This window comes from Lathyrus oleraceus, chromosome 7, assembly GCF_024323335.1.
Source record: "Lathyrus oleraceus cultivar Zhongwan6 chromosome 7, CAAS_Psat_ZW6_1.0, whole genome shotgun sequence".
In the NCBI taxonomy this organism is placed as follows: domain Eukaryota; kingdom Viridiplantae; phylum Streptophyta; class Magnoliopsida; order Fabales; family Fabaceae; genus Lathyrus; species Lathyrus oleraceus.
Window position 1 is genome coordinate 26953875 of NC_066585.1, and position 72089 is coordinate 27025963.

The window sequence follows — 72089 nt, forward strand, 5'->3', positions numbered from 1 at the left end:
CCACTTAATTTCTGTAGCGGTAAATTCATGATCATGAAGCTATGGATAAGCTAGACGTCAACATAACAAGAGTCGCCACCGCGCTTTTATTATTTCCAAGGGAAAAGGGAAAAGTACGAACAAAACCCAAAAGATAAGAAGTTTTCAAATCAAAACTAATAAAATGCCAGAGATTACAGGTAAGGGGGTTGGTTACACAGAGGGAAGGTGTTAGCACCCAAAGTGTCCTAGGTACTCCTAGGGAGCCCTTTTTTGTGTGCATATGTTTTTTTGTACAAAATGATGTTTGCAAACAAATAGAATGGGGGGATGAGAAAAGAATTCATTAATTATATTTTTGTGTTCCACAAGACCTTCGAACTTGTGCTTACGTACCAACATAAAAATAGGGGATCAAAACCTAGTAGTTCGTGGTAACAATTTCAAAGTGGATGCATTACTTTTAATAAAAATTTAAGTTTGAAAGGCACAAGGGCCTAAAAATGGTTTGAATTAGTGTTAGTTCTTTTTGGCTTTTGAAATTTTAAGTCAAGTATGATTAAGTTCATTTACAAAGTTTGATTTAAGAAAATGACTTTAAAAATGCATTGGCATAAGGCCAAAGTTTCTAGCTTGCAAAATGGTCAAAGTTTAGAAAAAACAAAAACAAGCACAAGCAAAGAAGATTTTTTTTAAAGGAGGGAGAGATTTTGAAATTAAAGAAATGGAGAGGAGATGGAGAGACTAATCCTAAGCATAAATTTAAAAGTTAAGAGTTGAAAAGATCTGACCAATGGGCTGCAATCCAATAGACAAGAATGTCATATAGAAACCCAAATTTCCCTTGGACTTTAGAATCATACAACAATCAATATACAAAAAGCAAGTTGAAGAGAAATGCATCAAATAAAGATAGCCACATCCAAGCTTGACAAATCCATGATCTTCTTCATGTTTTGCCCATGTAGCAGATGACTTCAAAGGATGGCATAAGTCACAGGTTCAAAATAAAAGCTTCATGATGATCATGTTGCAAATGAACTTAAATGGATCTTCAATGATGTATCAGATGAAGTTTCAATTCACAAGCACTTGGTTCCATGAAAGTTGGCATTGGCCAAGTCCTTTGCAAAGGGAGTGTTGCCTAAATTCTAAGTCCAATTGTCTCAGATCAAACCAACAGTCCACACAAAATGTTTTTTAGAGTTTTTGTTCTTATTATGTACATTAATGGTCAAAGACCACACAAACAAACACAATATACATAATCACAATATGTCACAAAATATGGTCCAAGTGGACAAAGTGAAAATGACATTAACATAAACAACTTGAATGGTATGAATAATGGCAAATGAATAAAGCTTTAAAAATTAAAGTGCATAAAAAGTAAATGACTTGAAATTAAATGTTAGTTGTTAATGAGTTAGAAGTTAGTATTGTTTTTGCTTTTGTTTTAAGTCATTCTTTGCAGAACACTTAACCCACTTATCACAAGCATGGATCCTTGAACCAAGACATCTTCCAAAGGAAAGAAAACAGGCCAAGTTTCCACACAATACCATGAAAGTGGTGAGACTTACAATATCACTAACTAGAATGTTATGCCTTTTTTGTGTCAAAATTTAGCGCTATGTTATGCAATCGTAATTGGACTTATGTAGAACTCAGAACTATTTGAGGTCGGGCAATAAAATTTTGGTTTTAATGCATGTTAGACATATAGTATCATGAACTATGCTCATGAAACATACCACACACAAAAAGAATATGCAAAATGGGGGACCTAATCTCATCCATACTTATGTTGATTTTGCAATCAACTAGCCTTAGGATAAAGAGACATTATAAGTCTATGACATGAATGCATAAAGAATGGGAATGAGATGAAGAGGGAGGTGGGAATGGATCAAACACAAATTGGACAAAGGAGTACTTTTACCGAGTTAAGATCATTCATTCATTTTGGAAGATGGAATGCACATTCCATCAATCCCCTAAATCTAATGATCTTAACCTAGCAAAGTCAAATCAACCTTAATCAAGACCTAACAACACAAGTCAAACTCACAAAGTCAATTGAAATGGCTCTACATAATTTATTTGGCATTTAATCAATTAAAATATAGTAAAAAATAATGCACTAAATTAAACATGGTTGGTCAATTTCCTAAAACCTCATTAAAACACCAAAGAAATGGCCATGAGATTTATCATAGGTCAAACAAGGTCAAAGGACCTTGGAGAAAAAATTTCAGAATTTTTGGAAACTTAAAAGTATTTTTAAACAATTAAAATACTCACAAAAATCAATTAAATCATGAAAAATATTAGTAATGATCCAAAAAATAATTTTAATTCAGAAAATAAAAAAAGATTATATTTAAATTTTTATGGTGAAACTCATATATTTTGGATCAATATTAAATTTAATATGAATTAATGAAAATAAGAGAAATAAAATGAAAATTCAGATAATCAAAAAAACGTGGACCACTTGATCTCCCTCATTAATTGAGGTGGCAGGTCAAATGGTGAGAAACACGCGTTCCATGGTACATGCTAGTCAGTGCTCCACACGTTGGGTAATCACAAGCAACGTCCCTGATTAAAACATTTTGAATCAATCCAATGGCTCAAAACACATCCAGCGCATCGCCGGAGCCAAGTGCCGGTCATCTTCTCCGATGACCCTGGACGAACTGGTTCTTTCATCGCCATAACATAAATGAAAAAGGAGGACATGATCTTAAAGAAAAAATGGTGTAGATCACGAATATCACCTCAATTTAACCTAAGTCCAAGTATATTAAGAGATACATGAAGTTGAATTTTGAGGTGTATGAACTGAGTTGCTTCGATTTGACCTCAAAGCAACTCAATTTTCTTGTCTATATTGGTAGGACTTCAGACAACCAAAGACCCAAGAGAATTTATGAGAATTGAGAGAGAATCGAAGAGAAGAAAAATCTGGAAAAATACCTTCAATGTTGTGCATAAATGGATCTCTCTTGCTTCAAATCGTGCTTGATCTTGCTTATGGAGCTTGCAGAATTAGATTGGTAATGGTGCAAAGCTTTGGATCCTGGGGTTTTTGAATCTCCAAAAAGTGAGATTAAAACTCAAATTTCAAGTGAAATTTATTAGGTTTTCCTTTGAATTGTGAGGGTTTCAATGTTTGGAGGCAAAGCTGGCGCGCAAGGTCCTTCAAACTGAAGCAATGTACCTCTATTTATAGCAAAATGTAAGTGTTATTTGCACACTTGAAATTGCTTCCAAATTTGGCAATGTGAATGGCACGTGTGCATGGGCATGTACAGGCCCATGAAGCATCTCAATTAGATCCAAAATCAAATGAAATGAAGTCTAAATGAAGATTGCAATGCAAGGCAAAGATGTTTGGATGTTTGACGCATGATTCTTGCCAACTGATACATCCTTGTTCAAGCTATGCGCAGACCCCTCAAACTTTGTCCAAAATGCATGAATTTGGACTCTTTAGAAAGGTTAGATCGAGAGGAACAACTCTCATGTTGAACATTTTTCCATTTGGAACTTGTATCATGATGAATTTTGAGGTGGAAGTTTGGAAATTTCAACATGTCAAAATATTTTCTAAGTGTCAAGCCATAAGTTCAATTATTCCACCCTGGATAACTTTTCATGTGAGCTCCAAATGAAAAACGTGTCTTCATCAAAGTTGTATCCCTTTCAAAAACATTCAAAATGGTCACCAATTTGACATCATTTGGATTTGGTATGAATGAGTTATGCATTTTTGAAGTTGAGGAAAATCACTTGTTCAATGGTATTGGTCCAAAATGACCTATAATGTATTCTCATATCACATGCTCATAAAAGTTGATTTATCTCTTACTCCAAACATAAAAGTTGAATTAGACACCTTGAATTTGATTGTGCAACTTCGAAATATTTCATCTCATAAAACTTGAGCAAGTTATGGCCTTGGGAAGTTGACTTTCAAATTAGGGTTTAGACAAAATGACCTATAATCTTTCAACATAAAAAATGACTTTCCAAGCAAACCTAGCTCTAGACCTCAACATGAAAGTTGTTTGGAATATCATATAGAGTAACTTTGTTCTTGGAATAATTTTCATATGATGAATATTGTAGGAGATGGGGTCTAGGGAACCCCAGTTCTGATCAGTTGAATTCCTCTGGACAACCACCATCAACCACCTTGCTAACTTGAAATCTCTTGAATTTTGGGACTCGTGGGAGATCATATATGCATAAGATGATGAAATTTGAGATTCCCCTTGAAATATTTGATAAATTAGTGAAGAAGTTTGTTGAAGAAGTTACACAAGATACCTAGATGAAATAGGGTTTCCAAGTCAAATCAACTCCAAACTCTTGTTGATTTGATCAAAATAATTTGTGAAGATCATGGGGACTCATATATGATTCTTAGAGCCATTGTGGATCATTTTTTGGTTGAGCTCTTAGCAATGAGGGTCTTAAACCCTAGATGTGAACTTGATGAATCAAAGGTGATCATGTGCCCTACCTACAAAAGAGTTAGACAAATGCAAAGACATATTTTTGGTATTTTGGCTAGTGAATGATAAAATAACAAGTATGATACAATCACATAGTGCTTGGTCATCTCTCCCAATATAAACCCAATGAATGAGGGGTGTAACACCTCAAAATTTGCCCTCCTCTTCTTGAGACTAGTTTGGGGCATTGCATTTCATGTTTTAGGGCATTAGGCATTGCATTTTGCATCTCATATGAAATGATAAGGCCATCCTCCAAAGTCTTTTAAAAAGATGGGGAAGTTAGGTGATTCAAGCCTGAGGGTCTCTATGAATGGATCATCAACCATCTGAGGGTATGGGCTCCGATTGGGGTTTCTTGATTCTTCAAAGGTTTTGAGCATCATCTTATCTGCAAGGATATATCACCATCATCATGGCTCTATCATCATCAAGGGTTTCAGAGTTCATCCTCAAGTTCCTCTGGATTAGGGTTGTGACCTTTGGTCCACCCTAATCAATGCAGTTCTTCCAACTAGGGTTTCTCAGAGAGATGAGGTATTTTCTTGGGATGAGGATCACATGATTATTATAAGGATATTACATGAGTTAGGGTTTCATTTTGAAGCAGTTTCACCAAGTGGTAGAGGCTCAAGTTGATCAAGACATTTCAAGGTCATCTGAGGACCAAAAGTCAACTGTGCAGTCAACTGAGGGCTGTGAGGTGGGGATATTAAATGAGTCTCAAAATGACATCATTTGACTCAATTGTGAAAGCTAAGCCTCAAGGAATCATGGTCAAAAGTCACATTATTTCACATTTGTTCTAAGGATGATATCATGCTACAAATCAAAATTCACAAAGAATCAAGGCAAGGCTTCACTTCAGCCTTCTTAATAGACCACATTTGAGTAAAAATGAGCCCTTGCCATGCATGAAAGAGGTGTGTGTGTTCCTTGTTTCACACATGTTAAAAATGAAGCAAATCTTCACCATTCATTCTTGGCTTAAGATGCAAGCAAAACAACCTTCAAATCCTGACCCTTGGTTGCTCTTGAGTGGATTAAAATCCTAGCATGGGGCTGAGCACGTGCATTATGGCCATGGGAACTCAATTTGCATTTTTTGCAATTTGCATAACAACTCACTAATCATGATTAGTGAATGGCTAAAATGATTATCAGTATGATTAGCAAGAAGTATAAGTAGGGAAACCCTAATCACAAGCCTCATAACTGCATTTTCAGATCTAGAATTCAAGAAACTCTCTCAAAATTTCTCTCTTCGAATTTGCATTTTCTTCACACAAATCTCAAAGATTGTTGCAGATTCTTGATCCTCATACTTCACTGATCAAGAATCACCCATCGTTTGGTGTTATTCCTCAAGAAATCGAGCAGTTCAAGTGCATTATCATGATGATCGGATGTGGAAATTGAGGCGCATTCAAGAGGTTTCAGCCATTTCTTTTTGCATAAAGCTTCAAAGTAAGTTCAAAGGAGTTGATATGGAGCAACTGAGCTTGTGAGATCGTGATTCCAGAGATCTCCATTTTCAGGTGACTCCATTTTCACTCTCTCCTTTTGCTGTTTTTAGGTTATAGAATTGAAGATCTTGTTGTGTAGGTCATGAATATATGATTAGAATTGAGATTGAGTGAGTATTAAGGATTTCATTGTGATTGGAAGTTTGGATCTGAAAACTTTTCCTCTTCGAATTGCAAAACCTAGGAAGAATTAGGAGAATCTAATATGATATTTAGAATCAGCGTGGAAATCCGAGCGGAATGATACCGGTTTGAGGAATTTCTAGAAAATTTTAGGGTGGCGCCACCGTGGGAGCCACCGGGAACTCGCCGGGGAAGACGACCGGAGCGGAGCTCCGGCGTCTGTGTTATTTTAGGGTTTTGCTGAGTGTGCGCCATGTGGTTCAATGCGTGGAAGGTTGGTTGGATGAGGTTTGTTTGACTAAGGCCACACAAGCGTTGAATGCTGACTGGGTGGGTGACTCAATTAGTGAAACGGCGCATTTCACTAGTTTAAACGTGGACCTTTGATCTCAGATGCGCGCCAGATCCAGCGGTCTGTGTTTTTCCTGATTTAATTCAAATAATTCATTTCCCTCCTTTTTCTATTTTATATTTCAATTATTTTGGTCATTTTGTTTAATTCATAAAAAATCCAAAAATTATCCAATTGAGTCCCAATTTTTTTTCATAGTTTTGTATTTGTGTCTACTTTTTTATGGTGTTGAATTCAAGAATTTTTGATGTCTGGATATTTATGTGGGAATTTTTGAATCAATATTGTGCCAAATCGACCTAATGCATTCAATGTATTGTGAAATCCTCAATTTTGAACCTTTTGATCCACTCTTTTGCATACATGACATGAATTATTGGTCACTGGTTTGGATTTTTTCTCACATGTTATCATCATTTTTGACACAGAGAAAAATGTGACAATTTGTGTCACATTTTTGACATTGAATTGGTGCATTTTTGTTCACATAGAATTTGCATCATTTTGGACTTGATCTTTTTCATATTGAACATTCATGGCATAAGGAACTTATATAAAAAATCCCAAAGTCATTGCATGTATTTCTGATTTGATATGAATTTTCTAAGTTGGAAGTTCATTTTGTGCATATTTTTGGTCATTACATTACATAGGCAAGTTGAGGTACTTGATCATTGATGTGATGTTGGTCTTTTTGAGGACATTGGAGGGAGTGTTTGAATGTGTGATGTGCAAAAGGATGAGTCCTGGATTGGTCATTTGGTTAGGTTTTGAATCTTGTCTTTGTACTAGGGTTTTGACCCAATTTTAGGGTTTGCTCTTGGTCCATTCTTTGACTTGGTTTGGGGTTTTCTTTGTGGTGTGAGCCTTTTCCTCTTTTGAATTGGTTTGATCCATGATTTGTGAGTCTTGAGTCATTTGGTTGGTGCATTCATTCAAGTCATACATTATTTGGTACTTATTTGAAGGTTGGGAACACAAGTGAATTCTCAAGGAGACTTATAAGATATTGAGGGAGTGAAGGTTCTTATTGGTATGAGATGAATTGATGGGCTTATGGGTTGGATTTGTGACTCATTAGAGATGATTTTAGAAGCATGATCCTACTGACTTGTGAACTTTGGAATGGTTTGGGGCTTGTGGTGACTTGTTGAAGTGATTTAGGCCTATTTTGGAGCTTTTGAAGTAATTGAATGGTATTTGAAGTATGGTGGGTCTTTGGCCTTGGTGATTGATGTTTAGGGGTTCATATGGTTCTGTTTGGGGCTTGTGATCTTTGGTTGGAGTTTATTTGGGGTTCTCACATCTTTTGGGGGCTTTAAGAAGTGTTTGAAGAGGTATGAAGCCATTGTGAGCAAGTTTTGAGTGCAAGCCTGTTCTACTTGAGTTTTCAAGGGGTTTATGGTTGATTTTGGATCATTGGAGTATGGATTATTGGGTGGTCATTTGAAGGATCCTACTTCTGACTTGGAGTGATATTGATTAAATTCATCTCATGCCATTGTTTGTTTATGCTTTGTTGTGTTGATTGGATGTACATAAACTAACTTTGTCTCTTGTTTCAGGTTTGGATACTCATCATTGATGATTGGGTTTGTTCTCACCTTGTGAGATACAAAATGCATTGAGTTCTGACCTATTTTTGTTTTGTAGGGTTATAATTGATGTGGTGAGCTCATGAGCTCATTTGAGTGCTAGGGCACTTATGCATTGAATTGTGTAACTGTTAGAAGGTTCCACTGCTTGTCTTCTGGTTTCATGACTGAAGTACTAACTGTTTAGTCTTTGTACAGGTACCTTAGTTGCTTACTTGCTTTAGCTCTTGCTTGAGCATTGGATTGTGGTTGACACACCACTCAGGTAGTTAGCTTCTTACTTCATGTAGTCTGAAGTCCTGTCACCTTTTTGGCAGGCATTTTGCTGGCAAGTCCTCCTTCAGAGGCTCTGTTTGTGTTTGTTTAAAATTGTGCCCAAAGACCTTCAAGGAGAGGCATGTATTATATTTGATAAGACCTCCAAGAGAAGAGGCAATTGACGGAAGGTAGGGATCTGTAACCGATTCCCCGTTATTCAGTGTGTCGTTCTTTATGCTCGCACTACGTGCTAATGCTTCTGAACATGTGCCCCAGATCTTTTGTCCAGAGTTTGTCAAGTGGAAAAGGGTCCCACTTTCTGGATCCCCACGCTTTCTGTGTCATGAGCTCACCCTGGCCAGGGTTAAGAGAATGAGGTCTCATCCTCATTTAAACTTTGATCAGCTTCACCCTGACATTTAATGTTAGTGGTTAAGAGCTACAGATTACCCCTTACAGTTTGGCTTGTTTGTCGAGGTTGAGCATTCCCTCTTGACTAAAGCCCATCCATTGTTTGAGCCTCTTGTATGGATATAGTGTGTGATGTTTGTTTACTTGTGTTGGTGTGTTGATTTGCTTTCCTCTTCTCATCTCCATTTCTGTAGGAGTCGTACGATTAACTTCTAAGGGAGTTGAACGTATGCAGAGTTTAGACTTGAGTTGACTCGCTTCCAGGATGAGTTAAGTTCTTGTTAGAGACCTCAACTTAGGGATATTGATTGCGTGACAACTATTAGGCTCGAGTCTTAGTCTCCCTATTAGTTTGTTGTTTCCCCGGTCTCTGGTTAGGAGAGTGTTTTACCCCTGGTAAGGGGAACTACGTCGCTCTGATTCTCATACCAGATGAGATACGTAGGCAGGAGGTTGAGGGCAATCTCTCCGGGCACCCTTTTCTTTGTTTTCGCGTGTGTTCACCCTTTAGTTGTTTTCTTTTATATTTGTGTTATTTCCTCTTTCCCTCTTCCATTGTTGAGTCTCTGTTTGTTCACCCTTATTCTCAACTTGTGTTTACCGTTTCGTGTTTTTGTTTCTGGAATTTGTTTTCTTTGGCGAGAGTACCCGTTTGTTCAGCGTGTGTGTGTTGCATGTTCATACCTTGGGGGATTTCTTCTGTTATTATTCGGGGTTCACTAGTTGGGGTTCACTTTGGTTACCTGTTATCGGTTCGGGGTTCACCTATATTGACTTGGGGAATTTCTCCTGTTATTCACTTGGGGTTCATCTTGGGGTTCATATTGGGGTTCATCTTCGGGGTTCATTTGTGACGATTGTTATTCATTTAGGGTTCATTTGTGGTGACTGGTCATACATATCGGGAGTTTATTCTGGGTATTTGGTTACTTTGTTGGGGTTCGTTCTGATAACCTTTTTCTTTGGTGTTCGCTGGTTAGCGTCTGTTATTGTTGGGAGTCGGATGTAAGTCCATGTATTGGCATTCTGTTTCCTTTTGGGTGTTTCTTTTGGACATCCCAGCGTCCCTTTTTTGGTGTCTTGTTTCAGCGTGCGTTAGCCGAGCTACGAGTGCTCTGATTCTCCTCTGGATAGAGAAGATACGTAGGCATAGGACGCGATGTCTTAACGAGCATGTCTCCTTTTCCCGAACTACGTCGACTCTGATGTTTGTTTCTGACAAACTACGTAGGCACAGGATGCAACATCCTGCCGAGTCCACTTCCTCCATCTTCTTTCTTTCCCCCACCTGTTTATCGTTCTAGTTTGTGCAGTTTCTTTGAGCAGTTTGTTAGCAGCCCTTTCCTTTTCTTTGAGCTATCTTTTGAGCGTGGATCCCGTCGAGTACGGCGGACGTGAGGGGGTGCTAATCCTTCTCCTCGCGTAACCGACTCCCGTACCTTGTAATCTCTGGTCGTAAGACCGTTCCTTTCCCTTTCTTAGGTTAGTCATGCGCTCCCTTTCCGTCATAGGATGAATAACATCGGTGGCGGCTCTGTATTTTCCCCGCCGGTTGTTTTTCGCGTTGCGACAAGGGGTAAGGAGGATGCCAAGGTATGATCCCAATGCTAATGCATATGATGAGTGTAGCATGAGGGATCTTAGGGTCAAAATTGGGGTCTTACACTCGTGTCTTAATATGAGTATTAAAATACATGTGGATCTTGTATCATGCTTCAAACACATGCTTTCAAGATAACACTCAATGAAACACAAATTCAAATATGGTAGATAGGAGTCAAATAAACACAATTTGGTCTTGCACAATCTAAGTTTCGTATTCTTCAGACACTTTACCTTTAATATAATCTTGTTCTGATTTAAATTTCAGTGTAATTTGAGGATTCACCACTTGTTATTAGATGTGTCTTTAATTTTTGTCAAGTTGGATTGAAGTCGTGGATATGTGAAGGTTTGATCAAACTTGTGCTAACATTTATCAACAACATGGCCATATTTTCCACACAATTGACAAGTAGGTAGATACCTGAAGAAGAATGACCTCTACCACGAGTCATGCGTCACCTACTTCGATTTCCTGCAAAATTTTCACGTGCACCACATGTTTGTTAATTTGTATGAACCACATTTGCAAAACCACGAGACAATGTCAATTCCTTCATAAACTTGACAAGATGAGCTTCATTAACATATAGGAGTGCTTCAACACCAAATAATGTTATAGGCTTGTAATTGCCATACATTTGCATGTCAAATGGGTTATACTCCAACTAAACACGAAGTTGCCTAACTCGTGCCTTAATATGAGCATTAAAATACTTGTGGATCGTATCTCATACTTTAAATACATGCTTGCAATATAACACTGAATGAATCACCAATTCAAATACGGTAGATAGGATCCAAATAAACACAGTTTGGTCTTGCACAATTCAAGTTTCGTATTCTTCAGACAATTTACCTTCAATACAATCATGTTTTGATTTGAATTTTTGTGTAATTTGAGGATTTACCACTAACTTATGCACTCTTTGAGTGATGATGTCTCATTCGACTTGTTGATTCCACATGACATAATTGTTATTTTGAAGTTTGATCGAGAGTTTTAGACCAAAATGATGCGATAAAGACGAATCAAAGATATATGCTGCAATTACTTGAGAATTCTGAGCCAAACTTCCAACAGCTGTTGCTAGAGAAGATTTGGCTATTACAGCAAGAAGAAGATGAAGTGCAATTTTTGGAACTTATGAATATTGTAACATAAAGTTAGTCATGAGAGTTTTGAGTTAGTTAGAAAGTAGAAGAGATGGAATTAAATGAATAATACCATGATAAATTGTGCATAAACTTCATTTAGAATTGTGAATTAATGAGTTAAAAGTTTACAAAGAATGTCTATCTAATATTTATAGAAATTCATGCATGGAGTGCTCATGCAATGCAAGGAGAGTTCATATCTCCATGCAACCTTCATCTACTCATGTGCATGGTGACCTATGCTCACCATTCTTAAACCTACAAATGCTTGGTGTAATAATCTCATGCTAAAGCATAGTGACCTAATCATGTACTACTCACCTAATAATGTGAGACTAGTTTAACTAATCCAAAACAATTGCTTCCCGTGGTGCTAAGGGGGGCAAAGCGTCTCATTGGATTGAATAATATGAATATTATTTCAATTATTTTAGTTTTGATTTTAACATGCACAAAACAACAGACTGATATTGATCAGATTTAGAATGCTTGCAATCAGAATTCCAACATCTGGTGTGATGTTACGACATGTGTAGCTATATAAGCATATGATTTCTTAACTTAGTAGTAATAAAAAGACTTGAAATAAAATTTTGGATAATGAAATGGTCAGAAAATTTATGGTAATTGATTGAATTGACGATGAAAACTTGAGTTGATGATGGTATCGTAGTATGATTGGGATGGTTGTTTAATTTCCAAGGTCAATGTAGGTTAATAAATGTTCCTAACAATGAATGCAATAAAATAAATCAAAAAGTGTTCTATAAAACTAATTTTATTATATTTTGGAGGATGAAGTAGCTCAATCCGCAATATGTTTTAGATGAATTAAAAAAAATGTAAATAACTGATTTAGAATTTAATGTAATATTTATTTATATTTATATATTCAGTTAAATAAATAATTAATTTAAATAATCTTTAAAAATGATGAAATTATTGTTAATAGTGTCTTTAAATTAGTCACAATTTTAGTTTATAATTAACAACTTATTTAACTGAATTAATTATATTTTTAAATTTAACAATATAAGGAAATATAAGTGTTTAAATATTATTTTCTATATTTCTAAAATAATTATTGCATCAAATAACTGTCGTATTTTAATTTCTATTACATTTTTTAATATTTATCTTTCAATTATGTCGCCTAATTAATATTCTTAATTTATTATTCTCTTATTTTATATTATGATAATTCGAATACAATAATAATAAATAATTTGTAAAACTACTATTCACATTTTTTTCCTTTATTATATATTTTTAATCTATCTAATATGATATATTATGGATAAAAAGATACTCTTTTGAGTGGCACACAAATTGAGGATTCAAGTAAAACACAATTTAGATTTAGATCAGCCTTGTGAAAACAATAGTTGCAGCCTACACCAGTTACCACCTAGAAGTGCTTATATCCTAAAAGAGACCAAAATAAGGAAATTTTAATTTTAAATGTCGCCATCTTAGAATAAATATTACAACAAGTTTCTAATAATAATGGAACATATTTATGTAAAACATAAATACTCATGTAGAGATTAATCTCACAGCTGATACAATAAAAAAATAATCAAACATATAATATAATAATTAAGTTATATATTTCTTTTTAGGACCCTTCTAGAATTATTAGAATATTGTTCAATATCTATTTGCATCTACCATTCATCACATTAATATTGGTGTGGTCCACCCGTATGCGTAAAATAGGTGTTATAAATAAAAAATTATTAGAAGAAAATTCAGAGTATAATAACATGGTGTGGTTATCATAATTAAATGGTGCTTGCTTCTTGTTAAAAAATGGGATAAATAATGTCTAGTCAAATTTGTGTTACACTTTTTTATATTTTTATATTAATTTAAAAGAAAAATCATATGAAGAAAATAATATATTTTTAAGTATAAAAAATATTTATTTTTTCATATTAATGAAGAAACTAATTCTTCAAGATAGAAAGAACTATAAATGTTGCAGTGCTAAATTTGATATATAATCCTTTCAATAATTTTTTTACTAATATTATATTATAAACTTTAATGTTGAATTGAAATTTATTACGACTTATGCTATTTATGCTACACATTGCTAATATAATTTATAAAATTTAAATTAATATAATTAATTTAATAATAGTATAAATTGAACCAAAAAAAATCCATGGTTCATATGATTTTAATTTAATTGGCACATCAATTTCATTTATTCCGGGTGTATAAGTTGGTATCAGTTTGTCAAAACTTTATGACCCCATTATATAGTTGTAGGGTGCGTGGCAAAGAAAAAAGACCCATGATTTTGTATTTTAGTAAAAGAGTACACATTTAGGTGTATTATTTTTTGGTGGTTGGAAATGTTATTATCTTAAAATTAGCAATATAATTTATTCTTTTTTTTTTGTTCAAAGAAATCTAATTTATTCTAATTTAATTAATCTCTTATTTATCCATCAAGTATATATATTATTTTAGCCTTTTAACATCAAAGGATATTGTTCATTTTTTAAATGCAGATAATTTCATTAATACAAATATAAAATTATTGAGTTTTTCTTTTAATTTATAACCCATTTTTATATTTTTATTTCAAAAATAATTTTTATTGTGTACATATTTTAGTTTCAATTAAATAAATTTTAAGAAATTTTTTTATAAATATAAATTTGTAAAATATTTTGTTCATTTAATATATAATACATTTGTCTTTCATTTAGTGTATTAATGACTTAAACCAATAATCAACTTAATTAACTTAATAATCAACTTAATTAAAACATTGAATCATCGAGTATTGTTCATTCCATACCGTTGAACTATTGATCCGGTCGGTCTACATCACTTTTATTTTAGATTATATGGAAAAAAATATGCATTAGTGTACAGTTTATAACATTCATATTTTAATTATAAAAATTTAGAATAAAAATCTTTTTAAAATTTAATTTAATTTTCAAAATCGAACTCATCTAAAAAAATCAATAATAAAAGAGGCAAAAAAATGATAAAACATTTAAATTGTATAACAATAACCATAATACAGATTAAAGAAATAGTTTCAAGAAAAGGAAAATAAAATAACAACAAAAATTAGTCCTAAAATAAGAAGAGAGCTTGATGGGTTTGAACTAGACTGATGAATAAGGGAGGTTTGTGCAAGTATATTATTTTAAGTTGAGACAGGGTAAAGGAGATAGTGTTTCAATTTTAATATTTTTTCCTCCCACCAAATTTTTTTAGTAAAACAATAAAATTTCCATATGCAGTACTTATATTTGAAGAAAAAAAGCTGGATTCTTTGATTTACAGGAGTTATGTGGTGTCCTTTTTGTGTTACGAGAAAATTTTAGATGTTACTACTAATTGTATTAATTGTTAATGTATTCGAAAGTTGACTTTTAATTAACAAATATATGTTTGAGAACTACAAGATAGTTAACCTAGTACAATGTACTCTAGAGTGTTTAACATAAGCTAATGCTGGTAGTATTATCACGTGAGTGTGGAAGAATTTCATGTTCTTGGTCACATGTTTTCTGCGTATAGTTGCAGGAGATTTGAAATACTAATTAACTATGTGGTTTTGCTTTCATTTGCAACAAATAACTACTGTTTAGTATACATATGCAACAGAGAATACACTGGTTCAACTTACTTAGATCTTGGATTATTATTGGCTGTCATTTCAATCTAATTTTAAATTATAAGATGGTTTATATTTAAATCTAGAATATTTACTTGCACGAGTTTACTGAGATCTCAAAAAGTATCTTTGATTGTTTCATAATCAACAACTAATCAATAGCTATACACATATTTGTCTTTAATTCAGTATTTTCATCATATAGTGCTTTTTTAATCATGGACAGTTGATAGACTATTTAATTTGTAAAGTCGAATATAAATATGTTTGATAGTAATTATACTATGTATTGGGATTGGTTGAAAATATATATCTCGAAGAAGTTTTATATTGTTTTGTTTTGTGAATGAAGTGAGAGTTCAAGATTATATATAGGATACAAGTTTTTTGAAATTTCATATTGCTTAATTTTGTGAAGGAAGGGGAGTCTAAGACTATATATATGATTCAAGTTTTTCATTCTAAGATGCACCAGTCAAAAGTATTTTAAGCTTATATTTGATTTTCTTTGATTTCTTAAATTCTTGTATTAAAATATAGTGAGATGTAGTTAAATATTTGTTTTAGAGGGTGTGGGTGTATTGGGGTCTGAGTTAGTTGAGAGTATATTATGTGTTGTAATAATTTTCACATAGTGTTATTCTTTGGTTGTCTATTGACAACAATCGTGGTTTTTTCTTCGGTTTTGGAGTTTCCATACGTTATGTTTTTGTGTTGTAATTGTGTTCCTCTTTTTTCTCTATGCTTTGTTTGTTTTTTCCCTAACAATTGGTATCAAAGCTTTTGGTTCGATCCATAGATAAATATTCTTAATATGCTATGTGGTTGCATTTTTGTATGATATTTCATATTAGAAAATAATGGTAGTGTTGTGAAAGAGTTGTTGAGTTACAGTAAAAAAAATTGATGTGCAGTTTGACTATATATAGGATTCAAGTTCTTCATTCCAAGATGCATAAGTCAAAAGCACTTTAAGCTTGTATTTGGATTTCTTTGTTCTCTTATACTCTTGTATTAGAGTGTTGTGAGATATAGTTAAATATTTTTTTGAAGGGTTTTGGTGTACTACATGTCTGAGTTAGTTGATGATAAATTATGTGTTATAATAATTTTCACATAGTATTATTCTCTGGTTCTCTATTGACAACGATCGTGTTTTTTCCTCCGGTTTTGGAGTTTTCACGTTATGTTCTTGTATTGTGATTGTGTTCCTCTTTTTTCTCTATCTTATCTTTGTTTGTTCTCTTTTTGAATGTTGGGTGCAAGTGTGAATGGTTAAAGTCTCACATTGCCTACGAATGAGTGAAATTTTGAATTTATAAAAGATATGGTTCATTTACCTAACACCTTAAGATTTTGGGTTGAGATGTGGTGTCTACCTTTGTTGTGGTCATGGAGCATTAGTCCCATTGATGATCTCGGCTCTCCCGGATTCCCCAACAGTAGTATCACAACCTAGTTCAACTTTGTGGGATGAGCGAAAGCTGGATCCGGTGTTTGATCCTATTATAGGATGTGGAGACTCACACTTATGGAGGAGAATGTTGGGTGCAGGTGTGAGTGATTAAAGTTTCACATTGCCTATGAATTAGTGGAATGTTGGATTAATAAGAGAGAAGACTCATTTATCAAATACCTAAGTTTTTGGATTGAGATGTGGTGTCTCCCTCTTTTATGGTCCTAGAGCATTAGTCTCATTGGTGTTGTCGACTCTCCCGAACTCCCCAACACTGCGATCATTTTTGTGCTTCAAAGGCATCAAAATATTTTTTGAAATTATGTGTCATCTTACAAACAAGTTTCTTATCACTTAGTTTTAAACATTATCCATATTTATGACCTTGAAAGAATTCAATTGGCATATAATATATTCTCCACTACTATAAATACTATATTTCATAACAAATATTTATCTCAGTTTTGTAACTAACTAAGGTACAATCACTCTACTAGGCACCTAATTTAAATTTAAAATTTTAATTAAAAAACAGCGACTTAGAAACTAAATCATCAAACTAAAAATTTTAAAGAGTTTAACTTTGAACCCAAACAAACATTCCCTTATGGATAAATTATTCAACCAAGAGAAAATACTCCTTGGTGAATTTACAACAATACCCCTCCATAATACAAAAATACCTCACTAAACAAATGGACTTTCTCGAAAGCGCTATGACTAAAATATGTGAGAGAAAGTTTAAAAATATTTGTGTGTGTGTGTGTGTGTGTGTGTGTGAGAGAGAGAGAGAGAGAGAGAGAGAGATACAGAGGTGTGAGATTAAATGCTCACGTTTTTTTATGTCAAATTGTGAAGGGAAAAGCTTTTATTTATAGTCTAGAGGGTGGTACAATACATTAGTTTTTCTTGGATCAAAATTAATGTGCTAATCGATTAACACATTGCTTCAATAGATTGGGTGCCCCAAAAATAACTGATTATAAAAGTTAAAAAGGAAATAAAATATGCAGAGATGTTTCTGATCATTAATACATTTTCCTAAATGTTTAAGGACAATTTGTTCACTAACCCAATTGATTGGAAATGAGTACCAAATGAGTAGGCAATACAATTTATGTCCAAAATCATTTAGACAGTTTCTGATTCAACTGACACGACTCCAAAAAAATTTAGGGATATTATTTTTAAGAAATAGGGGCTTTAAAAACTTGTTGCAGTGTGTGTGTGTGTGTGTGATTTAGACATATAACTTTACAAAAAAAAAGTCATATGTTTTTACAAAGTACAATTCACTTAAACGCTTCAGGAGAGATTTCACCCTTCCTCTCTTTCATACTTTGGAGCTTCAAGACTTTTCAAGTAAGCAAATCATGTATATATTTTCTTAAATATTCATGGATATGAAGCTTGTGAATTATTCATGTTAAGTACCATCATCAGAGGATGTTTGTATTGATCATCAAACCATAAATTTTTTGCTTGCATCTTTAACCGCTTTGTTATATTTGTTTTACTCAAAGGTTAAATTGAGGTTGTATCAAAAACTTGTCCTTTAGGTTTCCCTTTAAGTTGTCATCATCAAAAGCACATTGACAAAGGCAAACCATAATAGATTTCTTTGGCTTTGATCACTTGTCTTGAATACCCTGCAAAACATATTTCCACATTCTTCCCCCTTTTTGATGATGAAAACAAATCTCTCAGGGAGGTGGTAATAGAAACAAACAAATATATTTAGAGTGGTTAAACTCCCCTTAAATTAAATAGAGAGTATACTCTACTCCCCCTGAGAGTATACTTCCTCCCCTTTGTCAAAATAAAAAACGGAGGGTAAAAGACGTGTTGCAAGATTTTAAATATGCAAACATAAGCAATTGGGAATGGAAAAACATCACACTTTATTAATTTAAATCATCCTGGAATTGAATTACAAAAAATAGAAAATTGAAGAATTCAAAAGCAGTGCAAAAAAACAGGAAAACAAACACACTAAGATACATAACTGAGAATATTCTTCATCAAAGTCATCATTTTTGAACAAATTTTATGTTGTTGTTGTTTGTGTTCTTAAATTTACTTATTATGTTGTTGTTGTTTTTATGACGCACCAATTGAAATCGATGATTGTACTCACCTACCCGAATTTAAATTAATTAGACATATGTGAGAAATTTATTTTGGATGGTGTAAGTATGAAAGATAGTTGTTCAGCTTCAGCCCCCTTCACAAGGTTAAGACTCTGAAACCTTAAACAGATCCATTGCAATGATTGACAAGCATGATATAGGATCTTAGAGAGTCCTTCTTGATACAATTGGAACAAGATCTAGAACAAATATTTTATATTGCAAAGGGTTCTATTAAAGAAATCGTGGAACGTGTTTTTTGGCTTGATATAACTGTACTTCAATTATGATGCACGTAAGTACAACTTTTATGGTGATTTCAAATTATATTCATTGTTATAATTTACTTTTAATTAGTGTCAACTTTTGTGTTAACTTCATTTCAGTACATGCATCAACTTTGTGCACACAAAGATTTACAAAAGTGTGGTTTCTTAGGCCCATACTTTATTCAATTTGTCCAACGTTCATCAAATTATATATAAATGTACATACAAAATAAGTTAATTGAAGAGAAAAGAGATTGTTACCTAGGATTGTTCTTCAATTACTAAGTATATATGATTTGTATTTTCTCTTATTTAATATTCATGTTTTTACCCGTTATTAATTATTTTGGATGTTTATGTAGTGATCATTGACAACTAATAATTATTTATCTCAAGCAAAATTTAGTAATTATGTTATGCTCGCCACACCACTGTCTTAGTAAAAATCTAAAAATTTAGTAATTATGTTATGATCATTACACCACAGTCTTTATGTAGAGATCCTTGGTATTTTTTGTAATACTAAAAATGTTACTTTACTTTTGAATAATTTTTATTTAGTTTAATTTTTTTTAAACATGTAGAGCTATGGAGGGATACAATCTTATTCGTCGTAATGTAAGAAGTAAAAAGGCAAAATACATTTTTCCCAAAAGTAAATGATCTTATTTGTGAAATTCTTTAAATTTTCTCTAATGTATTACTTTTTCTTTGTGTATATTAACCAATATATACAAATTATTTGTAGTTGCAGAAACAACCAAAATCATATGACTGCGGATATCATGTTATGAAACATATGTTGGATATTGTCTTCGGAAACATTATAAATTCATGGGCTAAGATAATAACTTTATTAATATGCATGTAATTTATTTATGTTATAGTTAACTTAAATGTTGGTGTTGTAGTGTTAACATAATTTAAAATTTGTTCAAATTATAGGTGTTTAACGATGTGACACCATTCACACAGAAAGATATAGATGATATTCGTTCACGTTGGGCCAATTGCTTCCTTAATTTCTCAAGTGTTGTCTAGTAAGCTAGATTAATATGATGTAAATGTATATGTGTGCTATTTTTTCTTGGTTGTAAACAATGTATATGTGATTCTTGTGTATATAGGTTTCTTTCCAAAATATGTATATGTTTTCGTCTAAAATGTGTATATTTGTTGTGTGGCTAATATGCTTCCTGTTAAAAACTTGTTTATATAGGTTGTGTCACAAAATGTGTATATAAACAAGTCAAAATGAAAATGGTGTAAAATTAAAGAAACCATTGTTTTCCCCTTCAGTGGGAACTACCAACCTAGGTAAATACAAACTTTTCTCCCTAGTTAATAAAAGAAACCTAGAGGTAAAATTGCACACAATTTGAAAATACAAAAATTCCGTTGCTTGGGATCGAACCCATGACCAGTAAATTTTCCCCTCGGTTAGTATTCCAATCGAGGGAAAATGTGGCGCATTTTTCATTACACCCTTATTTACCTCGGCCAACAAACCAAGATAAAACTCGTTAGCCAACCAAGATAAAATCACCTATCCATAGTAATGCTCCATGCATAATGCTAAGATTTGAGGATATTGTGTCTTGACATTTAACTTTTTCATTTAATGTTTACATTCATTGACTATTTCACATCTCAACTGTTAGTTAAAGTTATTTTTTAATTCAGTCCACGTTTACTAATAAATCCTAGTCCTAAGGGAAGTTAGATTCTTTAGGAGGAAGTCCTATATTTTAGGATCAATTTCTTTTATTCCTATTTTATTGTCATGCAATACTTACTTTTGACTAATTCCATTTGTAAAGGCTATATAAGTCTGCTTTCAATTTCTAATGAAGAACACAACTTTCCTCTCAATGTTTCTATTATTTCTAGTTCTTACACCAACATAAAAAAATGTTTTTATGTTTTCCTCCTATTTGATATTGTAATAACAATAATAAATCTTAACTTCACGACTTTAACTCAAACATATGTCAATAAGTTATTTTGTGAAGTAAAATGTCTATCATTCCTAAAATATATAAATAAATTAATATAATTCACAACGGAAGTACAATGTTTTCCTTTGCATAGGCGGAATGATCCATAACTTCAGCTTTTGCATAAACAAGGGAATTATGAGGAATATACATATCTTGTTTGTGACTTGTGATTTTGTTGTGTCTGTTTGGTAAGAGATTTTCCTAATGGGTAAGTGGTCTTTTGTTCTTTCTAAGGATCTTACTTCAATATATTTGGTTCCCACTTCTTTGGATGGTAGGTATAAGATTGTGAGTGGGTTGTCTATAACACGACATACAGTAGTTTAGTTAATTTGGAAATCTAGGAATGATATCGGTTTTTTAAGTTTCTCTCATACTGTGAAGGATGTGGATGATAAGAGCATCTTCCTAATTTTGAAATGGTATCTTAGGCTCTATTTGCGAGTTAGGAGGAGATGAGAAGTGAGAGATTCAGAAAAATAATCTTTTAAAAAAATATAGAGAAAATTTTAAATAATTTTTAAAATAATAATTTTGTATAGAATAATAAAAGAATGTTTATCATTAGCATAATTTTAAATTTTGGAATACTATAACAATGTAGATTATATTTGACCAACTAATCTAAAATCTCCAAAACCCTTCAAACCCATTGTCTAATACAATTTTTAGTTCCCTAAAATTAGGGGGATTTTTTTTTATAAATAAAAATAAATATTTCAAAACCGTATCCGCCTAAATTGTTGTATTCTTTCCACTCAATTCTTCCCTTTTTTCCAAAGCCCTATCACCTCTTACCCTATAAACTTTCAAACAATGTCTTAGCAGACATGCAAGTAACATTTGTTTTTGTTCTGACATGCTTCATGTTCCGGGCTTGCCAAAGACCCAAATTGTTGATGCCCAAACAATTCAAATCCATTACATATAACCTAAGGTATAAAAGTCATCTTACATGAAATGCAAGGTACACTTTATGATCCTCACTTTTCATTACAATCATCTCGAATCTTGAACTAACTTAGGCGTTTGAGTGTTATCCTTGCAGGCTCATCCCCATCCATCATTTCAGGGATCAACACCATATGTTCAAGATTCCTCACCACCTACTTCAACTATTTAACGTTCCAGGACAAAACATTTGTGTCGTTTGTGGGAATCGAATGTTGATTCCCACTAAATTCCACTAATGGATCATCCTAGATCCAAACTCATATATGTACTAGAATTGCCGAATAATGAAGGTAATTAACTACAATCATACCTAAGGTTCTCGATCAACCTTCCAGTATCACATCACCTCAATTATCCATCATCAATACGATTCTTACCATAACAACTTTTGGCATAGATCCATTACCAGAGTACCTTCTCCATGAGGTCATGAACCTTTAAACGATGAACAAATGTCGTATCAAACCAAAGGTACTCGATCACGAGGCAGTAAACCGAATTCCAAAAGTAGGATTATCAGAAATTGAAGCAATTACCATCGAGAATCATGTTATACATCGCTACGGCGCAAAGTTCTAGATATTTTGTTTTTAATTTACCACATCTTATTATCACCATAGAGATTCACAAAGCTGTTATATTCTGTGGAGATCCGTTAATTAGAATACCTATTCCCCTATGACTTTGACATTGAGTCAAGAAATGGAGATCTAAATACAAATATATTCGAGGAAAGAAGAAGTTCCAAGAATCACAGATATGGACTTAATAGTGGTCACAACAGTTTCCATCACTGACGGAAGTCCTTACATGATACCTCGTAGGCAATAGACTCCGATTTACAATTTAAACAACCATATCTCTGCATAACGGAACTAGACATACACACTACAACAAAAACCACATTTAACCTCAGACACAAAATGCATTTAACCTCGATTACCTAGGCGAGATAATGAAGGGCGACATGAAAAGTTTCCACTTTACCCTCGGTTTTGGAATAACTGAGGGGAAAAACGTTGAACTTGTACTGGGATCGATCCCTAACAACTACATATTAGTTTTTCTAAAAGGCGCCACTTTACCTCTTGATTATTTCTATAATCGAGGGTATATATATATATATATATATATATATATATATATATATATATATATATATATATATATATTATGTTTTACGTTATTGGAAAAACTGGAAGAAACATGTATTGTTAATATATGAAAGAAACATATATTTCATGTTTTATTAATATATAAGTATACTTATTTTAAATTTTTTATCGTTTCCATCTACAAGTATAAATGTTTGACAAATTGTGAATTCGAATCGTCTTCATCACTATAAATCTAGGGTGGTAAATACTAGTATACCTCTCCATTTGAACCTTATGGAAGAACAAATGTTGGATATTGCGTGCATTTGTTTTTGATATAAAATTAAAAAAAGATTAGATAAATAAAAAAAATTGCAGTTACATGATCAGAGATTATGTTAAAAAACCAATCTTGAATCATATTTTCTTTTCCTGCTCTTGCAATCCATCACAAAGATCTTTGGCAAAGTAAATACACTCTCAGCAATCACATATTAAATAAACCTAATTTTTTCTTGCTCTTGCAAGTTATCACAATGATATTTTTACTTTGTAAAATCTCATATCCCTCTGATTAAACATAAAGGGTTTCACAACAATATTTGAGTTTCACAATGTAGCATCCTATATATAGATGGGTGTTGTTCGCGTTCTGATTAGACGTAGAGGGTTTCTTGTGGATTGATGTGTTGCCAATATTTTGAGCAATGTTACTTTATAAATGGAAGACAAAGATATATTGTGACAAAACTGAATTATATTTTCCCTTAGATTTGTAATAAACTGAGGTAAATATTATTTCTTTTTAAATAAAAAATAACCTAAAATAGGGACTTATTATTGGGAAAGATAACATTTAAAATGCCTAATACAAGGTCATCGGATGATTATCCCAAGATCGTATATTTCCCACTATAATAATAATAGTAATAATGGAGTAACAATAATAACTTTGTAAAAATGAATGAGAATCAAGATGTTGTTATTACAATCTCACCAAAAATAAATGGTGACTAAACTCTTTTGAATTTTTCTTCTCAAAAGGTTGTTTCTATGATGATGTTATTGATGTTGTAGAATATAACTTTTATAACCAATGAAAGATAGTAAATAGAGGTTATAATTCAAAGAGAGTTTTTCTCCTTTACTTTCCATATATTTCCTAGAAAAACTCGTGCTACCTTTAGTTTCATAATTACTATTTTATTGGTTAACTCTCCTTAATTTTTTATCCTCCTAAAGAGGAAACCTATCAATCCCCCCCTTCCAATTTAGGTGGAGGGTTGCAATAGTCCAACAGCTCTTCTGGAGAACTCATACTTCTCCTTAGTTAAGGACTTGGTCATCATGTCTGAGAAATTATCATCAATATGAATTTTCTCAAGTTGTAGTTGCTTGGAATCCAACATATCATGTATCCAGTGATATCTCATATCGATATGTTTTGACCTTGAGTGAAAACTTGAATTCTTGCTTAAGTGGATTGCACTCTGACTTTCACAATGCATGACATACTTCTGTTGTTCTTGTCCTAATTCATGCAAGAACCACATAATCTATAACATTTCCTTGCAAGCTTCTGTTCATTGAACTTATCTCTAGACTTGCCTCTTGACTTGTCTCTAGTCTTTGGACAAAAGCTTGCAAGGAAATGTCATGGATGAAGCGGTTCTTGCATGAATTAGGAAAAGAACAAAAGAAGTATATCGTGTATTGTGATAGTCAGAGTGCAATCCACTTAATCAAGAATTCAAGTTTTCACTCAAGGTCAAAACATATCGATGTGGGATATCAGTGGATACATGATATGTTGGATTCCAAGCAACTACAACTTGAAAAAATCCATACCGATGATAATTGCTCAGATATGATGACCAAGTCCTTACCTAAGGAGAAGTATGAGTTCTACAGAAAAGCTGTTGGACTATTGGAGCTCTCCACCTAGATTAGAAGGGGGAGATTGATAGGGTTCCTCTTTAGGAGGATAGGAAATTAAGGAGAGTTAACCAATAAAATAGTAATGATGAAATTAAATGTAGCACGAGTTTTCTAGGAAATATATGGAAAGTAAAGGAGAAAAACTCTCTTTGAATTATAGCCTCTATTTATTATCTTTCATTGGTTATAAAAGTCATATTCTACAACATCAATAACATCATCGTAGAAACAATATTTTGAGAAGAAAAACCCAAAAGAGTTTAGCCACCATTTATTTTTGGTGAGATTGTAATAACAACATCTGGATTCTCATTCATTTTTACAAAGTTATTATGGTTACTCTGTTGTTACTATTATTATTATAGTGGAAAAAGTACGATCTTGGGATAATTATTCGCTGACCTTATATTAGGCATTTTAAGTGTTACCTTTCCCCAAAACCACAAGTGTATCCCAATTGTCTGGCAAGGAACTTAATAATAACAAAACTTACAATTCATCTTCAAGAACCATCTTCATATTGGTGAGTTTATTTATCAATCTTTGAAAATTGCTCAAGTGTTCGGAAACACTTCGGGTTTCTCTATACTTGAGATTCACCAATCGCCAAATAATAGAGGCTTTATTCTAGGTTGTCTTTATCTCGTACAATATTTCTAGTTTCGTCCATAATGTGTACACAATTGTTTCTTGTGCAACATGATGGAATACACTTTAATCTATCCATTGTCGAATTTGTCCAACGGTTTTCCTATTCATCACATTCCAATTATCATCTGACCTGCTGGCTGCCTTCGTCCCTTTATCTTACAACGGTTGATACAAATCCTTGCAATAAAATATGTCTGCCATTATTGGCTTCCAAATGGAGTAATTCGAAGAGGTTAACTTAATCATCATCGATCTCGTCGAGGTTTACTCGTCCATTATTAATAATAGAAGTTAAAATGTGTGGTGAGCCGAAACTCTGATACCACTTGTTAGGAAAGATAACACTTAAAATGCCTAATACAAGGCCATCGGATGATTATCCCAAGATCGTACTTTTCCAACTATAATAATAATAGTGACAGTGGAGTAACAATAATAACTTTGTAAAAATGAATGACAATCTAGATGTTGTTATTACAATCTCACCAAAAATAAATGGTGGCTAAACTCTTTTGGATTTTTCTTCTCAAAAGGTTGTTTCTACGATGATGTTATTGATGTTGCAGAATATGGATTTTATAACCAATGAAAGATAGTAAATAGAGGTTATAATTCAAAGAGAGTTTTTCTCCTTTACTTTCCATATATTTCCTAGAAAAACTCGTGCTACCTTTAGTTTCATAATTACTATTTTATTGGTTAAATCTCCTTAATTTTATATCCTCCTAAAGAGGAAACCTATCAATACGTATCCACTCGGTTACTAAATAAAACGAGGTCATATAAGTAACTTTGTATACTAATAAAACATGAAATATGTCCATAATATAACAATGTTTCCTTTTACAAATTAAACATTGGAAAGAGGTAGAACAACAATAACAATAACAACCAAAATAGCAACAACAACTACAAAAACAACAACATTATGTGAGACGGATAGCAAGAGCAGAAAAATGATTTGTTAAACGTGGGTGTTAGAAGAACAACAACACATAAACAAATAATTTTTCTATCTAGAAATCCATCCCAAAGAATGATGTTTAGAAGTATGGAGAGACTGTATATATGAGTTAGGTTTATGGAAAACTTAGTGAAGAAATCCTTTTATAGTTAAATCTGGGTAGCATACCCCTCGGTTATTAAGGAAACCGGTGAAATATATTATTTAATAATTAAATAAAAACTAAAATAAAAAAAATATGCCACTTTTAAATAAATAAAAACAAAACCTGTTGTTGGTGAGATTCGAAGCATGTATCATGAACTAGTTTACCCCTCAGTTTATTATAAAACCGACATAATAGATTGTTATTTTTAGAAAGAAAAATAAAATATGGTGCGTACAAGTATTATACCTCAGGTTTTTGTTACGTGAGGTGAAATCGTTATCATAAACTGTATTATTTATAGTAGTGACATGATAATATAAATCATTTGCTCTTCATTAATTCTATAGCCTTCACTAGAGGAACGATGAAGATATGGCCCACCAGGAAAAATCACAGGGAAAAGATACATAGATCTCCCTATAGCATGAAAATGAAGTATCATTAAATATGCCTCAAGGATTCCCATGACGTGGAAGAAAAATATCATCGAAGATGCATCCGGTCAACACTCTTATCTAACTTCATGCCAGACTCGAACAATCAACAAGGACATGGTAGGGCGAAATAAGGAAACCATGCTCAATCCATACCGACCGATGAAGGTTTTAGCGAGGAATTCCTTAAGAAGTCTCATATCCATTCGAAAATGCTCTTTGCATGAGCAAAATCTTGTCATGAGCCAGGGGATATACTTTTAGATCTCATATAAGCATGTTACCAGGGATACTTCGGAAGATCATAAAGAGCAACCTGTACCAAGTCAACCCTGGGGACAAGTACAAGAACCTTACCTTTGGCAGGGGACAATTCTTAGCAACATAAAGAAAGCATGATAACTCTTCTTGATCAGATCTAGTAACAATAAAACTCTGACTGAGAATACAAATTTTAAAGAGCAAACTAACACACCTCAACTTAATGAGGCACATATTATGGAGGACAAAGTCGTGAAATTTCTCACACCTAAAGCGAACAACACCTTTTAACTGCAATAACACAAACTTGAGGTCGACCTGTCCAAAAAAAATGGACCCCAATAATGCTGACAACACATAAATTTTTCAACCCGCCCATAAGGTAAGCAAAATTTAAATTGCATAGACAAGGAGAGATCCCTAACACGATAAAAACTCATAAAAAATCAGTGACATAGACGAAATAAATATGAGCTAATTCCATATCCATTACCCCAATTTAAATAAACTCAAAACCATTAAGGTAAAAAATATATGTATACAAATGTTGTTGTCCTCGCCAAGTCATGAAAGCCTAGGGAGTATTACAGGAAAGAAAAAATGAAAAAAAAAGAAAGAAGAGAAAGTAATCAAGCTTCTGCTCCTAGAGAAGACGTGTCTTGATCACCCCTGGGATTCCCTTTTGGAGCAGTCTTGAAAAGGTCCAATACTTCAGTAGGGATATGAATATCAAGACAAAATTCCTCCGCCTAACTCACTTCCTGGTCGAGGACCCTATACACAGCCTGCAAAAATCATTTAAGAGACTATTTGAACCTTTCATTCAAAGGAACTACCTCCTCTTAGTGAGCCTTTAGATCCTTAACATAGGTCTCCTTTTCCTACTGAAGAGTCTTATGAGCCTCATCCTCGTGGTGGTATGCCTCAACAACATCATTGGAAGTGTCCAGATGTTGTTTCTTCTCTGCCTCGAGGGAGGATCCCAACTAAATGTTCCAGGAAGCTAAAGTTGAAGGGGAGCCGTGGACCCTTTCCTCCTCTTACAAGGCCTCAACAAGCTTGACTTTCCCCTGCAAGTCACCTTTTTCCTTCTAGAAGGTGTAATAATTATTCTCCATGGCCCCACATTTTCCTATCCAAGTCTCATTCTCTTTGGAAGGATTACCTACATCAAAAAATCCCTTTTTCCAACTGCGCCCAGAGAGAACAAAGAAGCATCCTGGTAGGTGTGGAAGTGACCTTATAAAATATCTTCATCTTCTCTACCTCAGAAAGGTTTTGAACGAAAGATAGGTCCTTCGTAGAGACAACACGATCAGATTGCTCAGGAGTGCGAGGAATCCAAGAAGGAAGGGTGATAATCAATCAGAGAAATGAAGTGATTAATCTTGAAGCAATGTCCCTAGAGAGTTAGGTTCATTTAGGATAACTCTATTGCATATGGGAATGCTAGGCTTCATCTCGATCCCTCTTTACTCGACCAAGAGACAATCGCAGGTCTTCCACTGATAAAGTGATAACAACATTGGTAAGCTGATCAACCTCGGGAGCAGCTATGATAACCAAGGTAATTGTAGAGATCATAGGAGGAGGAATTACAACCAGGCAAGTAGAAGCAGTCTTGATGCCTTGAGCATTGGCTAGATCAAAGAACATCTGCAACTTATCCATGTTACCTACAAGATTCAATCACACATGTCAACAAAAAACTATGGGACTCTATCCGCCCTAAAGATCTATTTCCTCTTTGTGCAAACGACCACACTCACGAGGAGTAACTATCAATTTGATTCTTCCTCTGCTATGCACTTCACCAAGGTCAAACCCTTCTTCATAGCCAAATCCTTGAAACAAGGAAAATAACTCCTCATTCATTGTAACCTCTTTGGGGGAAATTAGGCCTAATTTTAAGCTAAAGGTAAAGATGAAGTGGGGACAAGATCAGTACTTTAGGAATCTACTATTACAAAAGCGAGAGGACTGGTCAGAGCATAATAGAAGGCAAGATGGGCCTCTAGAGAAAGAGATTTCACTAGGACAGAATGCATCATGAAATCGGCCTAGTTATTTGTAAAAGGGTTGAACCAAGGATCAATAGAGTGAAAGGTAATAAGCCTTTGATCTTGGATATCGTTTTAGGAGGTGTGTACGATGTAGAACATGTTAAAGAGAAGTAAGAGGGAAGGCTACCAAGACATGTGCTCAACCCAAAGCTGGAACACCTTCATGTAATCCCATGCCCCCAAATGAAATTGGGATGGGAAACCTTCAAGTGTTTCAGGACGAACACCTCAAATTTATAAAAGGGAAGCCTAACTCATATCTTGGTGAATAGACACTCATAAAATGAGACCAAATACTCGTCAAAAAAGCTACATATTTCTTTTTTTGAACCTAGAGGAAATACCGATCCATCTAGAGGGTCACCATACGTGGTGTCGACAACATCTATAACATCTTCCGTATTTATAATAGACATTTCAATGTTGGAAGCAACAAAACATTTCAATGTTGGAAATGCATTTAATGCACTTGTTCTAAATTACTTTTTCAATTAACTCCAAACATTTCACTTCTAGTTAAAAACAAACGCCATTCTTGAAGGCCAGCCACAACCTTTAAAGGTTTCCCCAGATCCCTAGGTGGCCGACAAGCCTTGGGGGAAACTGTTGTGTGTCGACCGAAGAACTAAATTGATGAGGCTCGTACCAATGAAAACCCACTACATATGACCTAAGGTATAAAAATAACCTCACATGAAATACAACGTACACTTTCTGATCTTCACTTTTCACTATAATCATCTTGAATCTTGAATTGACTTGAGTGTTAGAGTAATAACCTTGTAAGTCCAAACCCGCACTTGCATATTGGAGATCAACACCACTTATTAAGGATTCCTCACTATCTTCTTCAATATTTATGATTCTAAGACAAAACATTTCCTAATTTTTTCATGAGCCAGTAAATGGAGAAATAACTTTGACCTTGTCGTAGGGAGTTCTTTGAAGGATACGTAGGGAGTTCTTTGAAGGATACTTTTTCTGTTGATGGTAGCTCTTTATCTAAGATCTAATCTCTGCCTAGTGGGGTGTTATCTTGCTTCGAGCTTTATATTATTAACTCATCAGTTTGGTTTATGTGATTGGACTCTATTGTTGATTAGACATATTTTTTTTCTTATTGTTGATTAGATATATTATATACTTTTCTTATATATATATATATATATATATAATATGTAAACAGGTTGAGAAAACATATATGTCTTGTCTCACTAAATACAACATTTAAATTTTATTAGTATAATTGTATTTTGAATTGCTCATATTGTATAATATGATATTAGTACAAGTAAAAGTGATGGAAACGAAAATATTAAAAAAAAAACTCAATATAAAGAGTTTACAGCCACAAGTACTCAAATGAAATAATCTGTGGAGACTATTGATTAAAACACGCAAAAAAAAAGTTTAAATTTAAGTTGAATTGGACGCAATTTTACCTAATTAGTCTATAACATGCAAATTATCCACCATTGATAAATATATTTCTGACAAAATCTAATAAGTAAAATATTATACCCTTAACAAAAACGTTAAAGAGAGGCTGGCCCGCTTTGACTAAGGTAGTTGAAACTAAGATTATAAATAGAGTTGTCATTTTCATGAAGTATATAGCTTGAAAATGCAGAAGCATTTGAGAAAGAATTTTGGGGTGCTTTTATGATCCTCTTACGTATTCAAGATCTACAAAAGTGTAAATATAATATTAACAAGTGTTCTGAGTTGGAACAAGACATAGTGTAAAAGTTATTTTGGTGCGACCACAAAAACTCTCGTACAAGAGTGAAGATAATTTACAAAGTTATCACTTTAATACATAAGTTAGTGAAGTTTAAAATATGTAATTCAAATAGTGAAAATAAGTTCATAACTTATAATCAACACGTGGTAGGGTTTTTATATATCCCGCAATCGAAATCAATATTGTCTAACTCAACATGTGATACGGAGAACCGTTTGATTACAGAGGATGCGGACCTCTGGCCCAAAACAACAACTAATAATTTGCTATAAAAAACTCTTACGAAGTAATAATTGAATAAATATTTCTCGTACAAGAGTTTACGTGGAAACTTTATTTACACATGGGTGAGGTTTCAAGATTGAAGACAACTATAAGACAATGGACATATAAGATATTTTTGCTCGTGAAAATGTTTGTGTCAATAATTCATCCATGCATATATGGTGTATAGTTAACTAGTGCACTTTAAGGTAGTAGTTAGGTGATTTGATAGCAATAAGTGCTCCAAAAGTTTTTGTCCCTTAACTTGTCCTATGCATTCTCATTCCCTAAAGACAAGTATTGTACTCAAATGGGTGAATCAAAATTTGGGCCCTCCAACCATGTATTATAAGACACTGGGCTACAGTCATTACTCTTGGAGCTTATAATGGAGATGCATTATTTTTTCCATCTATTTTTGAATTTATATCATGAAGCATTGAAGCATTGAAGCCAGAGAAATGAGCAATTCATTTTCTTTTTCCAAAATTAATGAAACATTAAAATATCCTAGTATATTTATATTTTGATAATGATAGAAAAAGTTTTTCTATTAAAATTTCAATTATTCCACATTTTTTTTCTGAGCATTTAATATTTTATTTGTAAAACATTTAATAATTCTGTAAATTCATTTATCTCTTTATCAATAATATTTATTTGGGTCCAGTATCAATCTTCCATTATTATTATTATTATTTATTTATTTATTTATTTTTATTCAATTAAAATCTTGGTAGAACGTGATTATTTGATTAGTTGGATTTCCAACTAATTCACTTCGTTAAACAATTCTTTGAAGTTTTTGACAAGGATAATATTCTCTTGATAGTCCGTTTGAACTCTAGTTTGTAGATTAGGCAAAAAAAAGTTTTCAACAATTTTTATAAGATCTTTAAAGAGTCAAATGTTGACAAATCTCACCTTAATGGAGTTGTCTTTTGCACTCTTTCTAATGAGGATAACATTATCTTGTCATCTCCCTTTACCATTCACAAGTTAGATGGTGTTGCGGGCTAGTAATGGTAATAAAAGTTTTGGTCATGATGTTTTTCTATCTCCTTTATAAGAAGATTTTGGAATTTATTTAGGGAAGATTTAGGGATTATATTTAAGCAATTTCACTACTTACTTGGTCAACTCGTATGAGGGAATAAGCTTTAGGTATATTTTTATTTATGAGCTTCATCCGCACTAGTGCCAACTGTCATCCTCGTGGAATACAGAAAATCATTGTAGAAAGTATGGACAATCAGTCATCTCTCAAGCTCGTGATGGGGCATAATCCATCATTTTGAGTGAAATTATTAAATTGGTTTCTCAGTTGGGTTGTTATACTCAGAGGGAAGTATCTAGCCACGAAGCAAATTTTCACCTGATCCTATGTCGTAACGAAATCAAATGGTATGGAATATAGTCAAGCTTTGGCCTTGTCCCTTAACGAGAAAGGGAAAAGCCTTAGTAAGATTGCAGCACTGGTCACTCCGTTCAAATTCAGAGTGTTGCAATATTTGATGAAAATTGACAGATGAAAGTTCAAATGATCTATTGGCGAACCACAAAACTGGTTATGTTGTACCAAACATAACGAGGATGGTTTAAGCTCAAATTTGCAATCACCATAGGACAAACAATATTGGAATGCGGTTCAATATTATTGGGGGACGCGGAGTCCTTCAACATGCAATTGTTAGTCATCGCTAATTCTCTGTGTCTCTTATGTAAAAAATCTCAATCTCAAGAATTGGTTGAACAAGATCCCCAACACTGCAGACTCTTCACGTTCAACCAACAATGACAAAAATTGATAGAAACTAAATATTAGAACTTTTTTAGTCTAATCAATGAAGATGAAAAAAAATCAAATTAGTTTTCGACAACAGTGTCAAAAACTTTATATTTTCACAACTGCATTGTAACGCCAAAGATTTTGATCCAAAATATTACTTAACAATATATATTTACTTAAAAAAATATGCGAGTATTTGTTTTAAATGAAAAACCTTAAAGTAGTAATTAGTATTTAAATATATTTACAACACATCTCAAAAACATAAACCAATTTCAAAAACATAAATCAAATTCAAAAATATAAAACAGGAGATGAAATGTACCGAGAAACAAGAATGTACATATGCATGATTTTAGCATTATATGTTCCATATATAATCAGCCGTCACTAAGGTACCATATATAATTCACCTCATACCAACGGGGAAAATTACTCGTCACTAAGGAACCATACAGAATGCATATAATGCATATGACATGTCATATGATGATAAAATGTAAGCACACTACTAAGAAAAATACCACCATTTAGACAAGTCCTGCCACTTAGAAAATCTTACAATCCATATAATATCACACAATCTTGCACATAATTAAAATCTTAAATTTTAATACACAATATGACCACTTAGCCAAACACCACTTAGACAAACAACACTCTGAAAATAGACAAACACATAGTTCAAATATTATTACATTATCATGTATATCACAAATCACATTAAATTAAAAAAATATCACTAGTCCATTATTCCAAACAACAACATCCCAAATAATATCACATCATATATTTTTCAATATAATCCAATTGTCCATTCTTTCAATTTATAATAACTTCATTAGCAAAGACCACAAAACTAAAAATAATTAAAATGTTAAATATATATATATATATATATATATAATATATATATATATATATATATATATATATATATATATATATATATATATAGTGTTATATTTGTAAGTGTTCACAACAACGGAGCCCTCGCCCGAGTGAGACTTCGCTAGGTGATGTCTCACAAGAATAAATAGACCGTCCTTAGTACTGATGACGGGCAAATACCGTTAGTCAATGGAGAGGAAGTACCTCACTACCTCTGGAAGATTAGGCAGTTAACAACTTTTCCTTAGTATGGGGGAGTCGTTACTACCTCTAAGGGTTACCCAAACCTTGTGCCCAAGATGCCTCTACAAATACCTTACCTCAAGAAGAGAAAGAAAGATCTTAACTGATACATATCACATCCCCGTATATGCTTATACCTAAGCATACAATTTTGTAATAAGGCCTCTCATCTCACGTGAGTAGGTCCCTAAACCACCATAATTACCACCATAGAGGACTTCTCACTGTCGTCAGAGAGTCTTAACCGCCATTATTTGTTATACACCTACAAAGGCCTTTGAGTCTCTCTATCCTTCAAAGAGGAACATGAACACTTGTACTTTTTGATCAGTATAGTGGCGCCCACTGTGTTGCCTCGACAAAATTAACCTGGGCCACACCATCTCCATTAACATCATGCTACTCACGGTTACCTTTCACCCATACACTTAGCTACTTTCATCCATGGTTAATAGGAGAGCTTCATCCCCTACGCCAGAAAGTACCAGTGATAACGGTGATGGCGACACCCTATGGGAGATAAGTGTCACCATGGACAAGTTATGACACCATAACTAGACATTGGAGGATGATGTCTACAACATCAAAAAATGCCAACAAGAATCCAATCCCCTAGAAGAGATGGAATTGTTGGATCCCCAACAACTCTCAGATGAGATATGGGGAGCACCTGTCTCAGAGGGATTTAAATCCCGCCTCATTGGCCAAGTTTTATGGGCGTAATGACCCCTACGAGAATGTCACCTCCATCAACATATAGATGGCCATCATAAGAGCATATGAATCCCTGAAGTGCAAGTTTCTATTTGGAACCTTCATGTATTCCTCCCTTCCATGGTATATGGGTTTTCCTTGTGCCTCCATCACCAGCTACATGGAGTTAGTAAGAAAGTGTTTGCACTAGTTCATTGCCATCCGTCATATTAAGATGTTAACCACCATCCTATTAACCATACGACATGGTTCATCAAAACCGTTGAAGGACTATCTCCCCTGATTTAACGAGGCCACCATCAGAGTCGTCCTACAAAACCAATAAATGTTTGTAGAGTGTTTCGAAATAGAGTCAAGGCTAGACACTTCACCAAATCTCTCACCCATAATCTAACATTGTCGTTAGTGGAGGTGGTAACTAGAGGAGGATGCTACATAAAAGGAAAGGAGAGAAACTCCGAAAAGAAGGTCTACGACATCACATATCATGTTCCCAACATCGATGGATGACACCAACTTTTAGATTTGCAAATAGAAAAAACCAACAATTAACGAACTGTCGACGCCTGATGGACCCAAACTGTCGAAGGACCCGACCATTTCTAAACCCACCACCGCCTACCAATGAACTCGTGTCGCAGTCTGCCGCTCTCAATTCGTCAACGAACTAGGATCACCATTGGCGAAAAAGAAGGTCCATGATGTCAAGCAAGAGAAAAATAAAAGACAAGAACGTAATAACTTGTTTATCGATAAAACCCAAGGGAAAGACAAAAAAGGTAAGGAAGTCGATTATGAAAGGGGAAGGTATTAGCACCCCTCACATCCGTTGTACTCAACGAGAACCATTTTGATTGTTCTTTGCTCGAATGAGTGTTATTATCTAAAGGTTACTTGTAGTTGGTTTTAATTAAGGGAAAATGAATTTTTAATTAGTGTGCTCGCCAAGGATTCGGACCCTCGTGTGTACGTATTCTCATAGTGTAATGAGAAAATAAGAGCTTCGTAGTCCGTGGTAGAAAATACTGATGTGTAAGTTGTTTTTATTGAACGATGTTAACATTCACATTCTAGCAGTTAAATGTTACTTGTATGTTTGTGTGTGGGAGGCTTAAGCATTGTTTGTTTACGGTAGAATGGAAATAATATATCCTTTGTGAAAAGGTTTTAGAATGACCTAAGGCGAAAAATGAGTTTGATGGGTTGTGACTGATTTTAGATTTGAAAAGACTGTCTTGATTTGAATTATACTAAAGTTTATGAATTGAGAAGAATACTTTGAACAATTGGGTCAAGCGTCCCGTATCAAAAGATATTTAGAATGAGGATAAAAATACTCCCTCTCATTCCTTCTCCACTTCTTAAGGCTCATGGCATACAATTTCAAATCATATTTTTAAGTGTTTTTGAATTTATTTACAAAAATGATTTTAGTCTGATATGGACAAGGAAAGAAATCAGTGGGAAGAAGACTTGACAATTATTCGATTTTAATTGCACTGAAGTCTATGAGTAGAGGTGAATACTTTAAACAAATGGGTCAGGCGTCCCGTATCCAAATATATTCATAACAAGGATATGGATACTCCCTCTCATTATTTCTCTACTACTTAAGGCTCGTGGCGCTCAATTTTCATCACAACTAACAAGTGTTGACAAGAGAATATTTTTGCTGAGCTTGAATGATGAGGGCTTGATCCAGTCTTGATGTCTTGTATGATGCTGTCTTGAATTTGAGTTGAGATCCAATGTATTGCCAATAGAGAGGACAAGTCCTATCAAGTGACCAAGAGACTTTTGATCACTTGATTAGACAGGGAAATCAGACATGTGTCAAAGGACTACTTGATCAAAGATAACTTTGATCAATCAGTCAGTCAGGGTGAGATCAAAGTATGAACAAGCACATGAGTTTTATTAAGTCTAAAAAACCTAAGGAGTCAAAGTGTTATCATGTTACAAATTTTAAAAATAAAAATAATCTAGAATTAAGATGAACAAATGTTTATTATTTTCTAAAAAAACACATTAATTCCAAAAGCTAAATGATTAATTCTAAACTTAAGGTGTATTATTATTTTTATTATTTTTTAAAATGGATTAAACAAATAAAATCTAAAATCTAAGTATCATTTTTAAAGGTATTTTTATCCTAATAAAATGTGAAAAGCATGTATTAAAAAACAAAAATGATAAAAAAAAAACTAGAAAAGATATTAAAACACAAAGATTAAAGATAAGCAAAATAAAATAAAATAAAATAAGAAAAATAAGAGGCAGGGTGTGATTAGCAATCCAGTGGGCTGGGTGAGTAAAGTAAAAGCACCGGGCCTTAATTATTAAAGCCCAATTTGGCCTTGGTTGAGTCAAACCAGAGGGGGTGTATGATAGTTGTGGAGTGTATGCATCAATGAATTCATTGGGCCTAATGTGTTTTTTTAAGCCCAGAACAAAAAGCCACGAAGGGAGCATAGTCAGACTCATCTGACGTTTCATTTCATGTTCACATTTCAAACTAGTCACCTGAGAAAACAACTCTGTGCGCGCCGTAAATCGCCCCTGGCGGCGGCGGAGGTCCAACCACCCTCTAACCTGCATCGCTATGTTCGTCTCCTACAATCTCTTGGCAATTGATCGCTCGACTGGGTGAGTCGAGAATGGGATACAAACTGCAAGTGCACAGTTCTATCGCGTAGTTTTAAAAGATATCGATCCCACAGGGACTTATGAATCGATATACCGTTATCTAAAGTTACTACGTAAATCTAAGGTGAAGATGTTTGATTGTTTGGGGAAAAACTAAGAGCTAAACTAATGTCTAGATTAAATATTAATAAAACGGATATCGGTATGTAATTCGTCAAAACTAGGGAATCAAGTCTTTGTCGGTTTCTTGGTTTTAAAATGAATCGTTTCGGTTAACTTTATTGGTTAAAGGTTCTATCTCAAACTCTCGCTCTGTTGAATAAACCATGATTTCATATTAATGTTGCTGTCACTTATAATTAAGTCAAAAACCATATTTTGAAAACAATAAAGTTGCAGAAACTCTTTTTAAGAAAATACTGACCGTTTTAAACACCCTTATCTCAAACTCTCGCTCTGTTGACTTAGGTTATATAATTAAATCCAAATGCTTAACTCTCGTCCTCACATTCAATCTTTAAAAATACTTTTTGGAAAAGGTCAGAATTTAATTAACTCTAAAACTTGCTCTCGCCCTGATCTAGAATTAATGCCTAACTTACACTGTCCAGTTAAAATCTCAAACTCTCGCTCTATTGATTTTAACTTCTTTATGTCTTTTACTTTTGTAAAAAATCTTGTTATTAAAACCTGTAAGTTGAGACCATAAAAAGATTGATTTTGATTTTAAGTTTAGATAGACCGACTCAGTCTCGATCCCTTATTCTGCTTACTTTACATACCGATACCTAGGCAAATTAGCCAGACATGCTAAATAAACAAGAATTTATATCATGCATAAACAGACTCATTCCAGGCAGGCAATATGAATAAACAATAGGATAAAACATTAAAAATTAAATAACAATTAAAGAACCTGAATGCGTAATACAATGGTCTTGAACACTCCACCACAAGCCGGTAGGATTTGTTCTTGATTCTTCAATTAAGCAGTAAAATAAATCAAGGAAATAAAACTCGAATATAACGTAAGGTTAAATCCGGTATAAAGTTGCACAGTAGTTTCCGGTGTAGAAACTATTACGCGAAAAATATCTAAAAGCTAAAAACGGGAAAAATAAATTGCAAGGGAAAAGAGAAAGTAAAGCTTGCAAAAGAAATAAATAAAATGAACAATGCTGGAAAGGAAGAAAAATAAGCAAAGGCGTGAAAGGAAAATTTGGCAGAGCTTCCGCAAAACTGAGCGTGCAAAAAAACTCCGTCCTCGGCAAAGAGAGGAGATGGCTATTTATAATAGCTTTGGTAACTGCATTCCGTTCCCTACGAGTCTTCAGCATGGCTAAATACACGGCTTGGGAATAGGACACGAAGTCCTCAACGTTACTTCCATTCTTCTGAGAGCGTAACTTGCGCCAAAAAGCTAGTGGACTGGTGTGACGCTCGTCACACCATGTGTGACGTCCGTCACAAGGCTACTTCGCGTGACGCTCGTCACAACCCTTGTGACGCCCGTCACAGGGGCAACGTGCGCTTTCTCTTGGGCTGGGCTTGGTCTTGGTTATTTGTTTCCTTTTTATTGCTTTTTACACCTCCTTTTCTTCCCTTTTTCACTTTTGCTTCAAAATGGGTACCTGATGTAAATAGAAAAGAAATACTGCATAATATCTGATAAAATGGGATAAATTAAAGTAAATGATAATATAATCTAATTAAATTAAGTCTTAAAATGTGATATAATTTCATGTTATCAAACTCCCCCATACTTAAATCTTTGCTTGTCCTCAAGCAAAATTCAGTATAGAACTTGTTAAAAGTTTTAGCCAGATGAAATTTCAAAGCACACATCAATTCGTACTAGGTTGCGAATGGATTTTTGTTTAGGAGGACTTGAGTTTAATCTTGACATCAACAACCACCGTTACAACTTAGATAACCCTATTTTTATGCCAATCAGTTTCAAGTACCCTATGATAGCTATCCTGGTTCCTTTAGTCTTATTTTAGCCGTTTTCATTCTAGCGAAATCACATTAAGCCCTTTATCTTTTCGCGCACATAGTGGAGTAACCGGTTAGTGATTATGATCCGCTTTTAGCTAGAAGTTCTGGTATATAAGTCGGATAACTTCATTATTCAGTCCATTGCAAATTGCGGGGGATCGAACCGTAGTCCGCCCTACCAAGTTCAGTACCAGATTCCTACTGAACCAACTCATAATGGATCTTTCGTATTGTGCTTTTGCATGATCTGCAACCTTTAGATTAAATGATCTGGTAAGGATCACCTAATTTAATTAGTGCATTTCTTGATATATTTATATATTTTAGGTTACTTTGGGGATCATTCACTTATATTCATCGGCTCTCCACGTAGTTTGCTATTAAGATGGTGCTGACTTCTGTATAAACTACTTGGGGTTGCCATAGAACTAAAAGTTCAAGGAATTGGTATAATAGGTACTTTATCCTAGTCTAACATATTGAGGTTCTCAGAGCGTTGTTATGGTAATAATTTTGTTTTGATCTCACTCAAGTTTTATAAAGTAAGCAACCTTTATACTTATTGGGTGTGTTAAAATTTTTGTTATGGCTCAGGAAATTGAGGGGAATAGATAATAGAAAATTTTCACACTTAGGAACTTAACTTAAAATAAATATATATTATAATTTTTTTTTTTTTTCATAATAAGAAAGGGAAATAACACTGAAAGGGAAAATAACATACTTGAAAAATGGTAATAGGAAGAATATTGTTTCCCCCCCCATACTTAAACTGGACATTGTCCTCAATGTTTTAAGGGAAGGAAATACAAAATGGAAAGGCAAAAGAAAATAACAACTAAGGCTGCCTTCCGCCTCTGGTTCTTGGACCTGGTGATCTTTGACGTATGTCTAAGTTGTCGAACCTGCTGAACAATTCAGTAAACCGCTGGTCGGTTATGGCATTCCGAGCATCCTGTTGCTGTTGCATTTGACGCATCATCTGCATCATCTCTGTATTCTGTGCCTGCATTCCATCGATAGCATCCATAATGTCATCGTTGGTCGCAGGCCTTCTTCGTCGACGACGTTGGGAGGATGGGCCGGCTGCATTACTGGAAGGGTTTAGCGGGACTGATTGTTGTGTTGGCGGATGATCACCTTGTTCCATTTCTTCAAACTCATCTGTTTGCTGGTTTGTTTGTGAAGGCTCGGTGGTTTCAGGAGCGCTAAGATCGTAGAGGTGGCGGTCGGGGTTTGTGACATCAGTTAGGGTGGTATTGGGTAGCACAACACTCGGGACTGCTTGGTTGTTCACCATAAGATAATAGCCTCCGCCTACTCTGTTTTTTAATCAGGCGGCTGGAGCGGCAATAGCTGATATCCATAGACAGGGGAGGTAGGGATTCTAAAGTTTGGAGTTTATCCCCTAGGTTCAGGCCAAGTGCTATGGAGGTTATTAATCCACCAACTATAAAGGGTTGCCGGCCTCTAGCACATAAGGTGCGGATATGATGAAAGAGAAAAGAGGCGGCGTTTACCTGAGCATCCGATTCGAAAACGCACTGGAGGAAAAATAACTCCTTTGAGTTGACCTTACTGTTGTTTGGTCTTCCAAAAAGTGTGTTTTGCAGGATACGGAGAAAATAACGGATGGTGGGGTTATGGATGTGGGAGAGAAGGAGTTCTTCCCAGTTGGAGGTATTTATACCTGAAATTTTCTTAAAAAGATCGAAAACTAGAACTGTGTTCCAGTTTGAGGTTGGAGGGATTCTGGCATGCAGCAGACCTTCTGTGGGAAATTGTAGCATGGCACTCAATTGGCGTTGGGTTAGAGAGTACTCGGTGTTAAACATACGGAAGGTTGCGGTACCGGTCAGAAATTCACCTTCACCGGCGGGAGTGGTGTAGTCGTAAGAACTTAGGAATTCTAAGGTTAGGGAAGGGTAGGTGGGTTGGTTATGGGTGCAAAGGAAGGTTAAATCGGCTTTACGGAGCATCCACTCGATACCTTGGAGTAAGCCCAATTGTTGTAAACAAGTTAAATCGGGGTACCTGGTGGAAGCGACGCCTCGCTGCTGGAAGCGCTCGAATTGCTCTTGCTGATAGTTGTCATCTCCGGATCGGAAGATGATATTTCCGAAATTTTGATTTCCCGCCATTGTGATGAATTTTTGAAGGGATGATTTGGAAAGGAAAAGAAGTGTATTTGATATGAGAGAATTGTTTTGTGGTGAATGAAGGAAGTTTTGGTAGGTATTTATAGGAGAAGGATTGGAAGGTAGAAAGAAAAAGTGGTTGAAAAGTAATTAAGTGTGGTAAATGAAAAATGAATGGGGAATGTAAAAAATCAAAGTGTAACGTTCGTCTCCAACGGCTCCTTAACGTTCACTTGTCTGAAGGGCGTTACGCTCGTCACAGGGGTGTGACGTTCGTAACAGGCGTTTTGCGTGCCGTTCGTCATGGAGTGTGTGACGCTCGTCACACCTCCTTTTTGGCAAGGCTTCAGTGGCGCTTCACAGAATTACTTTGGTAGCGTATTTTAATGTTTCATTTTGCTTATGATCATTTTTAGTATGCAATTTTAATGCATTGTGCATGCTTACTTGCTTTGTATAATAATAATAATAGGTAACAACAGTAGAGCATAATAGCCATTGCATAATAAAATTAATTAAACAGCTTCAATAAAAATGATCATAATGTATTACAGGGAAGGAAAATAATGAAATGAAATAGAAATAAACATGAATTCAAACAACATTAATGAAAAATCTAGCCTAAAACTAAATAACTTAGAAAGAAAAATAACTAAATTCCATCTATCTTCGGATCTCTGGCCGGAGGAGCAAAAGAGTTAACATGATGCCGTAACATACGTAACTGACTTGCCGTGCTGCTCATGTATTCTAGGATTTCAAGTCTCAAGTTATGGAAATCTTCCCTGAGGGCGTCTTGCTCTGACATCAAGGCTTCAATGACTGTTTTAATATCTGTTCCTGGCATATGATGTCGGAGATCAGGCATGACTGATTCTTCGGTTAGGACAGGCTGAGGAGGAGGATCAATATCATAGTAGCCGGAAGGTGTCTGAGGGTCAGATTCAGCAAGAGAGATATGGTCAACATAGTGCTCATAGTCATCACAAATCTCATAATCTTGGATGGATTCAGTGGATCCAGCCGGAGTTGGGGTTTCATTCAGGTTATAGAGCCAGTTCCTTTGATTATGAACACTAGTTCTAGGATCGGGCATGGTGAATAGGCAGAGAACCTGGTTATCAATAATAAGCTCGAACTCATCGGACCCTATGTTTGCTATAAACATAGTGTTGAAGAAGAAGGGTATACTCATAGTAGTAATGCCACAAAAAGGGTTAAGGTCAAGCATAGGCTGACGTAGTCCAATAGCATTACCTATCATAGTGATCAAACCGCCTATTCTAATGGGTGCTCGCTCATCCTGGATAAGGTGGTCCAAATTAGCTAACATAAAAGTAGCACCGTTTACTGGACGGTTCTGGGAAGCACAAAATATGATGAAGAGTTCATCACGTGAAACTGAAGTACTATTTGGCTTCTTCCCAAATAAAGTGTGGGTCAGGATCTTATGGAAGTAGCGAAAAGCCGGGTTATGTATGTTTCCAGAGAGAAACTCATGTTCCTCGGGCTCATCATTTCCAGTCAGCTTACCCCAAAAGTGTTCAAGCTCTCTATATTCAAAAAGTTCTTCCTGGCTTACAGTGAATGTATCAAAGGAGGTAGGAAAACCCAAAAGGTTGGTGAAGTCTCTAATATTAAATTGGTACTCCATATTGAACATTCTGAACTGGATAAAACCTCTGCTAATTCCTTTTCCATGGCTAGGTAGATAGATTAATGAACTAAGGAATTCTAGTGTGAGTCTCCGGTAGGTGGTGAAATGTCTCAGGATAGGGGAGGTCTCCCATCCTATCTGATTCAGCAAAAACAGGACACTCTGTCTCAGTCCAAGGGCAGTCATAGCCCAATCATCAGCATATAAACTAGGTAGCATCTCTCTAGCGGCTAGTTCTTCAAACTTTCGTTTCTGAGCCATTCCTCTGAACTTGATACCCATACGATCAAAATGTCCCATCTGGTTAGTGTTAACTAGAGAAAAGAAACATGAGTTTAAGTCAGGATTTGGCCAAATGCCGAAAGAAGAAAAGAATTATTATTATTATATATAGATATATTTTTTTTTTCTTTTTGAATAAATCAATAATGAATACTAAATAGAAATTAAAAGAAATAGTTAAGAGAAAAAATAGGGAAATGATAATAATAATAGAATAATAAAATAACAGAGTAATTTGTGGGTTGTCTCCCACTAAGCGCTTTGTTTAAATGTCGCAAGCTCGACAAAGAAACTGTTAAATATAGTCTATGAGTCCTGGGGGCGTTTCGTCTAAGTGTAGAATTTGCGAATCCTCGTTGGTTTCCGCATACTGATAATGTTTCAGACGTTGCCCGTTTACGGTAAACGGTTCTGTAGATCGTCCTTTTATTTCTACCGCTCCACTGGGAAAGATTTTAGTGATATGAAAAGGTCCTGACCATCTGGATCGTAGTTTTCCCGGGAATAACTTTAGTCTAGAGTTAAATAAAAGTACTGCGTCGCCTTGCTTGAAGACTTTCCTTGATATACGCTTGTCATGCCATTGTTTTGTTCTTTCTTTATAGATTTTGGCATTTTCATAGGCGTCTCTTCTGAGTTCCTCTAATTCGTTTATGTCAAGGATTCTCTTTTCACCGGCGGCTTTATAATTCAAATTTAAATTTCTAATAGCCCAATAGGCTTTATGTTCTAATTCTACCGGGAGGTGACAGGATTTTCCATAAATGAGCTTAAATGGGGTCGTCCCTATGGGAGTTTTATAAGCAGTTCGGTATGCCCACAAAGCTTCTGGTAATTTCAATGACCAATCTTTCCTTGAAGTGGCGACCGTTTTTTCTAGTATTTGCTTGATTTCTCTGTTAGATACTTCCACTTGTCCACTGGTTTGAGGGTGGTAAGGTGTTGCTATCCTATGTCTCACTCCATATTTAAGTAGTAGTTTTTCGAGTACCTTGGATATAAAGTGTGATCCACCATCACTGACTACTATTCTTGGGATGCCAAATCTCGGAAATATTATATTTTTAAAGAGTCTAGTTACTACTCGGGTGTCATTTGTTGGAGAAGCTATAGCTTCGATCCATTTTGATACGTAGTCAACTGCCACGAGTATGTATTTGTTACCGAAAGAGGATGGGAAAGGTCCCATGAAGTCTATCCCCCACACGTCAAAAATCTCTACTTCCAAAATACCTTTTTGTGGCATCTCGTCACGTCTAGATATGTTTCCCGTGCGTTGACATCTGTCACACTCCTTAATAGCCGCATGTACGTCCTTCCATATAGTTGGCCAATAAAAGCCAGCTTGTAGGATTTTAGAGCAGGTCTTGGATGTACTTGTGTGACCACCATAAGGCGCAGAGTGACAGTGTTGGATTATATTTTCTACCTCTTCTTCGGGTATACATCGACGGAAAATACCATCGGGGCCTCTTTTGAAAAGTAAGGGATCATCCCAGTAATAGTGTTTTATGTCGTGGAAGAATCGTTTCTTCTGCTGGTAAGATAAAGTAGGTGGAACTATTCCGGCAGCTAAATAATTGACTAGATCAGCGTACCATGGTATGACAGATATAGCTAAGGTGGTTTCTACTTGCATGTCGGAGTTGTTCTCTTCCAAAGTAGCTATGAGTTTATCATACGAGAAATCATCATTAATGGATGTTCTTTCTGGTTCAAGGTTCTCAAGTCTAGAGAGGTGGTCTGCTACTACGTTTTCAGTTCCTTTCTTGTCCTTGATTTCTAAGTCGAATTCTTGTAGTAACAAGATCCATCTTAGGAGTCTAGGTTTAGCATCCTTTTTTGTTAAAAGGTACCTGATAGCAGCGTGATCAGTGTAAACTATTATTTTGGCTCCTACCAGGTAAGAACGAAATTTATCTAGCGCAAATACCACTGCTAGGAGTTCTTTCTCGGTTGTGGCATAATTCATCTGCGCTTCATCCAGGGTTCTGCTAGCGTAATATATAACGTGAAGCTTTTTATCCTTTCTTTGTCCTAAAACAGCACCTACAGCATAATCACTGGCATCGCACATTATTTCGAATGGTTCATTCCAGTCTGGTGTCTGCATAATGGGTGCGGAGATCAATGCTTGTTTAAGAGTTTGAAATGCTTTTAAACAGTTATCGTCGAATATGAATTCAGCATCTTTCATCAACAGTCCGGTTAAGGGTTTAGTTATCTTAGAGAAGTCTTTGATGAATCGTCGGTAAAAACCGGCGTGTCCTAAAAAGCTTCGTACTTCTCTCACGGTTCTTGGGGGTTGAAGATTTTCGATTACCTCTATTTTGGCTTTGTCTACTTCAATTCCTCTGTTCGAGATGATGTGTCCTAAAACAATTCCTTCTTGTACCATAAAGTGGCACTTTTCCCAATTAAGTACTAAGTTTACTTTTACACATCGCTCCAGAACTCTTTCCAGGTTTTCAAGGCATTCTTCGAAACTTTGTCCGTATACAGAAAAGTCATCCATGAATACTTCCATGATGTTTTCGAGAAAGTCGGCGAATATTGCCATCATGCATCTTTGAAAAGTTGCAGGGGCATTACACAGACCAAACGGCATTCGTCTATACGCGAAGGTACCAAAAGGGCATGTGAATGTTGTCTTTTCTTGGTCATCAGGGTGAATTGGTATTTGAAAGAAGCCTGAATAACCGTCTAAATAACAGAAATGTGAATGTTTAGCTAATCGTTCTAACATTTGGTCAATGAATGGTAAAGGGAAATGATCTTTTCGGGTTGCTTTGTTTAGTTTCCTATAATCAATGCACATTCTCCATCCCGATTCGATTCGTTTAGTTATAGTTTCTCCTTTTTCGTTTTCAATGACGGTTATGCCTCATTTCTTGGGTACAACGTGTACAGGACTAACCCATTTGCTATCAGATATAGGATATATAATACCTGCTTCTAATAACTTGGTTATTTCTTTCTTTACTACCTCACTTAGGATCGGATTTAGTCTTCTCTGGTGTTCCCTAGAGGTTTTACAGTCTTCTTCTAACATGATGCGGTGCATACAAATAGAAGGGCTTATTCCTTTAAGATCGGTGATGTGGTATCCTAGTGCGGTTGGATATTTTCTTAAGATATGTAGGAGTTTTTCTGTTTCGAGTCTTCCTAGATCTGCATTAACTATCACAGGTCGTTCAAGTTCTAAGTCTAGGAATTCATATCTCAGATTTTTGGGAAGTGTTTTCAAATCAGGGGTTGGTTTGTTAAGACACTGCGTAGGATCTGGTGTTATTGCTAGGCATTGTTTAGATTTGTCCTCTAAAAGATAGTTTGATGGTTTGTCTTCTCCTGACTCTGCTTCTTTTATGCATTCATCGATGATATCCATGAAGTAACATGTATCTCCTATTGCAGGTGCTTTCAAGAATTGGGAAAGAATGAATTCAATTTTTTCTTCACCTACTTCGAAGGTGAGTCGTCCTCGTTTTACGTCTATGATTGCACCGGCAGTTGCTAAGAATGGTCTTCCTAGTATAATAGGTGTCGTATCATCTTCTCTAATGTCCATAATTGTGAAGTCAGTGGGAATGTAAAACTGACCTATGCGTACGGGAACGTTTTCAAGGATTCCTACAGGATATTTGATGGAACGATCTGCTAATTGCACAGACATTTTGGTCGGTCTTAATTCTCCCATCTCCAGTTTCTTACATATGGATAAGGGCATAACGCTAATTCCGGCTCCTAAATCGCATAAGGCTTTGTCGATGACAAATTTTCCTATGTGACAGGGTATAGAGAAGCTACCCGGATCCTTGAGTTTAGGGGGCATGTTTTGGATTATAGCGCTACATTCGGCAGGGAGTGTAACGGTTTCGCTATCCTCAAGTTTCCTCTTATTAGAAAGAATTTCTTTTAAGAATTTAGCATATGAGGGCATCTGCGTAATAGCTTCGGTAAACGGAATTGTAACGTTTAATTGTTTAAGGAGATCAACAAATTTTCTAAATTGGCCTACATCTTTGGTTTTAACAAGCCTTTGAGGGTAAGGTATGGGTGGTTTGTAAGGTGGTGGAGGTACATAAGGTTCCTTCTTTCCTAGGGTTTCCTTATTACTCTCTTCCTTTTCCTTAGGTTCACTTTCCTCAGTAGATTTCTTAGGGTTTTGGTTTTCTATCCTTGGGTCAGACGGTCCTTCCACTTCCGTTCCACTTCTTAATATAATTGCATGAGCTTGGCTTCTCGGATTGGGTTGGGGCTGTCCAGGGAATGTACCAGTTGGTGCAGCGGTAGGTGCTTGTTGTTGAGCTACTTGAGATATTTGCGTTTCCAGCATTTTGTTATGGGTAGCCAAGGCATCTACTTTGCTTGCTAGTTGTTTAAGTTGTTCGCCAGTGTGTATGTTCTGGTTTAAGAAATCTTTATTGGTTTGTTGTTGGGAAGCTATAAAGTTTTCCATCATGATTTCCAAGTTGGATTTTCTAGGGGTATTATTGTTAGGATTCGGTTTCTGATATCCTGGAGGTATAGATGGGGTTTGATTTGGAGACTGTCCAGGTGCGTATAAAGCATTATTACTCTTATATGAGAAGTTTGGATGGTTCTTCCAATTTGGGTTATAGGTATTCGAATAGGGGCTTCCTTCAGCATAGTTTACTTGCTCTGTTTGGATTCCAGTCAAGAGTTGACATTCCGCAGGAGTGTGGCCTTGGATTCCACAGACCTCGCAATTCTGAGTTATAGCAACCACGGCTGCTGGAGGTGATACGTTTAAACTTTCAATCTTCTGGACCAAAGCATCCACTTTTGCATTGACGTGATCAAGGTTACTTATCTCGTACATGCCAGTTTTCGGTTGAGGTTTTTCCACTGTTGTTCGTTCGGTTCCCCACTGATAGTGGTTTTGGGCCATGCTCTCGATAAGCTGGTAAGCATCAGCATAAGGTTTGTTCATTAGTGCACCACCTGCAGCGGCGTCTATTGTTAACCTTGTGTTGTATAAGAGACCATTATAAAATGTGTGAATTACTAACCAGTCTTCCAAACCATGGTGTGGGCAAAGTCTCATCATGTCTTTGTATCTTTCCCATGCTTCGAAAAGAGACTCGTTGTCTTTCTGTTTAAATCCGTTTATCTGGGCTCTTAACATAGCTGTTTTGCTTGGTGGAAAATATCGGGCAAGAAAAACTTTCTTCAACTCGTTCCATGTGGTGACTGAGTTGGAAGGAAGAGATTGAAGCCATCTTCTAGCGCTATCTCTTAATGAGAAAGGAAAAAGACGAAGTCGAATTGCCTCTGAAGTGACACCATTAGCTTTAACAGTATCAGCGTATTGGACAAATACGGATAAATGAAGGTTTGGATCTTCGGTAAGATTTCCAGAGAATTGGTTCTGTTGCACAGCCTGCAACAACGAAGGTTTAAGTTCAAAGTTGTTTGCTTCGATTGCGGGCGGAGCAATACTTGAATGCGGTTCATCTTGCGATGGAGCGGCGTAATCTCTAAGAGCACGAGCTGGTTCTGCCATCTCGGTTAAAGAAGGAAAATCTTTGAGATCAGGAAGGTCTATAGGAGGGAGATTGTTTTCAGCACGATATTCCCGAATTCGTCGTAAGACTCGGAGATATAGTTCGATATCGTTGATTCGTAAATAGAGCGGTTCGCCTTGAGAGCGAGTGCGTGGCATACAAATCAACGAAAGAAAGAAAATAGAAGAAAAAAAGAAACCTTAGTCTCTACAGCGTAACGGAAGAGTTACGATATCGATTGAATAAAAGTCCCCGGCAACGGCGCCAAAAACTTGATCGCTCGACTGGGTGAGTCGAGAATGGGATACAAACTGCAAGTGCACAGTTCTATCGCGTAGTTTTAAAAGATATCGATCCCACAGGGACTTATGAATCGATATACCGTTATCTAAAGTTACTACGTAAATCTAAGGTGAAGATGTTTGATTGTTTGGGGAAAAACTAAGAGCTAAACTAATGTCTAGATTAAATATTAATAAAACGGATATCGGTATGTAATTCGTCAAAACTAGGGAATCAAGTCTTTGTCGGTTTCTTGGTTTTAAAATGAATCGTTTCGGTTAACTTTATTGGTTAAAGGTTCTATCTCAAACTCTCGCTCTGTTGAATAAACCATGATTTCATATTAATGTTGCTGTCACTTATAATTAAGTCAAAAACCATATTTTGAAAACAATAAAGTTGCAGAAACTCTTTTTAAGAAAATACTGACCGTTTTAAACACCCTTATCTCAAACTCTCGCTCTGTTGACTTAGGTTATATAATTAAATCCAAATGCTTAACTCTCGTCCTCACATTCAATCTTTAAAAATACTTTTTGGAAAAGGTCAGAATTTAATTAACTCTAAAACTTGCTCTCGCCCTGATCTAGAATTAATGCCTAACTTACACTGTCCAGTTAAAATCTCAAACTCTCGCTCTATTGATTTTAACTTCTTTATGTCTTTTACTTTTGTAAAAAATCTTGTTATTAAACCTGTAAGTTGAGACCATAAAAAGATTGATTTTGATTTTAAGTTTAGATAGACCGACTCAGTCTCGATCCCTTATTCTGCTTACTTTACATACCGATACCTAGGCAAATTAGCCAGACATGCTAAATAAACAAGAATTTATATCATGCATAAACAGACTCATTCCAGGCAGGCAATATGAATAAACAATAGGATAAAACATTAAAAATTAAATAACAATTAAAGAACCTGAATGCGTAATACAATGGTCTTGAACACTCCACCACAAGCCGGTAGGATTTGTTCTTGATTCTTCAATTAAGCAGTAAAATAAATCAAGGAAATAAAACTCGAATATAACGTAAGGTTAAATCCGGTATAAAGTTGCACAGTAGTTTCCGGTGTAGAAACTATTACGCGAAAAATATCTAAAAGCTAAAAACGGGAAAAATAAATTGCAAGGGAAAAGAGAAAGTAAAGCTTGCAAAAGAAATAAATAAAATGAACAATGCTGGAAAGGAAGAAAAATAAGCAAAGGCGTGAAAGGAAAATTTGGCAGAGCTTCCGCAAAACTGAGCGTGCAAAAAAACTCCGTCCTCGGCAAAGAGAGGAGATGGCTATTTATAATAGCTTTGGTAACTGCATTCCGTTCCCTACGAGTCTTCAGCATGGCTAAATACACGGCTTGGGAATAGGACACGAAGTCCTCAACGTTACTTCCATTCTTCTGAGAGCGTAACTTGCGCCAAAAAGCTAGTGGACTGGTGTGACGCTCGTCACACCATGTGTGACGTCCGTCACAAGGCTACTTCGCGTGACGCTCGTCACAACCCTTGTGACGCCCGTCACAGGGGCAACGTGCGCTTTCTCTTGGGCTGGGCTTGGTCTTGGTTATTTGTTTCCTTTTTATTGCTTTTTACACCTCCTTTTCTTCCCTTTTTCACTTTTGCTTCAAAATGGGTACCTGATGTAAATAGAAAAGAAATACTGCATAATATCTGATAAAATGGGATAAATTAAAGTAAATGATAATATAATCTAATTAAATTAAGTCTTAAAATGTGATATAATTTCATGTTATCAACAATACTTGGAGTAACAATGTTTGTAAGGGGTTCTTCATCAGAGGTAAGTTCTTCAACATTGACAACAAGCTCAACTTTCTTCTTACTTCTTCTCTCATGAGCAGCATGATCAGGAACATTTTCCTCAGCCTTTTCCCTTAAGTCATTGTCAGGGCATGAATCTTTTTCCAAAGATGTTTGAACATCTGGAAAAACATCAGAGTTTACTTCCTTCAAAATAGATGCAACAAACTTCCTAAGTTCCTTATCAGTTGCACTTCTTTCTGCTGCCGTGGGATTTACAGAGTCGTCAGCATGCATGCTAGGGTTTCTAAGTTCATACCCTTTAAGCCTAGATTCTTCTCCAATAGTATTCTTATCTTTATTGGGGATTATGGGTTCAGAGGACTTACCAGAAGTCTTGACAACTTTTTACATAGACGGTGTAGCTTTCATCTGAGGAGGGGGATGAACCGTGGACATAGGGGCAACGTCCAAAATTAGATATGCCAGGTTGATCATTTGAAAAGGTGTGTTTTCCCTAGACGATGGTGAGGCGGATCCATTGGTTTCAACTAGGACATGCATGTGAGTGGGTGAAGAATGTTGAGACATGTTGGTAGGCGCTTGAGGCAGATGGAATAGGGAAAGGTTTTTGAGAGAGAGAGATCCCAAATAATTGTAAGAGAGTGATGCGTTTGAGTGGAAAAGATAGTGAGGTTTTTTCCAAACGGGTACAAAATGAGGTAAGGGGTTTAGGTAAGCGTGTCCAGTGTAATAATGAGAGATATGCTCTTGTCTGACACACTTAATTAGCTGTAATTACTATAAAAGCTCATTAACACAAATCCCAAGTTCCCTCTTAATTTTTAAAATTGGCTTGCATCCAAGGTTTTGGTAAAAATACCTGCAAGCTGATTCTCCGTGCTGACATACTCAAGTGTTATGACTTTGCCTTCAACAAGTTCTCTGATAAAATGATGTCTGATCAATGTGTTTAGTTCTACTGTGCTGAATAGAATTTTTAGAGATATTAATAGCACTCATGTTGTTACAGAATAATGTCAGGACATCTTGTGTGATATTGTATTCTATCAACATTTGTTTCATCCATATTAGTTGAGAGAAGTTGCCACCTGCTGCTATGTACTCAACTTCAGCAGTGGATATGGATACACAATTTTGTTTCTTGCTGAACAATGAAATCAAATTGTTTCCCAAGAAGAAACATCCCCCAAAGGTAATTTTCCTATCATCAGCAATACCATCCCAATAAACATCACAATATCCAACTAACATAGAGTTTGAATCATGAGAGTACAACATTCCATACTCATTTATGGCATTCACATAATTTAGAATCCTCTTTACTTGATTGATGTGACTTACTTTGGGTTCAACTTGATATCTAGCACACACACCAACAACAAAAGTTATATCTAGTCTGTTTGCTATCAGGTATAGAAGGTTGCCAATCATACTTCTATATAAGCTCTGGTTAACACTTAAGCCCTTTTCATCTTTAGATAACTTTAAGTGGGTAGGTGCAGGAGTTCTTTTGTGACTCTCACTCTCCAATCCAAATTTCTTCACAATACTCCTAGCATATTTGCTTTGACACAGAAAGACGGAGTCTTCCATTTGTTTGACTTGGAGCCCAAGGAAGTATGTTAATTCTCCTACCAAACTCATTTCAAACTCAGATTGCATTTGTTTGACAAAATGTTGGACCATCTCATGAGACATCCCTCCAAACACAACGTCATCCATATAGGTCTGAGCTATCATAAGTTTTCCATCCTTTTCTTTGACAAAGAGGGTTTTATCAATTCCACCCTTTCTATATCCATGATTGATGAGAAGCTCAGTCATCCTTTCATACCAAGCTCTTGGGGCTTGTTTTAAACCATATAGTGCCTTCTTTAATTTGTAAATATGATTTGGGAATGTAGGATCAATAAATCCTTTTGGTTGTTCAACATACACATCTTCATTTAAATAGCCATTTAGGAAGGCACGTTTAACATCCATTTGGAACAATTTGAACTTTAAAAGACATGCCATTCCAAGTAACAATCCGATAGACTCCAAGCGAGCAACTGGAGAAAAGGTTTCATCAAAGACAACTCCTTTTATTTGGGTGTATCCTTGAGCAACAAGTCTTACTTTGTTTCTGGCGACGACCCATTGTTCCTACAGGTCTTGGAACCAAATCCCACACCTTATTTCTTTTGGATTGACCAAGTTTATCTTGCATAGCACTAATCCATAACTCATCAGTCAAAGCTTCCTTGATATTCTTAGGTTCAAATTTAGAGACAAAACAGGCATTTGACACAACTTCCCTTGATTTGGTGATAATTCCTTCATTTGGATTTCCTATAATAAGCTCCTTAGGATGATCTTTCTGAATTCTAACGGAGGGTCCTTGCTCAGTTGAATCATTCTTTGTAGTTTTAGTATTAGTATTTGTGTCTGCAACATCTTCTGGGACATCATCCGTTGATGTTTCAACATCATCTGTGACATCCGCTTCGTTAGTTAAGTCCTGCACTACAATGTTTATGGATTACATCATTACCTTGGTTCTGAAGTTGAAGACTCTGTATGCTCTGCTGTTTGTAGAGTATCCTAGAAATATTCCCTCATCACTTTTAGTGTCCATGTTTCTCATCTGCTCATGATCTTCCAGAATATAACATTTACTTCCAAAGACATGGAAGTATTTCACAGCTGGCTTTCTTCTTTTCCATAGTTCATACAATGTGGCAGAAGTCCCAGATCTGATAGTTACTCTATTAAGAATATAACAGGCAGTGTTCATGACTTCATCCCAAAAATGATATGGGAGTTTCTTAGCATGAAGCATGACTCTAGCACATTCTTGAATGGTTCTATTTTTACGCTCAACCACACCACTCTGTTGTGGGGTGATGGGTGAATAGAACTCATGACTAATTCCTTCAGAGGTGAAAAATTCCTCAAACTTGTTGTTCTCAAATTCCTTCCCATGGTCACTTCTAATCCTGATAATGCCACAATCCTTCTCTCTTTGAATTTTTTGACAGAGTTCTTTAAACACTTTAAACACTTCTGACTTTTCTTTAATGAAGTTCACCCATGTGAATCAAGAGAAGTCATCAACAACAATAACATTAGTATACCTTTTTCCTCTTAGGCTTCCAACTCGCACGAGTCCCATCAAGTCCATATGAAGTAGCTCCATAATTTTTGAGGTGGTCAGATGTTGAAGCTTCTTGCGGGACATCTTTGTTTGTTTCCCAACTTTACATTCACCACAAATTCTTCCTTCATGAATTTTCAATTTGGGAATTCCTCTTAATGCTTCCTTTGACATTACCTTCTTCATACCTTTCATATGTAAGTGACCAAGCTTTTGATGCCATATATTAGTTTCTTCTTCTTTTGACATTAGGCAAGAGGAAAAACAATCGGTTTCTTGAGGAGTCCACAAATAGAATTTATCTTTTGATCTGGCTCCCTTTATGATAGCTTCATCCTTCTCATTTGTTACTATACATTCGTATTTATTGAAGTTTACCTTGATACCTTGGTCACATAGTTGGATAATACTTATAAGATTAGCAGTTAGTCCTTTAACAAATAGGACATCATCTAGACTATGCAATCCTAGATAGGCCAACATACCAATCCCCTTTATTTCTCCTTTTGATCCATCTCCAAAGGTGACATAGCTAGTGGAATAAGACTTAATATTCATCAAAAATTTCTTGACACCAGTCATTTTTCTAGAGCAACCACTATCAAAGTACTCGTCCTCTCTAGCAGATTCTCTGAGGGAGGTGTGAGCTATGAGACCTGCCATACCATTTTTGGGAATCCATATTTTCTTTGGCTTCACCATGGTTTGCTTTCTTCTAAGTTGTGAAGCAGGTTTAGGATAGCCATACAGTTTGTAGCATTAAGGTTTTATATGGCCAAGCTTCCCACAATGATGACACTTCGATCTTTGGGTCTTGTTTCCTGAGTAAACCTTTTGACACCCTTGCTGATGTTGGGATATTTGATTTGACATGTTTCGTTCCAGTTATCTTTTGGGTGGAATAAAGTTCATTACATGACCTTTTCCTTTATTCATTCCTCCTTGATAATCATAGCCTAAGCCTTGAACATTTCCAGCATTCTTACGAGTTTGAAGAATTTCATCCAGTACATCTGAACTGCTGTTAAGCATTCTTATAGACTTAGTCATATTGTCAATTCTTGAATTGAGCAGTACAACTTCCTCCTTCAGGTTAGAGATGGTAGAGAGATGCTCCACTTTCTCAGCCTGTAGTTGAGCAATAGTTTTCTTTTGATCTTCTCCCAGTTTACATACTTATTCACTTCTGAGGCACAATTCTTTGTAGGATTCAACAAGTTCTTCAAAGGTTAGTTCTTCACAGTCAGAATCTTCATCTGAGTCATAAATTCCAGTCAGGGAAGTAACCTGTTTGGTAGGTTCCACTTCAGGATCACTTTCAGAATCATCTTCTGACCACAAGAGACACATACTCTTCTTCTGCTTTTTGAGAAATGTGGGGAATTCAGCCCTTATGTGACCAAACCCTTCACATCCATGGCACTATATTCCTTTTCCTTGGTTAGTTTTTCTTCAGTTTTGGGCCTTCTTCCAAAATCCTGATTTTTGGAGATGTCGAATGACTTGTTCTTGACATTAGCTCTTGTCTTCCAGTCCATCTTCTTCATCACTTTGTTGAATTGTCTCCCAAGTAAGACAATGTCATTAGATATCCCTTCATTTGTATCCAGGTCACATTCATCTTCAAGGTCTTCAATATTAGAAACAAATGCTATGCTTTTCTTCTTTTCTGACTTTTCACTGATTCCTAGCTCAAAAGTTTGAAGAGATCCCTTCAGTTCATCAACTTTCATGTTGTTGATATCTTGAGCTTCTTCAATGACAATAACCTTCATGTCAAATCTCTTTGGAAGAGACCTGAGGATTTTTCTGACCAGCTTGGCTTCTGACATCTTTTCCCCTAGAGCACTTGAGGCATTGGCTATCTCAATGATATTCATGTGAAAGTCATGAATGCTTTCATTCTTAAGTTCTCAAATTTGGTGGTCAAAATTTGAAGTCTTTACATCTTAACCTTGGAGGTTCCTTCATGAGCAGTCTTCAATATCTCCCAAGCATCTTTAGCAACAATGCAGTTGTTTATTAATCCGAAGATGTTCTTGTCCACTCCATTGAATAGAGTATTCAAAGCTTTGGAGTTTCCCTGAGCTAATTTGTCATCTCCATCATCCCAGTCTTCCTCAGGTTTCAGCTCTCTAGTGATCTTGCCATCTTTGTCTCTAATCATTGGTTGATCCCATCATTTGACCACATATTTCTAAGCCTTGTTGTCCATGGATTTGATAAAAGCCACCATACGTGTTTTCCAGTAGTCATAGTTAGTTCCATCAAGAATGGGTGGTCTGTTCACAAAGCCTCATTCCTTGTCCATTGCACCAGAAAGTATCTTCACTGAATATCGCCCAGAAATAGAGCAGGATGCTTGCTCTGATACCAACTGAAATTCTGGTATGAAGATATCAGATGTCCTATGAGATGTTGAGACAATAATATCTGATTAATAACATGACAACTTAAATATAGAGGAACATAAAATAACAGAACACACAAAGTTGTTAACCTAGTTCGGTGTACAACAACACCTACATCTGGAGGCTACCAAGCCAGGGAGGAAATTAACTAAATAGTATTAGTTTTTAGGCCTTCTGCAAAGTATCTCCAATTTACAGTTGACACCATAATCACTACATGTGCTTAACTTCTACCTTAGACTCTCCTAGGTGTGATACCATTCTCACCTCCCTATCAATCACAACAGTGATGCTTAAACACTTTTAAGAAATTCAGAAGTCACACTTCACAGACACACAACCAGTCAATGCTTAAAAGATTATGAGTGCTTGACAATGCTTACAAACAATCAACATAGTCCTACTCATATATCAAAAAGATATTTGAGAGGCTCAGAAATAACACAAACACTCAAACCCTAATACGGTCAACTATATTCTTTTCTTTCGTCTCCAATAAGGTTTTGAGGCATTCTATTTATAGCCATAGAATACATTAGATTTGGGCCTTGTATTCCACGTGAACCAGCTGCACAATATTAGGCTATCAATCAAAAGTTTCCTAAAATGTCTTAACATTTAGGAAACAACATCTGTTAACCACAATTCAAATCTCTGATCCCTCAATCACGAACGTCACAAGGGAATGCTTAATATTCCTAGAATATTCTGTAGACAGTTAAACCTACAAATATTACCAAGGTAAAAAAACTGTTTCAAGCAAGATGTCATAACCACATGTTAGGACATGTTCAACATGTTGCAGCTAAGATAGTTTTACCAAAATCATTGCCAATCAAAACAACAAGGAATTAACAGTTATCGAATGCACAAACGGAAGAAAGGCGGCGTTGATACGAAATTGAGGACTTACCGGATTTGAAGTTAGATTACGAACATGTATTGATTCTCTCTCAATGATTTTGATTCGTCTTTTTCTTCTTCTTCTACGACTTCTTCAATTTCGTTCTTTCTGAATTTGGCGACGTTGCGGTTGTTGTGCAGAGTGAATCAAAAGTGAAGAGGAATCGATTTTGGATATGTGATTGCAGGAGAATTCGAAGGTTGAATGAAGAATGAATATTGAAGTTCAGAGAATTTGCAGATTCTCTGGTATGTGAAGAGTGAAACGAAATGGTGAATGGTGAAAATGGAAAAACTCTCCTTGAATCTGTGAAGAGTTTGGTATTTATAGAGTTTCGAATGAGTTACAAAATTCTAATGAAATTGCTATCAAATTCTCGCGAAATTCAGAGTTGGTTAAGAATTAGGAATTCTGTTAGTTTTTGAAGTGAATGTTAGTATAAAATTAATTTGTCAATTGGTTAGTTCTTTATCAACATGTTATGGGCTTGACCTTGTTAGCATTGTTAAAGAATTAATGCATTTGGGTTAAGCTGGACTGCTATCTGATGCTGCTATCTGATCTGGTTAAATGCTCTTATATGCTTATCGGTTAAGTCTTTTTCTAATAAAACGGCGATGCTAGTTGGAACTCCTGTCAAAAATTGCTTCTTCTGTTGAACTGTTAGCTGCTAATTAGATTCAGTTATTAAGTTAATTTGTGGCCTCTACTAGCAGACATCGAAATGGATTTATCAAGAAGTGATATCTACTACCTTGATTTTCCCTAAGAATCTGAGAAAAACACTCTCGTGTATTAAGTGTTCTAAAAGTTATGTTTCCTCATTTCTACGATTTGTCATAACTCCTATGTTCCAAGCACTTCCACGGTACATGGTGGGTGTGGTAATCATTTGGACTCGACTGTTAGTTTGATAGTGATGGTGCAACTTATTTTTTTTATTTCTTATTTTTAAAGAATTAATTAAAAAAAAGAGAAGTTTAATAACTAAAATACAAACTCCAATATCGAAGAAGTATGTTTAACTGGCTTTTGATAAAATGGCGAGGAAAAATAGATGAAAAAAATGAAAATGAAAATTGAACCAATTGCATGTGAATTAGCAACAAAAATCAACCGAGTCAAATTTTGAATTTTTTACTTTTATTGCAAAATATGTTGATGAATAATAATGATAAAGATGAGTTGTGAACAGAGAATTAACGGTAAACAATCCACTCTTAGACTATTCATGCCATGCTCATGTAATGAAATGAATGATGGAATATATGATGCAATGGAATGCATGCCATGCTGATGTAGATAAAAAACTTAGGGTAAAATTTAGGATATGACACAATGATCAATTTTTTTTTCAAATTTTCAAAAGCAATTAATCAATCATTATCAAAAGTACATAAGCTGTCTTTGTTGAGTAGATTTCTGAATGGCTTTGCAATTTTGGAGAAATCCTTGATGAATCTCCGATAAAATCCGGCATGACCAAGAAAACTATGAATCCCTTTGACATTGGTTGGTGGGGGAAGCTTCTCAATTACATCCACTTAGGCTTTGTCCACTTCAATTCCTCTTGTTGAAATGTTGTGCCCAAGTATGACGCCTTCCGTAACCATAAAATTATACGTCTCCTAACTTAGCACCAAATTTGTTTTCGTACACCGCTTCAGTACAATGTCCAAATTTTTCAAGCATAATTTAAATGATTCCCCGAACATTGAGAAATCATCCATGAATACCTCGATGCATTTTTCAATCAAGTATGAAAAAAATTGCTTGCATACATCGTTGAAAAGTTGTTGGCGTATTACATAATCCAAACGACACACGTCTGTATGCGGAGACACCGAAAGGACAAGTGAATGTCGTCTTCTCATGATCTTCAGGATTAACAATTTGTGTTTATCCTGAATATACATCCAAGAAACAATAGAATTGTTTCCCTAACAATATATCCAACATTTGGTCCATGAATGGTAACAGGAATGATATTTCCTTGTTGCTTGATTAAGCCTTCGGTAATCGATGGACATCCTACACCCGGTCACGACTCTCGTTGGAATCAACTTATTTTTGTCATTCGTTATTACTATCATTCCTCCCTTCTTTGGAACTACTTGGACGGGACTCACCCAAGCACTATCCGCGATGGGTTATATCATGCCAACCTCTAATAACTTAAAACCTCCTTCCATACCACTTCTTCATGGTTGGATTCAAACACCGCTGAGGTTGGTTGACTGGTTTGAAGTTTTCTTCCATCATGATCTTAGGCATGCAATACAATGGACTAATACCTTTCAAATCTGATAAAAACCAATTGATTGCCTTTTTATTTTCCTTGAGAACCTTAATGAGCTTCTTTCCTTCATGTCTGGATAAGGAATTGCTAATGATAACAAGTTTGTTACCACCTTCCTCAAGAAAAACATATTTCAAGTGAGTCGACAACATTTTTAATTCAAGCTTGTTGTTCTCTTGCATTGATTCCTCTTTCAATTCCTCATATTTTTCTTCTTTTAAAGGAATATCTGTTACTGCAACGAGTTCTTTCAAATAATCCTCAACTTCTTTTTCTTCTTCAAGGTTGAGGACATTGAGTGCATCAGTGAGGGCCAATTCTAATGGAGTTAATATGCGTGCTTGCTTCCATACATCCATGATAGCTTCATCAATAGCATCATCCTTGAAACATTCTCCCTTGTCCTTACAACTCTTCATGGCCTCAAAGAGATTGAAACTAACCTCATCATCTTCGACACACACTTTCATTAAATTATCATCTATATCAATCATCATTCATGCGGTTTTCATGAATGGTCAACCCAAAATTAGTGGTACATCATCATCTTCCTCAATGTCTATCACAACGAAATCAATGGGAAATAATAGCTTGTCTACCTTAACCAAAACATCCTCTACGATACCGGATGGCTTGGTGATGGAATTTTCGGCTAGCTGTAACGTCATTCTTATATTCTTCATATCCAAGTCACCTATCCTCTTGATTACATATAATGGAATGAGATTGATAATTGAACCAAAATCAATTAATGTTTTCCCCACAATCACATTTCCAGTGATGATTAGTAACATAACTCTTCCCGGATATTTCTCTTTTTATGGAAGGGTTCGTTGGATGATTGCACTACAAATTGCATCCAAATGAATAGTTTCTTCATCCGTAATCCTCCTCTTCTTTGTAAGGATTTCTTTCATGAATTTAGCATACATCGACATTTGTTCAAGTGCCTCAAAAAATGGAATGTTTTATTGTAATCGCTTGAAAATATCCAAAACCTGTGCATATTGCCTTTCCTTATCCTTCTTGGTTGGAGAATGAGGCTATAGTAGATTTTGTACTGGTGGATTGCTCATCTTCCCTTTTTCTTCTCGTGTTTTCTGATTTTTACACACACCACTCATTTCTTTCTTTTTTCTCTTGCTTATTTTCAACTAACTCACCCTAGATTTTATTTTTTTTCTTCCTCCTTCTCCTTTTCTTCTATTTTTCTCTCTTGTTTCGCATTTTCATCAACTCCCGATTCAACCATTCTACCGCTCCTTATTGTTACTGACTTGCAATGTTCTTTAGGATTCATTTGAGTGGTGGTTGTGAAAGTTCTTCCTTGTTTCTCCACCAATTGTTTAGCAATCTTCCAGACTTACATTTCAAGATTTTTAATTGAAACATCCATATTCTTCTAATTTTCCATGGACATTTTCATAAATTGATTCAAAGTGTTTTCCAGTTTTGATGTTCTATCCGGTTGAGGAGGATTCTGAGGTTGTTGATGGAAATTCTGATATTGATTTAGCCTACTTGACGGTCCCGCATCTTGCCTCCACCGTTGACCATAATTGGTGTTGTTCCTGTGTAGATATCCTTCATTGCCTTGGTATGGTGCTGGTCTTTGTTGTTGATTTCCCATACAATTCACTTCTTCATTAATCAGAGGGAAAAAACCAGTTGGATGATCACCTGTGTAAAGCTCTCAAAAAGTCACTTGTTGCAGTTTACTTGATATTCCATGCATCTCTTTAAATTGTTGTGGAAGCATGGACAATTGCTTTGTTAATTCTTCCACTGTTTGAGTGAGAAGCTTGTTTTGTGCCAAAATCGTGTCATTTGCACCTAACTCCAGAATTCATTGTACTTGATAATTGTTAAGAGCCATACGGTTAATGATAGAGATTGCATGCTCTGTACTTTTGGATAACAAAGAACCACCAGTAGTTTCATCAAGGTGAAGCTTCGGTTGCGGCTGAAGTCCATTACGAAAGATTTGACTTTGTGTGAGCTCATCAAAGTCATGATTTGGACACTTACACAACATGGATTTTTAGCACTCCCATGCTTCACAGAGTGTTTCTAGCATATAGTTAACACTATCTAGAATTCCTAAGGCAAATAAACAGGGTTCATCGGCGTACCTTGTTGACTTGATCTTTCTTGCGCTGAGAGACGTGTACGCCTCCTCTTGTAGTTCGCATGGCTCGCTGTTTCCGAACACTATTTCGTATTTCCTCATCTGTGCCATAATGAATTTCACACTCTTTGTGTAATGTAGTGAGAATAGAGCAAGAGAGGAGAGAAATATGTAAATGAGAGGTGTGGTTTGTTGAGGTTATGTTGGTCGTTTATATAGAGGTGATGGTGGTTGGAAAATTGATTGGTAAATAAATTGCATTTACGGTTTTTAATGTCTTGGTCAAAGAGTTTTTGAAAGTGATTGAATGGCATTAAGGCATTGTCTTGCATGCAAGGGACATCACCATAAAGTGATTTGAATGGTAAAAATACACATCCTACGCATGCAGGCTTGTGTAGTGGCTTGCACCACTTTTGGTGTTGGTGGCGGGCGCCACAGCCCCCACATGGGCGCCACAACTGTGTGTGACAGGCGCCACATGCAGTGTGGTCTTCCCCATGTGTGTGCCTTTATATGCTTTGACCATAGAATTTCAATAGAATTTAGTTTACCAATAATATATAGTGTATATGAGTAATAAACATGATATAGTGAAATGGAATTTAATCACAAAATTGACGAATAAAAGAATTGAGTAGACGAGAAAAGATGACATAATTTGTCTACTAGAATAAAAAGAAATGAAGTAATTAAATAAATCCCAATGTGTAAAAGTAAATAACAATAAAATTAAAAACAAGAAAATAAAATAAAAGTCAGTAAATCGGTAATACTCCAATAAATTAGCCATTACTGCGGCTGCTGGTAGGAGGAGCGAACGAGTAGAAGTGCTGGTAAATATGATCCAGGTTCTCTATCACTACATCCATAAAGCCGTGGAATTCCACACGCAGGGTGCTCAGCTCGCCTCTCAGATTGGCGACGTCTGTCTGAACAGCTTCGATGGCAGCAGCATGATCGGTGAGAGGTGCAGCAAGTATAACTGAGGCGTGTGATTCATCGTCAGAGAGATAATTGTCATAGTGATCGTAGATTTGGGGTGGTGGTCCATCCAAATCATAGAGCCAGTTGTTCCTATCATGTACACTCGTCCTAGGGTCTGGCAGAGTAAATAGGTGTACTACTTGGCTGTTAATTAGGAATTCAAACACATTCGGGCCTAGGTTCCTAATGATACCAGTGTTAACACAAAATCGGATGTTCATAGGTCTTATAACCCTGACGAGTGGGTAATGCAGTCCCATGGCATTTGCTATCATGGTCACTAAGCCTCCCACTAAGATTGGTCCATAGTCCTCTTGTGCCATACGGTACAGATTAGCTATCATGAATGTAGCATTGTTAACAGGTCCGACATGTGGTGCACAGTACATTATGAAGAGTTCTTCTTTGAACACAAAGGTTCTATTATGTTCCTTTCTAAATAAGGTGTGAGCTAGGATCTTATGAAAGTAACGAATCACAGGGTTATGGATGTCCTTTGATTGCATAAGGTCTGGCTCGGGATGGTCGTTTCCAGTGATGCTACCCCAAAAGAGGTCTAATTGATGGTCTACAAGTATGTCTTCTTGGGTAATGGTAAAGGTATCAGAGCCATTAGGGTATCCTAGGAGTTCAGCCATTTCTCTGTGGATGTAGCGGTAGTCATTATCAAACAACCTAAAGGTGATTAGGCCTTTTTTAAATCCCATACCATGGTTTGGCAGGTGCACTAGGGAGCTTAGGAATTCTAAAGTCAACCTGCTGATGGAACTAAATTTTCTTTTGATATCAAAGGTGTCCCAGCCTAGTTGGTTAATTAGGAACATAACATTGTCTCTTATACCTAATTTGGTCATGGTATGTTCATCTGGGTACAAGGTTAGTGTCATTTCTCTCTGAGCTAGAGCCTCAAAACGTCTTCTTTGAGCTCTGCCTCTGAAGACTATATCCATGTAATCTACTTGTTGCATTGTGGTAGTCAATAGCTAGATAAAATCAAGTAGATAATAGCATTAAGTTAGTAATGGTCAATAGTACCGATTAACTTTATGAGAAATAAGAAAGAAAAAATAAAGAAAGTTAAGCAGTAGTAATAATTATAAATTTGGTAATGAAATTAAATAGTTAAAGACAGAGTGTGGGTTGTCTCCCACCAAGCGCTTTGTTTATTGTGTAAGCTCGACAAAAATAAGATATGTGTTATTCTTTCGAATGAGCGTGAGGCTCTACAAGCTTTAGATTTTCAATGAAATCATTGCTATCAATTTTGTGATAATTTTTCAAACATTTTTCGTTTACTATGAATGGTTCGCTCGTTTTTCCTTTTATCTCTATTGCTCCATTCGGAAAGATATTGGAAATTTCGAAGGGACCAAACCATCTAGAGCGAAGTTTTCCGGGAAAGAGTCTAAGGCGGGAGTTAAACAGGAGTACTTTGTCGCCTTCCTTAAACTCTTTTCTTAATATGCGATTTTCGTGCCATTTTTTTGTTCTTTCTTTATAGATTTGGGCATTCTCATACCCATCTAGCCTAAGTTCCTCTAGTTCGTGGATATCTAATATTCTTTTTTCGCCTGCGGCAGTGTAATCGAGATTAAGGGTCTTAATGGCCCAATATGCTTTATGTTCTAATTCTACCGGCAGATGATATGATTTTCCATAAACTAGCTTAAAAGGCGTGGCTCCTATTGGGGTCTTATAAGCTGTCCTATATGCCCACAGGGCTTCTGGTAATTTTGAAAACCAATCTTTCCTAGAGGTGGCAATTGTCTTTTCTAAGATTTGTTTAATTTCTCGGTTCGAGACTTCTACTTGCCCACTCGTCTGTGGGTGGTAGGGTGTTGCTACGTGGTGCCGGACTCCATATTTTAGTAATAGTTTTTCAAAAATCCTTGAAATAAAATGGGAGCCACCATCACTGATGACTAGTCTCGGCACTCTGAATCTAGGGAAGATTATGCGCTTAAAGAGTCTAATTACCACTCTGTGTCGTTCGTTAGAGAGGCTATGGCCTCAATCCATTTTGATACGTAATCGACCGCAACAAGGATATACTTGTTACCAAAAGAGGATGGGAAAGGTCCCATAAAATCGATTCCCCAAACATCGAAGACTTCTACTTCCAAAATTCCTTTATGTTACTAGTGCGTTGACACCGGTCACAATTTGTGATCACGATGTGGACATCTTTCCACAGAGTGGGCAAAAAGAGGCCGACTTGAAAGATCTTAGTGCAAGTCTTCGAGGTGCTTGCATGTCCTCCATAGGGAGCAGAATGACAATGGGATATTATGTTTTCTACCTCATCCTCGGGGACACATCGACGGAAAATACCGTCGGGCCTCTCTTGAAAAGTAGAGGCTCATCCCAATAGTAGTGTTTAAGATCGTGGAAGAATTTTTTCTTTTGTTGGTAGGTCAAGTCTAGCGGAAGCACCCTAGCTTCTAAGTAGTTGACGAAGTCAGCGTACCATGGTAGTGTGGTTTGGGTGTAGATTTCTTCCACTACCTCGTTTGTTTTAGTATCCTTATGAGTTAATGCATCTTTATCTGTATTGATTTCCAATTGGGCTATGAGTCTTTCGTACGGAAAATCATCGTTTATAGGCACCTGTTCAAGTTCAATACCTTCCATTCTTGACAAGTGATCGGCCACAACGTTTTCCGTGCCCCTTTTATCCTTGATTTCTAGGTCAAACTCTTGTAATAGTAAGATCCACCTTAGGAGTCTTGGTTTGGCGTCTTTTTTGTTTAACAGGTACCTAATTGCAGCATGACCGGTATAGATAATTATCTTTGCTCCTACTAGGTAGGAACGGAATTTATCCAAAGCGAACATTACGGCTAAAAATTCCTTTTATGTGGTGGCATAGTTCATCTGTGTAGGGTCTAGGGTTCTACTTGCATAGTATATTGCATGAAGTTTCTTATCCCTTCTTTGTCCTAATACTGCGCCTACAACATAGTCACTAGCGTCACACATGATTTCAAAAGGTAATCTCCAATCGGGCGGTTGCATGATAGGTGCGGTAATAAGAGTTGTTTTCAGTTGTTCAAACGGCGATAGGCATTTGTCGTCAAAGATGAATTCGGCGTCTTTCATCTATAAGCCAGTCAGTGGTTTGGTGATTTTTGAGAAATCTTTAATGAATCGCCGGTAGAAACCGGCGTGTCCTAAGAAGCTTCGTATTTCTCTTACGATTTTCGGAGGCTGGAGGTTTTCTATAACTTCTATTTTGGCCTTGACGGCTTCAATCCCCTTGTCGGATACTATGTGTCCGAGTATGATTCCTTGTCGGACCATGAAATGGCATTTTTCCCAATTTAGCACGAGGTTCACTTTTACGCATCTTTTTAGTACCATTTCAAGATTCGATAAGCAACCTTCAAAGCTCTGTTCGCTGTTAGGGACCAATTGGTACTACTTTTTATATCATTTTATTGGTCCCTTTTACCAAGTCTTGATGTAATTACACACTTTTTATTCTTATTAATTCGTATAAATGCAATTACGTTTAATTTATTTTGTTTTGAATAGTTATTTCACATTTCTATTAGTTTTGTAGAATTTTTGGACGAGAAAGCTTTGGATTGCAGCATCATAATATGGAAGATTTTGGATGAAGCTTGCAAAGCAAGGAAACTGAGGCAGCTTCAGTTCCCCCCGCGAACAAAGTTCGTCCCGCGAACTGAATGAGACAGCATCAGTTCGCCCCGCGAACCCTGCGAATCCAGCAAACTGATTTTTGGGTCAAAAGTGTTGTTTTGAAGGCCAGCTGGTTTTGCCATTTTGGTGTCTGCCTTGGGATAGCATTTCTGCTTTGGATGGAAATGATCAATTAAGGAAATGTCAACTCTTTTAGGAGAGAAAAACACATTATTCACATACACTATTGTCATACACACATTGATATTGAGAGCTTTTTGTAAGAGAGAAAAACAGAGTTTTTCTTCTTTAACTTTCTGCTTTGAACAATGATGATGAGGAGCTAAACTCCCCTTTGTCAAGATTGGAGGTAGTAGCTATTCTCATATGTTTATGTATTCTATTTGATTTATATATGATAAAGATTGTTGATGTATTGAATACTGTTTTTGCCCTAAGTTGAAAACCAGATTTGAGTAGTTGTCGAGAGAGGATATTTGAGTCTTGACATAAAACAGATTTTCAAGTAGTGAATAAGTTGTAGAGATAGATTTATTCATTACTCTTCTTTGGTATTAAACATTAAAGATTGCTATATTGATAGTTAGGTGGAGAGATCGTCTAAGGATTAATATAGTGATTATCACAATATCATTTAGACATAAATGACTTTGAGAGGATACTTGAACATCATCAATAATCTTGAATCTATTTATTTATCATAAGGAATCATAAGCATTTGAAATAGTGAACTCCAATCTTGCCAAGCTTTTATACTTGACTAAAACCATTTTACAGTTTTTATTAACATTTACTCACAAGATAATTTTACAAACAAAACAACCGTGTTACTTTCTAAACTTATAACATTTGGATTATAGAACGGCGGTAATATCAACCAATCTCTGTGGATACGATATAAAAATATTTGCCGAAGATATACTTTTCAACAAATTGGCGCCGTTGTCGGGGATTGGTGTTCGATATTACAAGCATTGCAATAATCCATTGTTTTAAGTTTTGTTATTTGTATTACTATCCCTCTTTTGTTTCACTTGGTGTGTTAGTTTTGTAGATTCTAGTGCATGTGAGGAAAAGCAACCGAGGAGCAACTTCAATTCGATCCTGAAATTGAAAGAACACTTCGGAAGCTCAATAGCAAAACACGAAGAAGAAGGAAAGTAGCCGAAGAGAGGAACCGGAGAGAAGAAGCATCTACTTCCGCACTTGTTCCAATCGAAGAAGTGGTTGTAGAGGCTTGTGAAGGAAACATGGCGGAGGATAATCGTACCGAAATGTCCGCTAATAGTCCAAGAAGAAATGCTTAATTTGCCCGTGGAGGAAGAAATAAGGAGATGAAGACCGGAATCCTCCAACTTCTCTATGCAAATCCATTCACCGGAATGGACCATGAAGATCCATATACCCATCTCATCAAATTCTATGAGATTGCGGGTTCTACGGGAATTGATGAAGCGGGTGAAGAAGCATTATTCAAGAGGATGTTCCCACACTCCTTAGTGGGAAAGGTAAAAGAGTGGTACCTTGATCAAGCACCGAGAGTGATGACGGATTGGAATTTACTAGAAGAAAAGTTCTTAGAAAGATACTTCCCTCAATCCCGATTTATGGAAGCCAAAACGGCTATTGCGGTATTCACTCAAGGAGGCAACGAGTCTCTAAATGAAGCTTGGGAAAGATTCAAGTCAATGTTGAGAAAATGCAAGGGTCATGGTTTTGATGAGCTCACTCAGCTCCATATTTTTCTAAATGGGCTCCAATCAACTCACAGAACACTTTTGGATGCTACCGCGGGTGGCTCTCTTATGTCAAAGAATACGAAAGAAGCTAAAGTCATTATTGATCGGATGGCACTCAATGATCGCCAAAGTCAACATGACCGTAGCCCTTCACAACGTAAACCGGGAGTTCTTGAGTTAAATACCAATGACGCCATTCTTGCTCAAAACAAGCTACTCTCTCAACAAGTGGAGTTGCTTACTCAACAAATGACCAAGCTTCCACAGCAAATGAAGGAAATTCAAGGGTCTCAAGTTCGACATCAAGTAGCATGTTGCGAATTATGTCAAGGAGATCACCCTACTGGTTTTTGTCCTCCACTAGAAGAAGTAAGCTATGTGAACAATCAAAATCAAGGCTATCAAAGGAACAATCAAGGTTATCAACCATCAAGGTTCAACAATCAAAATTTTCAGCAGCAAAGTCCTTACCAACATCCAAATTCTCAAGGACAGCAGTCGCAAGGAGGAAGTTCCAAGCTAGAGGATACTCTTCAACAATTCATGCAAGCTTCCATGGCAAATCAGAAGAGTAACGAAGCAGCAATTAAAAATCTGGAAACTCAAGTAGGCCAACTTGCAAAGCAACTGTCGGAACAAAACGCAGGATCTTCTTTCTCCGCTAACACTCAACCCAACCCAAGGGAGCATTGTAAAGCAATTTTTACTAGAAGCGGTAGAGAGTTGATAAGTAAAAAAAGTGAGGAAATTACAGTTGAGAATGATATGGATGCTGTGCTGGAAAATGAGGATATGGCTTGTGGGAAGGAGAAAGTGGCAGAAACTGCTCAGTTCGCGCCGCGATCTTCCTTCGCGCCACGAAAACAGCAGAATCAGCAATTGATGGAAGAACAACAGTGTGAAGCGGAAATGAATAAGGAAATCGAACCAAGGAAGAAGAAGAAAGGAGAGAAAGGAGTGAAGGTCAGTCCAGTTCAACATTTACCATATCCGCACGCACCATCAAAGAAGGATAATGCTAGACACTATGCACGGTTTATGGACATATTTAAACAACTTCAAATCAATATTCCATTTGCCGATGCATTAGAGCAAATGCCGCGGTATGCAAAGTTCATGAAGGATATTCTCACAAAGAAAAGAAGACATGTGGAAGACGAAACCATATTGCTTGATGCACGGTGTAGTGCCATCATCCAAAAGACTCTCCCAAGGAAAGAATCCGATCCGGGCCGAGTCGTTTTACCGGTAACTATTGGAGACACCTACATGGGTAATGGCTTGATTGACTTGGGATCTAGCATCAATTTAATTCCCTTATCCATTGTCAAAAGATTGGGAAATGTTGAGATCAAATCTACAAGGATGACTTTACAACTAGCTGATAAGTCTACCACTTCACCATATGGAGTTGCTCAAGACATGTTAGTGAAGGTGGACAAATTCTTGTTTCCGGTAGATTTTGTGATAGTAGACATGGATGAGGATCGTGATGTTCCTATAATTCTTGGAAGACCATTCATGAAAACGGCCCGAATGATGATTGATATTGATGATGGACTAATGAAAGTGAGGGTGCAAGATGAAGAGGTAGCCTTCAATCTTTTTGAAGCCAAAAAGCATTTCAATGGTAAGTGTGACTCCTTCCGAATCGATGCCACCAAAGAGGGACTAGTTGATATCGCAGACCAGGTTCATCTTTCTAATCCATCAGAGAAATCTCTTATCGGAGTCTACAAAGTTTTGACCAAAAACGAAGGCTTGGATATGACAAAGGAAGTGGAAGAGCCAAAACTAGAGCCAAATTTGAAGTATTCGTTCCTTGGTGATGACTGCACTAAACCGGTGGTCATTAGTAATACATTGTCCACAAAAGAGGAGAATCGATTGATGCGAGTGCTAAAAAATAAGGAAGTTGTCAACTTAGTAGAGGTCGGGATGATTTGTTCTATTTACGATGGTGAATGGGTGAGTGTTGTGCGAGTAGTCCCGAAAACGGGTGGTATCAGATTTTATCGAAGGTTCATCAAGAACCTCTTAAAGACAACAAAGCCCTTGAGGAAGTTGCTCAACAAAGCCGGATCGTGAAGACCGTTGAACCGTCGAGCTCTAAACGACGTTAAACAAAACGCTTGATGGGAGGCAACCCAACGTTATAAGTCTACATTTTAATTTTTTTCTGCTGTGTGAGTTTCTGCTGTGTTAAACTTTGAAAAAAAATTGGGTTCTGTTTTTTACCGTTCGCCCCGCGAACTGAATTCACAGCTTCAGTTCGCGCCGCGAACAAGGTTCGCCCCGCAAACAGTGAATGGCAGAACCAATTTTTTTGAAATTTCCTTCAGTTCGCCCCGCGAACTGAAAAAAAAAAAACTTTTGTTTTATGTCATTTTTGTTTCATTCCTATTTTCACGAACTTAGGAGATTCTTTCAACAACCTCGCTACTCCACGTCCAAACCTCCAAATTTCAAAACTTCCCCTCTCCATTCCCTTCCTAAGAGGATTTTGTTGATTATGCTAAGTGGCCTGAGGGCAAGCCAATTTTTTTGGGGGGTGCAGGAGGTGGTGTAACCCATGGCGATGAGTTGAAGGAAGATTGAGGAGTTTGTTGAACTTTAGAGTATGTCTTGATAATTGCATGAATACTTTTTGAAATTTAAGTGTGTTACAATCAAATTGATTTACCAACATTGTTGTTTAATTGTTCTTACTCTTAAGTCAAGCTTAAAGCAACCGAGAAATGATCGCAAAGAAAGAAGCATAGGACACTTCGAATGGTGATGATAAGAATTAGTGTCGGCATTTCAAGGTACACTTTATCGCTTTCTAGACTTAACATGAGTAGTTTGATGATGTGTGCAAATTCCATGTCATAAATTCATTGAAGTATATGTCATTTTTGAATCAAAATAGGACTTAACCAATTGTGAGGAGGCTTTCCATTGTACACTAAAAAAGCGGGAAACCGAGCATTATTTTAACTCATTCTTATCATGCTAAATCATGCATCAATCTATTTTTGTGTGAAAATTTTGAAAATGATAGAGGCATTGTTTGTGAGAAAAACCACTTGACCAAAAAGTTTGAATCAACTAACATTGTGAGGAATAATCCTTAGTTAAACCCCTTTGAGCTTATTTTAGGATTCATTTGATTGATCATTGTAAAATCAATTGAAAATTGTGGAATAAATGAATCCTAATTTCTTTCGTATCAGTTGAAACCTCAAACCGAGTTTTTTGCAAAATTTTGCCTTTTGCTTATGTCTAAGTAGGGAGCATTATTGAATAAATTTGGTTTTGGAATCTAAAGTTGGGGAGA

The 72089-nt window shown here is 35.8% G+C and overlaps 1 protein-coding gene and 1 pseudogene across 1 annotated transcript; one reads left to right on the forward strand and one right to left on the reverse strand.

Moving 5' to 3' along the window:
• Positions 1 to 28929: 28929 nt before the first annotated feature.
• LOC127101827 (uncharacterized) lies at positions 28930 to 55341 on the reverse strand. Its single transcript, XM_051039269.1, has 6 exons — positions 54620 to 55341; positions 54162 to 54505; positions 53622 to 54008; positions 52685 to 53554; positions 51482 to 51835; positions 28930 to 29156 (listed from the first exon to the last, which is right to left on the reverse strand). The coding sequence occupies exons 1-6, from the start codon at positions 55339 to 55341 to the stop codon at positions 28930 to 28932; spliced, it is 2904 nt and encodes a 967-aa protein (XP_050895226.1).
• LOC127109058 (uncharacterized) lies at positions 48952 to 49051 on the forward strand (annotated as a pseudogene).
• Positions 55342 to 72089: the final 16748 nt, after the last annotated feature.

Bases quoted from the DNA above. Each gene is read 5' to 3' on its own strand.
- LOC127101827 (XM_051039269.1), bottom strand. From the start codon at position 55,341: ATGGTGAAGCCAAAGAAAATATGGATTCCCAAAAATGGTATGGCAGGT. The intron at 54,506-54,619 runs GTATACTAATGT...AAAAATTCAAAG, and splicing joins GGAAGCCTAAGAGGAAAAAG to AGAGAAGGATTGTGGCATTA. The intron at 53,555-53,621 runs GTAAGACTTGTT...CCTTTTCTCCAG, and splicing joins GGGTCGTCGCCAGAAACAAA to TTGCTCGCTTGGAGTCTATC.